The 71,422-nt window shown below is 46.5% G+C and overlaps 6 non-coding genes across 6 annotated transcripts; all 6 read left to right on the top strand.

The window, feature by feature from the left end:
* Positions 1 to 38,671: 38,671 nt before the first annotated feature.
* Positions 38,672 to 38,743, top strand: Trnai-aau (transfer RNA isoleucine (anticodon AAU)). The gene has a single exon. It is a non-coding gene; the product is annotated as a tRNA-Ile (tRNA).
* Positions 38,744 to 41,703: 2,960 nt separating this feature from the next.
* On the top strand, positions 41,704 to 41,775 carry Trnai-aau (transfer RNA isoleucine (anticodon AAU)). Its single transcript has one exon. It is a non-coding gene; the product is annotated as a tRNA-Ile (tRNA).
* A 12,083-nt stretch (positions 41,776 to 53,858) lies between these two features.
* Trnai-aau (transfer RNA isoleucine (anticodon AAU)) lies at positions 53,859 to 53,930 on the top strand. The gene has a single exon. It is a non-coding gene; the product is annotated as a tRNA-Ile (tRNA).
* Positions 53,931 to 55,386: 1,456 nt separating this feature from the next.
* Trnai-aau (transfer RNA isoleucine (anticodon AAU)) lies at positions 55,387 to 55,458 on the top strand. The gene has a single exon. It is a non-coding gene; the product is annotated as a tRNA-Ile (tRNA).
* A 4,494-nt stretch (positions 55,459 to 59,952) lies between these two features.
* Trnai-aau (transfer RNA isoleucine (anticodon AAU)) lies at positions 59,953 to 60,024 on the top strand. Its single transcript has one exon. It is a non-coding gene; the product is annotated as a tRNA-Ile (tRNA).
* Positions 60,025 to 61,474: 1,450 nt separating this feature from the next.
* Positions 61,475 to 61,546, top strand: Trnai-aau (transfer RNA isoleucine (anticodon AAU)). The gene has a single exon. It is a non-coding gene; the product is annotated as a tRNA-Ile (tRNA).
* The last annotated feature ends 9,876 nt before the right edge of the window (positions 61,547 to 71,422 follow it).

Below are 71,422 nucleotides of genomic sequence, written 5' to 3'. Positions count from 1 at the left end.
GTAGAGCTTCAGACTCTTAATCCCAGGGTCGTGGGTTCGAGCCAGACGCTGGGCGGAACGGAATTTTGTTCCGCTGCAGGTGTAAATTACCGTTTTTCTGATTAACGAGATTTAATGGAAATAGCAACTTTAAACTTTGCCTACGTCTCTGTCAGTCGCAAGGAAGCTGTATTTGAAGGTGAAGGTGATTTTGTAGACATGTGTGAAAGACATGTTCTGAAATGCAAGTGTTGTTATTTGGAGAGCACATCGGTTACGTGTCAGATGTGTAGCCAAGCAGTAATTTGTCGCCATAGCTGCAAATATTAGCCGGTAATATGAAGTGTTGTCAGCTAAAGTCTGATGATGCAGACGACCGTAAGGACGAAGTACCCAAGAGTACTGCTAGGCCGCGCCTCTTTAGCTCAGTGGTAGAGCACTGGTCTAATAAACCAGGGGTCGTAAGTTCCATCCTCACAGGAGAAAAATGAATTTTGGAAATCAGTTGCGCGTCGTGGCCGTATAGCAAACAGTACCTGTGATGACGAACAATTAGCGACAGGCGTTTTTTTAAGAATTACTCTCAGATGCGATTAAGGCAAATGGCGCAGATAAAGCATTTGCCAAAGCGGTACAGGATAAGGTGGGACGAGGCAGTCTGAATTACATTTTATAGATGTATTTCTCACATATCTCAGAGTCTCTCGCGATATTCGTCGTCGTCGTCGTCGTCGTCGTCGTCGCCGCCGCCGCCGCTTCTGCAGAAGTAGCAAATGGCAGTCGTAGCAAATGCGGCGAGGGACGCCCTGCCTTCGATTCCGAATGCACAAAGTGTGTGGTCTTGTTTCTCAGTCTATATTTGGTCGGTCACGTCAGAGGTTGAATGTAACGAAAGGGTGGGAAAGAGCAAGGGGCAGCGGCTGCAGAAGTAGCAAATGGCAATTGTAGCAAATGCGGCGAGGGACGCCCTGCCTTCGATTCCGAATGCACAAAGTGTGTGGTCTTGTTTCTCAGTCTATATTTGGTCGGTCACGTCAGAGGTTGAATGTAACGAATGGGTGGGAAAGAGCAAGGGGCAGCGGCTGTGTAGAACGAAAACGCAAATCCTCAGGGGTGTGAGCGTTTCGAGATGAGTCGTATACATGTAAATGTTGGTCGTCAGTGACCGTGTAGCCTAATGGATAAGGCGTCGGACTTCGGATCTGAAGATTACAGGTTCGAATGCTGTCACACTTGTGTTTTTCCAGTTCTGAAAAAGAAACATAACGTTTTAATGTAGCAATTGAGCAGTACGAAACCGTCTGAATGTTGCTGTTGTCCATTTTTTGCTTGGAGATGCTCTTGAGCTTGAAACACACACAACAAGACCGGTGTTAACTAGCGAAATGGTCGGCAGAGAGCCGACACAGCGAGTTTTGACTATCACTTGCACATCTAAAACAACGTCGGAAAGTAACTCGTTCGGCTTTTGAGTCACATAAAGTATGTGCGTTAATTTTGACGCCACTAGCTCTGCATGTTGTCATACAATTTCTTTACCTCTCAGAAATGATTATGACATAAAAGTGAAGTACGTGACGAGTGTGACGTTAGGAAAACATTAGGCATCATGGAGAGATTCTGTACGGGACCACCCAACCCAAACGAGTACTGTGTGACGTGCTACCCGGCAGGTATTCACCGAGGTAGCCGGCTAGCTCAATCGGTAGAGCGTCAGACTCTTAATCCCAGGGTCGTGCGTTCGAGCCAGACGCTGGGCGGAACGGAATTTTGTTCCGCTGCAAGTGTAAATTACCGTTTTTCTGATTAACGAGATTTAATGGAAATAGCAACTTTAAACTTTGCCTACATCTCTGTCAGTCGCAAGGAAGCTGTATTTGAAGGTGAAGGTGATTTTGTAGACATGTGTGAAAGACATGTTCTGAAATGCAAGTGTTGTTGTTTGGAGAGCACATTGGTTACGTGTCAGATGTGTAGCCAAGCAGTAATTTGTCGCCATAGCTGCAAATATTAGCCGGTAATATGAAGTGTTGTCAGCTAAAGTCTGATGATGCAGACGACCGTAAGGACGAAGTACCCAAGAGTACCGCTAGGCCGCGCCTCTTTAGCTCAGTGGTAGAGCACTGGTCTAATAAACCAGGGGTCGTAAGTTCCATCCTCACAGGAGAAAGATGAATTTTGGAAATCAGTTGCGCGTCGTGGCCGTATAGCAAACAGTACCTGTGACGACGAACAATTAGCGACAGGCGTTTTTTTAAGAATCACTCTCATATGCGATTAAGGCGAATGGCGCAGATAAAGCATTTGCCAAAGCGGTACAGCATAATGTGGGACGAGGCAGTCTGAATTACATTTTATAGATGTATTTCTCACATATCTCAGAGCCTCTCGCGATATTCGTCGTCGTCGTCGTCGTCGTCGTCGTCGCCGCCGCCGCTTCTGCAGAAGTAGCAAATGGCAATCGTAGCAAATGCGGCGAGGGTCGCCCTGCCTTCGATTCCGAATGCACAAAGTGTGTGGTCTTGTTTCTCAGTCTATATTTGGTCGGTCTCGTCAGAGGTTGAATGTAACGAATGGGTGGGAAAGAGCAAGGGGCAGCGGCTGTGTAGAACGAAAACACAAATCCTCAGGGGTGTGAGCGTTTCGAGTTGAGTCGTATACATGTAAATGTTGGTCGTCAGTGACCGTGTGGCCTAATGGATAAGGCGTCGGACTTCGGATCTGAAGATTACAGGTTCGAATGCTGTCACGCTTGTGTTTTTCCAGTTCTGAAAAAGAAACATAACGTTTTAATGTAGCAATTGAGCAGTACGAAACCGTCTGAATGTTGCTGTTGACCATTTTTTGCTTGGAGATGCTCTTGAGCTTGAAACACACACAACAAGACCGGTGTTAACTAGCGAAATGGTCGGCAGAGTGCCGACACAGCGAGTTTTGACTATCACTTGCACATCTAAAACAACGTCGGAAAGTAACTCGTTCGGCTTTTGAGTCACATAAAGTATGTGCGTTAATTTTGACGCCACTAGCTCTTCATGTTGTCATGCAATTTCTTTACCTCTCAGAAATGATTATGACATAAAAGTGAAGTACGTGACGAGTGTGACGTTAGGAAAACATTAGGCATCATGGAGAGATTCTGTATGGGACCACCCAACCCAAACGAGTACTGTGTGACGTGCTACCCGGCAGGTATTCACCGATGTAGCCGGCTAGCTCAGTCGGTAGAGCGTCAGACTCTTAATCCCAGGGTCGTGGGTTCGAGCCAGACGCTGGGCGGAACGGAATTTTGTTCCGCTGCAGGTGTAAATTACCGTTTTTCTGATTAACGAGATTTAATGGAAATAGCAACTTTAAACTTTGCCTACGTCTCTGTCAGTCGCAAGGAAGCTGTATTTGAAGGTGAAGGTGATTTTGTAGACATGTGTGAAAGACATGTTCTGAAATGCAAGTGTTGTTGTTTGGAGAGCACATCGGTTATGTGTCAGATGTGTAGCCAAGCAGTAATTTGTCGCCATAGCTGCAAATATTAGCCGGTAATATGAAGTGTTGTCAGCTAAAGTCTGATGATGCAGACGACCGTAAGGACGAAGTACCCAAGAGTACTGCTAGGCCGCGCCTCTTTAGCTCAGTGGTAGAGCACTGGTCTAATAAACCAGGGGTCGTAAGTTCCATTCTCACAGGAGAAAGATGAATTTTGGAAATCAGTTGCGCGTCGTGGCCGTATAGCAAACAGTACCTGTGATGACGAACAATTAGCGACAGGCGTTTTTTTAAGAATTACTCTCAGATGCGATTAAGGCAAATGGCGCAAATAAAGCATTTGCCAAAGCGGTACAGCATAAGGTGGGACGAGGCAGTCTGAATTACATTTTATAGATGTATTTCTCACATATCTCAGAGCCTCTCGCGATATTCGTCGTCGTCGTCGTCGTCGTCGCCGCCACCGCCGCTTCTGCAGAAGTAGCAAATGGCAATCGTAGCAAATGCGGCGAGGGTCGCCCTGCCTTCGATTCCGAATGCACAAAGTGTGTGGTCTTGTTTCTCAGTCTATATTTGGTCGGTCTCGTCAGAGGTTGAATGTAACGAATGGGTGGGAAAGAGCAAGGGGCAGCGGCTGTGTAGAACGAAAACACAAATCCTCAGGGGTGTGAGCGTTTCGAGATGAGTCGTATACATGTAAATGTTGGTCGTCAGTGACCGTGTGGCCTAATGGATAAGGCGTCGGACTTCGGATCTGAAGATTACTGGTTCGAATGCTGTCACGCTTGTGTTTTTCCAGTTCTGAAAAAGAAACATAACGTTTTAATGTAGCAATTGAGCAGTACGAAACCGTCTGAATGTTGCTGTTGACCATTTTTTGCTTGGAGATGCTCTTGAGCTTGAAACACACACAACAAGACCGGTGTTAACTAGCGAAATGGTCGGCAGAGTGCCGACACAGCGAGTTTTGACTATCACTTGCACATCTAAAACAACGTCGGAAAGTAACTCGTTCGGCTTTTGAGTCACATAAAGTATGTGCGTTAATTTTGACGCCACTAGCTGTGCATGTTGTCATGCAATTTCTTTACCTCTCAGAAATGATTATGACATAAAAGTGAAGTACGTGACGAGTGTGACGTTAGGAAAACATTAGGCATCATGGAGAGATTCTGTATGGGACCACCCAACCCAAACGAGTACTGTGTGACGTGCTACCCGGCAGGTATTCACCGAGGTAGCCGGCTAGCTCAGTCGGTAGAGCGTCAGACTCTTAATCCCAGGGTCGTGCGTTCGAGCCAGACGCTGGGCGGAACGGAATTTTGTTCCGCTGCAGGTGTAAATTACCGTTTTTCTGATTAACGAGATTTAATGGAAATAGCAACTTTAAACTTTGCCTACGTCTCTGTCAGTCGCAAGGAAGCTGTATTTGAAGGTGAAGGTGATTTTGTAGACATGTGTGAAAGACATGTTCTGAAATGCAAGTGTTGTTGTTTGGAGAGCACATCGGTTACGTGTCAGATGTGTAGCCAAGCAGTAATTTGTCGCCATAGCTGCAAATATTAGCCGGTAATATGAAGTGTTGTCAGCTAAAGTCTGATGATGCAGACGACCGTAAGGACGAAGTACCCAAGAGTACCGCTAGGCCGCGCCTCTTTAGCTCAGTGGTAGAGCACTGGTCTAATAAACCAGGGGTCGTAAGTTCCATCCTCACAGGAGAAAGATGAATTTTGGAAATCAGTTGCGCCTCGTGGCCGTATAGCAAACAGTACCTGTGATGACGAACAATTAGCGACAGGCGTTTTTTTAAGAATCACTCTCAGATGCGATTAAGGCGAATGGCGCAGATAAAGCATTTGCCAAAGCGGTACAGCATAAGGTGGGACGAGGCAGTCTGAATTACATTTTATAGATGTATTTCTCACATATCTCAGAGCCTCTCGCGATATTCGTCGTCGTCGTCGTCGCCGCCGGCGCCGCTTCTGCAGAAGTAGCAAATGGCAATCGTAGCAAATGCGGCGAGGGTCGCCCTGCCTTCGATTCCGAATGCACAAAGAGTGTGGTCTTGTTTCTCAGTCTATATTTGGTCGGTCTCGTCAGAGGTTGAATGTAACGAATGGGTGGGAAAGAGCAAGGGGCAGCGGCTGTGTAGAACGAAAACACAAATCCTCAGGGGTGTGAGCGTTTCTAGATGAGTCGTATACGTGTAAATGTTGGTCGTCAGTGACCGTGTGGCCTAATGGATAAGGCGTCGGACTTCGGATCTGAAGATTACAGGTTCGAATGCTGTCACGCTTGTGTTTTTCCAGTTCTGAAAAAGAAACATAACGTTTTAATGTAGCAATTGAGCAGTACGAAACCGTCTGAATGTTGCTGTTGACCATTTTTTGCTTGGAGATGCTCTTGAGCTTGAAACACACACAACAAGACCGGTGTTAACTAGCGAAATGGTCGGCAGAGTGCCGACACAGCGAGTTTTGACTATCACTTGCACATCTAAAACAACGTCGGAAAGTAACTCGTTCGGCTTTTGAGTCACATAAAGTATGTGCGTTAATATTGACGCCACTAGCTGTGCATGTTGTCATGCAATTTCTTTACCTCTCAGAAAGGATTATGACATAAAAGTGAAGTACGTGACGAGTGTGACGTTAGGAAAACATTAGGCATCATGGAGAGATTCTGTATGGGACCACCCAACCCAAACGAGTACTGTGTGATGTGCTACCCGGCAGGTATTCACCGAGGTAGCCGGCTAGCTCAGTCGGTAGAGCGTCAGACTCTTAATCCCAGGGTCGTGGGTTCGAGCCAGACGCTGGGCGGAACGGAATTTTGTTCCGCTGCAGGTGTAAATTACCGTTTTTCTGATTAACGAGATTTAATGGAAATAGCAACTTTAAACTTTGCCTACATCTCTGTCAGTCGCAAGGAAGCTGTATTTGAAGGTGAAGATGATTTTGTAGACATGTGTGAAAGACATGTTCTGAAATGCAAGTGTTGTTGTTTGGAGAGCACATCGGTTACGTGTCAGATGTGTAGCCAAGCAGTAATTTGTCGCCATAGCTGCAAGTATTAGCCGGTAATATGAAGTGTTGTCAGCTAAAGTCTGATGATGCAGACGACCTTAAGGACGAAGTACCCAAGAGTACTGCTAGGCCGCGCCTCTTTAGCTCAGTGGTAGAGCACTGGTCTAATAAACCAGGGGTCGTAAGTTCCATTCTCACAGGAGAAGGATTAATTTTGGAAATCAGTTGCGCGTCGTGGCCGTATAGCAAACAGTACCTGTGATGACGAACAATTAGCGACAGGCGTTTTTTTAAGAATTACTCTCAGATGCGATTAAGGCAAATGGCGCAAATAAAGCATTTGCCAAAGCGGTACAGCATAAGGTGGGAGGAGGCAGTCTGAATTACATTTTATAGATGTATTTCTCACATATCTCAGAGCCTCTCGCGATATTCGTCGTCGTCGTCGTCGTCGTCGTCGCCGCCGCCGCCGCCGCTTCTGCAGAAGTAGCAAATGGCAATCGTAGCAAATGCGGCGAGGGTCGCCCTGCCTTCGATTCCGAATGCACAAAGTGTGTGGTCTTGTTTCTCAGTCTATATTTGGTCGGTCTCGTCAGAGGTTGAATGTAACGAATGGGTGGGAAAGAGCAAGGGGCAGCGGCTGTGTAGAACGAAAACACAAATCCTCAGGGGTGTGAGCGTTTCGAGATGAGTCGTATACATGTAAATGTTGGTCGTCAGTGACCGTGTGGCCTAATGGATAAGGCGTCGGACTTCGGATCTGAAGATTACAGGTTCGAATGCTGTCACGCTTGTGTTTTTCCAGTTCTGAAAAAGAAACATAACGTTTTAATGTAGCAATTGAGCAGTACGAAACCGTCTGAATGTTGCTGTTGACCATTTTTTGCTTGGAGATGCTCTTGAGCTTGAAACACACACAACAAGACCGGTGTTAACTAGCGAAATGGTCGGCAGAGTGCCGACACAGCGAGTTTTGACTATCACTTGTACATCTAAAACAACGTCGGAAAGTAACTCGTTCGGCTTTTGAGTCACATAAAGTATGTGCGTTAATTTTGACGCCACTAGCTGTGCATGTTGTCATGCAATTTCTTTACCTCTCAGAAAGGATTATGACATAAAAGTGAAGTACGTGACGAGTGTGACGTTAGGAAAACATTAGGCATCATGGAGAGATTCTGTATGGGACCACCCAACCCAAACGAGTACTGTGTGACGTGCTACCCGGCAGGTATTCACCGAGGTAGCCGGCTAGCTCAGTCGGTAGAGCGTCAGACTCTTAATCCCAGGGTCGTGCGTTCGAGCCAGACGCTGGGCGGAACGGAATTTTGTTCCGCTGCAGGTGTAAATTACCGTTTTTCTGATTAACTAGATTTAATGGAAATAGCAACTTTAAACTTTGCCTACGTCTCTGTCAGTCGCAAGGAAGCTGTATTTGAAGGTGAAGGTGATTTTGTAGACATGTGTGAAAGACATGTTCTGAAATGCAAGTGTTGTTGTTTGGAGAGCACATCGGTTACGTGTCAGATGTGTAGCCAAGCAGTAATTTGTCGCCATAGCTGCAAATATTAGCCGGTAATATGAAGTGTTGTCAGCTAAAGTCTGATGATGCAGACGACCGTAAGGACGAAGTACCCAAGAGTACCGCTAGGCCGCGCCGCTTTAGCTCGGTGGTAGAGCACTGGTCTAATAAACCAGGGGTCGTAAGTTCCATCCTCACAGGAGAAAGATGAATTTTGGAAATCAGTTGCGCGTCGTGGCCGTATAGCAAACAGTACCTGTGATGACGAACAATTAGCGACAGGCGTTTTTTTAAGAATCACTCTCAGATGCGATTAAGGCGAATGGCGCAGATAAAGCATTTGCCAAAGCGGTACAGCATAAGGTGGGACGAGGCAGTCTGAATTACATTTTATAGATGTATTTCTCACATATCTCAGAGCATCTCGCGATATTCGTCGTCGTCGTCGTCGTCGTCGTCGTCGTCGTCGTCGTCGCCGCCGCCGCTTCTGCAGAAGTAGCAAATGGCAATCGTAGCAAATGCGGCGAGGGTCGCCCGGCCTTCGATTCCGAATGCACAAAGTGTGTGGTCTTGTTTCTCAGTCTATATTTGGTCGGTCTCGTCAGAGGTTGAATGTAACGAATGGGTGGGAAAGAGCAAGGGGCAGCGGCTGTGTAGAACGAAAACACAAATCCTCAGGGGTGTGAGCGTTTCGAGATGAGTCGTATACATTTAAATGTTGGTCGTCAGTGACTGTGTGGCCCAATGGATAAGGCGTCGGACTTCGGATCTGAAGATTACAGGTTCGAATGCTGTCACGCTTGTGTTTTTCCAGTTCTGAAAAAGAAACATAACGTTTTAATGTAGCAATTGAGCAGTAAGAAACCGTCTGAATGTTGCTGTTGACCATTTTTTGCTTGGAGATGCTCTTGAGCTTGAAACACACACAACAAGACCGGTGTTAACTAGCGAAATGGTCGGCAGAGTGCCGACACAGCGAGTTTTGACTATCACTTGCACATCTAAAACAACGTCGGAAAGTAACTCGTTCGGCTTTTGAGTCACATAAAGTATGTGCGTTAATTTTGACGCCACTAGCTCTTCATGTTGTCATGCAATTTCTTTACCTCTCAGAAATGATTATGACATAAAAGTGAAGTACGTGACGAGTGTGACGTTAGGAAAACATTAGGCATCATGGAGAGATTCTGTATGGGACCACCCAACCCAAACGAGTACTGTGTGACGTGCTACCCGGCAGGTACTCACCGAGGTAGCCGGCTAGCTCAGTCGGTAGAGCGTTAGACTCTTAATCCCAGGGTCGTGGGTTCGAGCCAGACGCTGGGCGGAACGGATTTTTGTTCCGCTGCAGGTGTAAATTACCGTTTTTCTGATTAACGAGATTTAATGGAAATAGCAACTTTAAACTTTGCCTACGTCTCTGTCAGTCGCAAGGAAGCTGTATTTGAAGGTGAAGGTGATTTTGTAGACATGTGTGAAAGACATGTTCTGAAATGCAAGTGTTGTTGTTTGGAGAGCACATCGGTTACGTGTCAGATGTGTAGCCAAGCAGTAATTTGTCGCCATAGCTGCAAATATTAGCCGGTAATATGAAGTGTTGTCAGCTAAAGTCTGATGATGCAGACGACCGTAAGGACGAAGTACCCAAGAGTACTGCTAGGCCGCGCCTCTTTAGCTCAGTGGTAGAGCACTGGTCTAATAAACCGGGGGTCGTAAGTTCCATTCTCACAGGAGAAAGATTAATTTTGGGAATCAGTTGCGCGTCGTGGCCGTATAGCAAACAGTACCTGTGATGACGAACAATTAGCGACAGGCGTTTTTTTAAGAATTACTCTCAGATGCGATTAAGGCAAATGGCGCAAATAAAGCATTTGCCAAAGCGGTACAGCATAAGGTGGGACGAGGCAGTCTGAATTACATTTTATAGATGTATTTCTCACATATCTCAGAGCCTCTCGCGATATTCGTCGTCGTCGTCGTCGTCGTCGCCGCCGCCCCCGCTTCTGCAGAAGTAGCAAATGGCAATCGTAGCAAATGCGGCGAGGGTCGCCCTGCCTTCGATTCCGAATGCACAAAGTGTGTGGTCTTGTTTCTCAGTCTATATTTGGTCGGTCTCGTCAGAGGTTGAATGTAACGAATGGGTGGGAAAGAGCAAGGGGCAGCGGCTGTGTAGAACGAAAACACAAATCCTCAGGGGTGTGAGCGTTTCGAGATGAGTCGTATACATGTGAATGTTGGTCGTCAGTGACCGTGTGGCCTAATGGATAAGGCGTCGGACTTCGGATCTGAAGATTACAGGTTCGAATGCTGTCACGCTTGTGTTTTTCCAGTTCTGAAAAAGAAACATAACGTTTTAATGTAGCAATTGAGCAGTACGAAACCGTCTGAATGTTGCTGTTGACCATTTTTTGCTTGGAGATGCTCTTGAGCTTGAAACACACACAACAAGACCGGTGTTAACTAGCGAAAAAGTCGGCAGAGTGCCGACACAGCGAGTTTTGACTATCACTTGCACATCTAAAACAACGTCGGAAAGTAACTCGTTCGGCTTTTGAGTCACATAAAGTATGTGCGTTAGTTTTGACGCCACTAGCTCTGCATGTTGTCATGCAATTTCTTTACCTCTCAGAAATGATTATGACATAAAAGTGAAGTACGTGACGAGTGTGACGTTAGGAAAACATTAGGCATCATGGAGAGATTCTGTATGGGACCACCCAACCCAAACGAGTACTGTGTGACGTGCTACCCGGCAGGTATTCACCGAGGTAGCCGGCTAGCTCAGTCGGTAGAGCGTCAGACTCTTAATCCCAGGGTCGTGGGTTCGAGCCAGACGCTGGGCGGAACGGAATTTTGTTCCGCTGCAGGTGTAAATTACCGTTTTTCTGATTAACGAGATTTAATGGAAATAGCAACTTTAAACTTTGCCTACGTCTCTGTCAGTCGCAAGGAAGCTGTATTTGAAGGTGAAGGTGATTTTGTAGACATGTGTGAAAGACATGTTCTGAAATGCAAGTGTTGTTGTTTGGAGAGCACATCGGTTACGTGTCAGATGTGTAGCCAAGCAGTAATTTGTCGCCATAGCTGCAAATATTAGCCGGTAATATGAAGTGTTGTCAGCTAAAGTCTGATGATGCAGACGACCGTAAGGACGAAGTACCCAAGAGTACCGCTAGGCCGCGCCACTTTAGCTCAGTGGTAGAGCACTGGTCTAATAAACCAGGGGTCGTAAGTTCCATACTCACAGGAGAAAGATGAATTTTGGAAATCAGTTGCGCGTCGTGGCCGTATAGCAAACAGTACCTGTGATGACGAACAATTAGCGACAGGCGTTTTTTTTAAGAATCACTCTCAGATGCGATTAAGGCGAATGGCGCAGATAAAGCATTTGCCAAAGCGGTACAGCATAAGGTGGGACGAGGCAGTCTGAATTACATTTTATAGATGTATTTCTCACATATCTCAGAGCCTCTCGCGACATTCGTCGTCGTCGTCGTCGTCGTCGTCGTCGCCGCCGCCGCCGCCGCTTCTGCAGAAGTAGCAAATAGCAATCGTAGCAAATGCGGCGAGGGTCGCCCTGCCTTCGATTCCGAATGCACAAAGTGTGTGGTCTTGTTTCTCAGTCTATATTTGGTCGGTCTCGTCAGAGGTTGAATGTAACGAATGGGTGGGAAAGAGCAAGGGGCAGCGGCTGTGTAGAACGAAAACACAAATCCTCAGGGGTGTGAGCGTTTCGAGATGAGTCGTATACATGTAAATGTTGGTCGTCAGTGACCGTGTGGCCTAATGGATAAGGCGTCGGACTTCGGATCTGAAGATTACAGGTTCGAATGCTGTCACACTTGTGTTTTTCCAGTTCTGAAAAAGAAACATAACGTTTTAATGTAGCAATTGAGCAGTACGAAACCGTCTGAATGTTGCTGTTGACCATTTTTTGCTTGGAGATGCTCTTGAGCTTGAAACACACACAACAAGACCGGTGTTAACTAGCGAAAAAGTCGGCAGAGTGCCGACACAGCGAGTTTTGACTATCACTTGCACATCTAAAACAACGTCGGAAAGTAACTCGTTCGGCTTTTGAGTCACATAAAGTATGTGCGTTAGTTTTGACGCCACTAGCTCTGCATGTTGTCATGCAATTTCTTTACCTCTCAGAAATGATTATGACATAAAAGTGAAGTACGTGACGAGTGTGACGTTAGGAAAACATTAGGCATCATGGAGAGATTCTGTATGGGACCACCCAACCCAAACGAGTACTGTGTGACGTGCTACCCGGCAGGTATTCACCGAGGTAGCCGGCTAGCTCAGTCGGTAGAGCGTCAGACTCTTAATCCCAGGGTCGTGGGTTCGAGCCAGACGCTGGGCGGAACGGAATTTTGTTCCGCTGCAGGTGTAAATTACCGTTTTTCTGATTAACGAGATTTAATGGAAATAGCAACTTTAAACTTTGCCTACGTCTCTGTCAGTCGCAAGGAAGCTGTATTTGAAGGTGAAGGTGATTTTGTAGACATGTGTGAAAGACATGTTCTGAAATGCAAGTGTTGTTGTTTGGAGAGCACATCGGTTACGTGTCAGATGTGTAGCCAAGCAGTAATTTGTCGCCATAGCTGCAAATATTAGCCGGTAATATGAAGTGTTGTCAGCTAAAGTCTGATGATGCAGACGACCGTAAGGACGAAGTACCCTAGAGTATCGCTAGGCCGCGCCACTTTAGCTCAGTGGTAGAGCACTGGTCTAATAAACCAGGGGTCGTAAGTTCCATCCTCACAGGAGAAAGATGAATTTTGGAAATCAGTTGCGCGTCGTGGCCGTATAGCAAACAGTACCTGTGATGACGAACAATTAGCGACAGGCGTTTTTTTTAAGAATCACTCTCAGATGCGATTAAGGCGAATGGCGCAGATAAAGCATTTGCCAAAGCGGTACAGCATAAGGTGGGACGAGGCAGTCTGAATTACATTTTATAGATTATTTCTCACATATCTCAGAGCCTCTCGCGACATTCGTCGTCGTCGTCGTCGTCGTCGTCGTCGTCGTCGCCGCCGCCGCCGCCGCTTCTGCAGAAGTAGCAAATGGTAATCGTAGCAAATGCGGCGAGGGTCGCCCTGCCTTCGATTCCGAATGCACAAAGTGTGTGGTCTTGTTTCTCAGTCTATATTTGGTCGGTCTCGTCAGAGGTTGAATGTAACGAATGGGTGGGAAAGAGCAAGGGGCAGCGGCTGTGTAGAACGAAAACACAAATCCTCAGGGGTGTGAGCGTTTCGAGATGAGTCGTATACATGTAAATGTTGGTCGTCAGTGACCGTGTGGCCTAATGGATAAGGCGTCGGACTTCGGATCTGAAGATTACAGGTTCGAATGCTGTCACGCTTGTGTTTTTCCAGTTCTGAAAAAGAAACATAAGGTTTTAATGTAGCAATTGAGCAGTACGAAACCGTCTGAATGTTGCTGTTGACCATTTTTTGCTTGGAGATGCTCTTGAGCTTGAAACACACACAACAAGACCGGTGTTAACTAGCGAAAAAGTCGGCAGAGTGCCGACACAGCGAGTTTTGACTATCACTTGCACATCTAAAACAACGTCGGAAAGTAACTCGTTCGGCTTTTGAGTCACATAAAGTATGTGCGTTAGTTTTGACGCCACTAGCTCTGCATGTTGTCATGCAATTTCTTTACCTCTCAGAAATGATTATGACATAAAAGTGAAGTACGTGACGAGTGTGACGTTAGGAAAACATTAGGCATCATGGAGAGATTCTGTATGGGACCACCCAACCCAAACGAGTACTGTGTGACGTGCTACCCGGCAGGTATTCACCGAGGTAGCCGGCTAGCTCAGTCGGTAGAGCGTCAGACTCTTAATCCCAGGGTTGTGGGTTCGAGCCAGACGCTGGGCGGAGCGGAATTTTGTTCCGCTGCAGGTGTAAATTACCGTTTTTCTGATTAACGAGATTTAATGGAAATAGCAACTTTAAACTTTGCCTACGTCTCTGTCAGTCGCAAGGAAGCTGTATTTGAAGGTGAAGGTGATTTTGTAGACATGTGTGAAAGACATGTTCTGAAATGCAAGTGTTGTTGTTTGGAGAGCACATCGGTTACGTGTCAGATGTGTAGCCAAGCAGTAATTTGTCGCCATAGCTGCAAATATTAGCCGGTAATATGAAGTGTTGTCAGCTAAAGTCTGATGATGCAGACGACCGTAAGGACGAAGTACCCTAGAGTATCGCTAGGCCGCGCCACTTTAGCTCAGTGGTAGAGCACTGGTCTAATAAACCAGGGGTCGTAAGTTCCATCCTCACAGGAGAAAGATGAATTTTGGAAATCAGTTGCGCGTCGTGGCCGTATAGCAAACAGTACCTGTGATGACGAACAATTAGCGACAGGCGTTTTTTTTAAGAATCACTCTCAGATGCGATTAAGGCGAATGGCGCAGATAAAGCATTTGCCAAAGCGGTACAGCATAAGGTGGGACGAGGCAGTCTGAATTACATTTTATAGATTATTTCTCACATATCTCAGAGCCTCTCGCGACATTCGTCGTCGTCGTCGTCGTCGTCGTCGTCGTCGTCGCCGCCGCCGCCGCCGCTTCTGCAGAAGTAGCAAATGGTAATCGTAGCAAATGCGGCGAGGGTCGCCCTGCCTTCGATTCCGAATGCACAAAGTGTGTGGTCTTGTTTCTCAGTCTATATTTGGTCGGTCTCGTCAGAGGTTGAATGTAACGAATGGGTGGGAAAGAGCAAGGGGCAGCGGCTGTGTAGAACGAAAACACAAATCCTCAGGGGTGTGAGCGTTTCGAGATGAGTCGTATACATGTAAATGTTGGTCGTCAGTGACCGTGTGGCCTAATGGATAAGGCGTCGGACTTCGGATCTGAAGATTACAGGTTCGAATGCTGTCACGCTTGTGTTTTTCCAGTTCTGAAAAAGAAACATAAGGTTTTAATGTAGCAATTGAGCAGTACGAAACCGTCTGAATGTTGCTGTTGACCATTTTTTGCTTGGAGATGCTCTTGAGCTTGAAACACACACAACAAGACCGGTGTTAACTAGCGAAAAAGTCGGCAGAGTGCCGACACAGCGAGTTTTGACTATCACTTGCACATCTAAAACAACGTCGGAAAGTAACTCGTTCGGCTTTTGAGTCACATAAAGTATGTGCGTTAGTTTTGACGCCACTAGCTCTGCATGTTGTCATGCAATTTCTTTACCTCTCAGAAATGATTATGACATAAAAGTGAAGTACGTGACGAGTGTGACGTTAGGAAAACATTAGGCATCATGGAGAGATTCTGTATGGGACCACCCAACCCAAACGAGTACTGTGTGACGTGCTACCCGGCAGGTATTCACCGAGGTAGCCGGCTAGCTCAGTCGGTAGAGCGTCAGACTCTTAATCCCAGGGTTGTGGGTTCGAGCCAGACGCTGGGCGGAGCGGAATTTTGTTCCGCTGCAGGTGTAAATTACCGTTTTTCTGATTAACGAGATTTAATGGAAATAGCAACTTTAAACTTTGCCTACGTCTCTGTCAGTCGCAAGGAAGCTGTATTTGAAGGTGAAGGTGATTTTGTAGACATGTGTGAAAGACATGTTCTGAAATGCAAGTGTTGTTGTTTGGAGAGCACATCGGTTACGTGTCAGATGTGTAGCCAAGCAGTAATTTGTCGCCATAGCTGCAAATATTAGCCGGTAATATGAAGTGTTGTCAGCTAAAGTCTGATGATGCAGACGACCGTAAGGACGAAGTACCCAAGAGTACCGCTAGGCCGCGCCACTTTAGCTCAGTGGTAGAGCACTGGTCTAATAAATCAGGGGTCGTAAGTTCCATCCTCACAGGAGAAAGATGAATTTTGGAAATCAGTTGCGCGTCGTGGCCGTATAGCAAACAGTACCTGTGATGACGAACAATTAGCGACAGGCGTTTTTTTTAAGAATCACTCTCAGATGCGATTAAGGCGAATGGCGCAGATAAAGCATTTGCCAAAGCGGTACAGCATAAGGTGGGACGAGGCAGTCTGAATTACATTTTATAGATGTATTTCTCACATATCTCAGAGCCTCTCGCGACATTCGTCGTCGTCGTCGTCGTCGTCGTCGTCGTCGCTTCTGCAGAAGTAGCAAATGGCAATCGTAGCAAATGCGGCGAGGGTCGCCCTGCCTTCGATTCCGAATGCACAAAGTGTGTGGTCTTGTTTCTCAGTCTATATTTGGTCGGTCTCGTCAGAGGTTGAATGTAACGAATGGGTGGGAAAGAGCAAGGGGCAGCGGCTGTGTAGAACGAAAACACAAATCCTCAGGGGTGTGAGCGTTTCGAGATGAGTCGTATACATGTAAATGTTGGTCGTCAGTGACCGTGTGGCCTAATGGATAAGGCGTCGGACTTCGGATCTGAAGATTACAGGTTCGAATGCTGTCACGCTTGTGTTTTTCCAGTTCTGAAAAAGAAACATAACGTTTTAATGTAGCAATTGAGCAGTACGAAACCGTCTGAATGTTGCTGTTGACCATTTTTTGCTTGGAGATGCTCTTGAGCTTGAAACACACACAACAAGACCGGTGTTAACTAGCGAAAAAGTCGGCAGAGTGCCGACACAGCGAGTTTTGACTATCACTTGCACATCTAAAACAACGTCAGAAAGTAACTCGTTCGGCTTTTGAGTCACATAAAGTATGTGCGTTAGTTTTGACGCCACTAGCTCTGCATGTTGTCATGCAATTTCTTTACCTCTCAGAAATGATTATGACATAAAAGTGAAGTACGTGACGAGTGTGACGTTAGGAAAACATTAGGCATCATGGAGAGATTCTGTATGGGACCACCCAACCCAAACGAGTACTGTGTGACGTGCTACCCGGCAGGTATTCACCGAGGTAGCCGGCTAGCTCAGTCAGTAGAGCGTCAGACTCTTAATCCCAGGGTTGTGGGTTCGAGCCAGACGCTGGGCGGAACGGAATTTTGTTCCGCTGCAGGTGTAAATTACCGTTTTTCTGATTAACGAGATTTAATGGAAATAGCAACTTTAAACTTTGCCTACGTCTCTGTCAGTCGCAAGGAAGCTGTATTTGAAGGTGAAGGTGATTTGTAGACATGTGTGAAAGACATGTTCTGAAATGCAAGTGTTGTTGTTTGGAGAGCACATCGGTTACGTGTCAGATGTGTAGCCAAGCAGTAATTTGTCGCCATAGCTGCAAATATTAGCCGGTAATATGAAGTGTTGTCAGCTAAAGTCTGATGATGCAGACGACCGTAAGGACGAAGTACCCAAGAGTACCGCTAGGCCGCGCCACTTTAGCTCAGTGGTAGAGCACTGGTCTAATAAACCAGGGGTCGTAAGTTCCATCCTCACAGGAGAAAGATGAATTTTGGAAATCAGTTGCGCGTCGTGGCCGTATAGCAAACAGTACCTGTGATGACGAACAATTAGCGACAGGCGTTTTTTTTAAGAATCACTCTCAGATGCGATTAAGGCGAATGGCGCAGATAAAGCATTTGCCAAAGCGGTACAGCATAAGGTGGGACGAGGCAGTCTGAATTACATTTTATAGATGTATTTCTCACATATCTCAGAGCCTCTCGCGACATTCGTCGTCGTCGTCGTCGTCGTCGTCGTCGTCGTCGTCGCCGCCGCCGCCGCCGCTTCTGCAGAAGTAGCAAATGGCAATCGTAGCAAATGCGGCGAGGGTCGCCCTGCCTTCGATTCCGAATGCACAAAGTGTGTGGTCTTGTTTCTCAGTCTATATTTGGTCGGTCTCGTCAGAGGTTGAATGTAACGAATGGGTGGGAAAGAGCAAGGGGCAGCGGCTGTGTAGAACGAAAACACAAATCCTCAGGGGTGTGAGCGTTTCGAGATGAGTCGTATACATGTAAATGTTGGTCGTCAGTGACCGTGTGGCCTAATGGATAAGGCGTCGGACTTCGGATCTGAAGATTACAGGTTCGAATGCTGTCACGCTTGTGTTTTTCCAGTTCTGAAAAAGAAACATGACGTTTTAATGTAGCAATTGAGCAGTACGAAACCGTCTGAATGTTGCTGTTGACCATTTTTTGCTTGGAGATGCTCTTGAGCTTGAAACACACACAACAAGACCGGTGTTAACTAGCGAAAAAGTCGGCAGAGTGCCGACACAGCGAGTTTTGACTATCACTTGCACATCTAAAACAACGTCGGAAAGTAACTCGTTCGGCTTTTGAGTCACATAAAGTATGTGCGTTAGTTTTGACGCCACTAGCTCTGCATGTTGTCATGCAATTTCTTTACCTCTCAGAAATGATTATGACATAAAAGTGAAGTACGTGACGAGTGTGACGTTAGGAAAACATTAGGCATCATGGAGAGATTCTGTATGGGACCACCCAACCCAAACGAGTACTGTGTGACGTGCTACCCGGCAGGTATTCACCGAGGTAGCCGGCTAGCTCAGTCGGTAGAGCGTCAGACTCTTAATCCCAGGGTCGTGGGTTCGAGCCAGACGCTGGGCGGAACGGAATTTTGTTCCGCTGCAGGTGTAAATTACCGTTTTTCTGATTAACGAGATTTAATGGAAATAGCAACTTTAAACTTTGCCTACGTCTCTGTCAGTCGCAAGGAAGCTGTATTTGAAGGTGAAGGTGATTTTGTAGACATGTGTGAAAGACATGTTCTGAAATGCAAGTGTTGTTGTTTGGAGAGCACATCGGTTACGTGTCAGATGTGTAGCCAAGCAGTAATTTGTCGCCATAGCTGCAAATATTAGCCGGTAATATGAAGTGTTGTCAGCTAAAGTCTGATGATGCAGACGACCGTAAGGACGAAGTACCCAAGAGTACCGCTAGGCCGCGCCACTTTAGCTCAGTGGTAGAGCACTGGTCTAATAAACCAGGGGTCGTAAGTTCCATCCTCACAGGAGAAAGATGAATTTTGGAAATCAGTTGCGCGTCGTGGCCGTATAGCAAACAGTACCTGTGATGACGAACAATTAGCGACAGGCGTTTTTTTTAAGAATCACTCTCAGATGCGATTAAGGCGAATGGCGCAGATAAAGCATTTGCCAAAGCGGTACAGCATAAGGTGGGACGAGGCAGTCTGAATTACATTTTATAGATGTATTTCTCACATATCTCAGAGCCTCTCGCGATATTCGTCGTCGTCGTCGTCGTCGTCGTCGCCGCCGCCGCCGCCGCTTCTGCAGAAGTAGCAAATGGCAATCGTAGCAAATGCGGCGAGGGTCGCCCTGCCTTCGATTCCGAATGCACAAAGTGTGTGGTCTTGTTTCTCAGTCTATATTTGTCGGTCTCGTCAGAGGTTGAATGTAACGAATGGGTGGGAAAGAGCAAGGGGCAGCGGCTGTGTAGAACGAAAACACAAATCCTCAGGGGTGTGAGCGTTTCGAGATGAGTCGTATACATGTAAATCTTGGTCGTCAGTGACCGTGTGGCCTAATGGATAAGGCGTCGGACTTCGGATCTGAAGATTACAGGTTCGAATGCTGTCACGCTTGTGTTTTTCCAGTTCTGAAAAAGAAACATAACGTTTTAATGTAGCAATTGAGCAGTACGAAACCGTCTGAATGTTGCTGTTGACCATTTTTTGCTTGGAGATGCTCTTGAGCTTGAAACACACACAACAAGACCGGTGTTAACTAGCGAAAAAGTCGGCAGAGTGCCGACACAGCGAGTTTTGACTATCACTTGCACATCTAAAACAACGTCGGAAAGTAACTCGTTCGGCTTTTGAGTCACATAAAGTATGTGCGTTAGTTTTGCCGCCACTAGCTCTGCATGTTGTCATGCAATTTCTTTACCTCTCAGAAATGATTATGACATAAAAGTGAAGTACGTGACGAGTGTGACGTTAGGAAAACATTAGGCATCATGGAGAGATTCTGTATGGGACCACCCAACCCAAACGAGTACTGTGTGACGTGCTACCCGGCAGGTATTCACCGAGGTAGCCGGCTAGCTCAGTCGGTAGAGCGTCAGACTCTTAATCCCAGGGTCGTGGGTTCGAGCCAGACGCTGGGCGGAACGGAATTTTGTTCCGCTGCAGGTGTAAATTACCGTTTTTCTGATTAACGAGATTTAATGGAAATAGCAACTTTAAACTTTGCCTACGTCTCTGTCAGTCGCAAGGAAGCTGTATTTGAAGGTGAAGGTGATTTTGTAGACATGTGTGAAAGACATGTTCTGAAATGCAAGTGTTGTTGTTTGGAGAGCACATCGGTTACGTGTCAGATGTGTAGCCAAGCAGTAATTTGTCGCCATAGCTGCAAATATTAGCCGGTAATATGAAGTGTTGTCAGCTAAAGTCTGATGATGCAGACGACCGTAAGGACGAAGTACCCAAGAGTACCGCTAGGCCGCGCCACTTTAGCTCAGTGGTAGAGCACTGGTCTAATAAACCAGGGGTCGTAAGTTCCATCCTCACAGGAGAAAGATGAATTTTGGAAATCAGTTGCGCGTCGTGGCCGTATAGCAAACAGTACCTGTGATGACGAACAATTAGCGACAGGCGTTTTTTTTAAGAATCACTCTCAGATGCGATTAAGGCGAATGGCGCAGATAAAGCATTTGCCAAAGCGGTACAGCATAAGGTGGGACGAGGCAGTCTGAATTACATTTTATAGATGTATTTCTCACATATCTCAGAGCCTCTCGCGATATTCGTCGTCGTCGTCGTCGTCGTCGTCGTCGCCGCCGCCGCCGCCGCTTCTGCAGAAGTAGCAAATGGCAGTCGTAGCAAATGCGGCGAGGGACGCCCTGCCTTCGATTCCGAATGCACAAAGTGTGTGGTCTTGTTTCACAGTCTATATTTGGTCGGTCTCGTCAGAGGTTGAATGTAACGAATGGGTGGGAAAGAGCAAGGGGCAGCGGCTGTGTAGAACGAAAACAAAAATCCTCAGGGGTGTGAGCGTTTCGAGATGAGTCGTATACATGTAAATGTTGGTCGTCAGTGACCGTGTGGCCTAATGGATAAGGCGTCGGACTTCGGATCTGAAGATTACAGGTTCGAATGCTGTCACGCTTGTGTTTTTCCAGTTCTGAAAAAGAAACATAACGTTTTAATGTAGCAATTGAGCAGTACGAAACCGTCTGAATGTTGCTGTTGACCATTTTTTGCTTGGAGATGCTCTTGAGCTTGAAACACACACAACAAGACCGGTGTTAACTAGCGAAAAAGTCGGCAGAGTGCCGACACAGCGAGTTTTGACTATCACTTGCACATCTAAAACAACGTCGGAAAGTAACTCGTTCGGCTTTTGAGTCACATAAAGTATGTGCGTTAGTTTTGACGCCACTAGCTCTGCATGTTGTCATGCAATTTCTTTACCTCTCAGAAATGATTATGACATAAAAGTGAAGTACGTGACGAGTGTGACGTTAGGAAAACATTAGGCATCATGGAGAGATTCTGTATGGGACCACCCAACCCAAACGAGTACTGTGTGACGTGCTACCCGGCAGGTATTCACCGAGGTAGCCGGCTAGCTCAGTCGGTAGAGCGTCAGACTCTTAATCCCAGGGTCGTGGGTTCGAGCCAGACGCTGGGCGGAACGGAATTTTGTTCCGCTGCAGGTGTAAATTACCGTTTTTCTGATTAACGAGATTTAATGGAAATAGCAACTTTAAACTTTGCCTACGTCTCTGTCAGTCGCAAGGAAGCTGTATTTGAAGGTGAAGGTGATTTTGTAGACATGTGTGAAAGACATGTTCTGAAATGCAAGTGTTGTTGTTTGGAGAGCACATCGGTTACGTGTCAGATGTGTAGCCAAGCAGTAATTTGTCGCCATAGCTGCAAATATTAGCCGGTAATATGAAGTGTTGTCAGCTAAAGTCTGATGATGCAGACGACCGTAAGGACGAAGTACCCAAGAGTACCGCTAGGCCGCGCCACTTTAGCTCAGTGGTAGAGCACTGGTCTAATAAACCAGGGGTCGTAAGTTCCATCCTCACAGGAGAAAGATGAATTTTGGAAATCAGTTGCGCGTCGTGGCCGTATAGCAAACAGTACCTGTGATGACGAACAATTAGCGACAGGCGTTTTTTTTAAGAATCACTCTCAGATGCGATTAAGGCGAATGGCGCAGATAAAGCTTTTGCCAAAGCGGTACAGCATAAGGTGGGACGAGGCAGTCTGAATTACATTTTATAGATGTATTTCTCACATATCTCAGAGCCTCTCGCGATATTCGTCGTCGTCGTCGTCGTCGTCGTCGTCGTCGTCGCCGCCACCGCCGCCGCTTCTGCAGAAGTAGCAAATGGCAGTCGTAGCAAATGCGGCGAGGGACGCCCTGCCTTCGATTCCGAATGCACAAAGTGTGTGGTCTTGTTTCACAGTCTATATTTGGTCGGTCTCGTCAGAGGTTGAATGTAACGAATGGGTGGGAAAGAGCAAGGGGCAGCGGCTGTGTAGAACGAAAACAAAAATCCTCAGGGGTGTGAGCGTTTCGAGATGAGTCGTATACATGTAAATGTTGGTCGTCAGTGACCGTGTGGCCTAATGGATAAGGCGTCGGACTTCGGATCTGAAGATTACAGGTTCGAATGCTGTCACGCTTGTGTTTTTCCAGTTCTGAAAAAGAAACATAACGTTTTAATGTAGCAATTGAGCAGTACGAAACCGTCTGAATGTTGCTGTTGACCATTTTTTGCTTGGAGATGCTCTTGAGCTTGAAACACACACAACAAGACCGGTGTTAACTAGCGAAAAAGTCGGCAGAGTGCCGACACAGCGAGTTTTGACTATCACTTGCACATCTAAAACAACGTCGGAAAGTAACTCGTTCGGCTTTTGAGTCACATAAAGTATGTGCGTTAGTTTTGCCGCCACTAGCTCTGCATGTTGTCATGCAATTTCTTTACCTCTCAGAAATGATTATGACATAAAAGTGAAGTACGTGACGAGTGTGACGTTAGGAAAACATTAGGCATCATGGAGAGATTCTGTATGGGACCACCCAACCCAAACGAGTACTGTGTGACGTGCTACCCGGCAGGTATTCACTGAGGTAGCCGGCTAGCTCAGTCGGTAGAGCGTCAGACTCTTAATCCCAGGGTCGTGGGTTCGAGCCAGACGCTGGGCGGAACGGAATTTTGTTCCGCTGCAGGTGTAAATTACCGTTTTTCTGATTAACGAGATTTAATGGAAATAGCAACTTTAAACTTTGCCTACGTCTCTGTCAGTCGCAAGGAAGCTGTATTTGAAGGTGAAGGTGATTTTGTAGACATGTGTGAAAGACATGTTCTGAAATGCAAGTGTTGTTGTTTGGAGAGCACATCGGTTACGTGTCAGATGTGTAGCCAAGCAGTAATTTGTCGCCATAGCTGCAAATATTAGCCGGTAATATGAAGTGTTGTCAGCTAAAGTCTGATGATGCAGACGACCGTAAGGACGAAGTACCCAAGAGTACCGCTAGGCCGCGCCACTTTAGCTCAGTGGTAGAGCACTGGTCTAATAAACCAGGGGTCGTAAGTTCCATCCTCACAGGAGAAAGATGAATTTTGGAAATCAGTTGCGCGTCGTGGCCGTATAGCAAACAGTACCTGTGATGACGAACAATTAGCGACAGGCGTTTTTTTAAGAATCACTCTCAGATGCGATTAAGGCGAATGGCGCAGATAAAGCATTTGCCAAAGCGGTACAGCATAAAGTGGGACGAGGCAGTCTGAATTACATTTTATAGATGTATTTCTCACATATCTCAGAGCCTCTCGCGATATTCGTCGTCGTCGTCGTCGTCGTCGTCGTCGTCGCCGCCGCCGCTTCTGCAGAAGTAGCAAATGGCAGTCGTAGCAAATGCGGCGAGGGACGCCCTGCCTTCGATTCCGAATGCACAAAGTGTGTGGTCTTGTTTCACAGTCTATATTTGGTCGGTCTCGTCAGAGGTTGAATGTAACGAATGGGTGGGAAAGAGCAAGGGGCAGCGGCTGTGTAGAACGAAAACACAAATCCTCAGGGGTGTGAGCGTTTCGAGATGAGTCGTATACATGTAAATGTTGGTCGTCAGTGACCGTGTGGCCTAATGGATAAGGCGTCGGACTTCGGATCTGAAGATTACAGGTTCGAATGCTGTCACGCTTGTGTTTTTCCAGTTCTGAAAAAGAAACATAACGTTTTAATGTAGCAATTGAGCAGTACGAAACCGTCTGAATGTTGCTGTTGACCATTTTTTGCTTGGAGATGCTCTTGAGCTTGAAACACACACAACAAGACCGGTGTTAACTAGCGAAAAAGTCGGCAGAGTGCCGACACAGCGAGTTTTGACTATCACTTGCACATCTAAAACAACGTCGGAAAGTAACTCGTTCGGCTTTTGAGTCACATAAAGTATGTGCGTTAGTTTTGACGCCACTAGCTCTGCATGTTGTCATGCAATTTCTTTACCTCTCAGAAATGATTATGACATAAAAGTGAAGTACGTGACGAGTGTGACGTTAGGAAAACATTAGGCATCATGGAGAGATTCTGTATGGGACCACCCAACCCAAACGAGTACTGTGTGACGTGCTACCCGGCAGGTATTCACCGAGGTAGCCGGCTAGCTCAGTCGTTAGAGCGTCAGACTCTTAATCCCAGGGTCGTGGGTTCGAGCCAGACGCTGGGCGGAACGGAATTTTGTTCCGCTGCAGGTGTAAATTACCGTTTTTCTGATTAACGAGATTTAATGGAAATAGCAACTTTAAACTTTGCCTACGTCTCTGTCAGTCGCAAGGAAGCTGTATTTGAAGGTGAAGGTGATTTTGTAGACATGTGTGAAAGACATGTTCTGAAATGCAAGTGTTGTTGTTTGGAGAGCACATCGGTTACGTGTCAGATGTGTAGCCAAGCAGTAATTTGTCGCCATAGCTGCAAATATTAGCCGGTAATATGAAGTGTTGTCAGCTAAAGTCTGATGATGCAGACGACCGTAAGGACGAAGTACCCAAGAGTACCGCTAGGCTGCGCCACTTTAGCTCTGTGGTAGAGCACTGGTCTAATAAACCAGGGGTCGTAAGTTCCATCCTCACAGGAGAAAGATGAATTTTGGAAATCAGTTGCGCGTCGTGGCCGTATAGCAAACAGTACCTGTGATGACGAACAATTAGCGACAGGCGTTTTTTTAAGAATCACTCTCAGATGCGATTAAGGCGAATGGCGCAGATAAAGCATTTGCCAAAGCGGTACAGCATAAAGTGGGACGAGGCAGTCTGAATTACATTTTATAGATGTATTTCTCACATATCTCAGAGCCTCTCGCGATATTCGTCGTCGTCGTCGCCGCCGCCGCTTCTGCAGAAGTAGCAAATGGCAGTCGTAGCAAATGCGGCGAGGGACGCCCTGCCTTCGATTCCGAATGCACAAAGTGTGTGGTCTTGTTTCACAGTCTATATTTGGTCGGTCTCGTCAGAGGTTGAATGTAACGAATGGGTGGGAAAGAGCAAGGGGCAGCGGCTGTGTAGAACGAAAACACAAATCCTCAGGGGTGTGAGCGTTTCGAGATGAGTCGTATACATGTAAATGTTGGTCGTCAGTGACCGTGTGGCCTAATGGATAAGGCGTCGGACTTCGGATCTGAAGATTACAGGTTCGAATGCTGTCACGCTTGTGTTTTTCCAGTTCTGAAAAAGAAACATAACGTTTTAATGTAGCAATTGAGCAGTACGAAACCGTCTGAATGTTGCTGTTGACCATTTTTTGCTTGGAGATGCTCTTGAGCTTGAAACACACACAACAAGACCGGTGTTAACTAGCGAAAAAGTCGGCAGAGTGCCGACACAGCGAGTTTTGACTATCACTTGCACATCTAAAACAACGTCGGAAAGTAACTCGTTCGGCTTTTGAGTCACATAAAGTATGTGCGTTAGTTTTGCCGCCACTAGCTCTGCATGTTGTCATGCAATTTCTTTACCTCTCAGAAATGATTATGACATAAAAGTGAAGTACGTGACGAGTGTGACGTTAGGAAAACATTAGGCATCATGGAGAGATTCTGTATGGGACCACCCAACCCAAACGAGTACTGTGTGACGTGCTACCCGGCAGGTATTCACCGAGGTAGCCGGCTAGCTCAGTCGGTAGAGCGTCAGACTCTTAATCCCAGGGTCGTGGGTTCGAGCCAGACGCTGGGCGGAACGGAATTTTGTTCCGCTGCAGGTGTAAATTACCGTTTTTCTGATTAACGAGATTTAATGGAAATAGCAACTTTAAACTTTGCCTACGTCTCTGTCAGTCGCAAGGAAGCTGTATTTGAAGGTGAAGGTGATTTTGTAGACAGCGATCTAGTGTATGTTCTGAAATGCAAGTGTTGTTGTTTGGAGAGCACATCGGTTACGTGTCAGATGTGTAGCCAAGCAGTAATTTGTCGCCATAGCTGCAAATATTAGCCGGTAATATGAAGTGTTGTCAGCTAAAGTCTGATGATGCAGACGACCGTAAGGACGAAGTACCCAAGAGTACCGCTAGGCCGCGCCACTTTAGCTCAGTGGTAGAGCACTGGTCTAATAAACCAGGGGTCGTAAGTTCCATCCTCACAGGAGAAAGATGAATTTTGGAAATCAGTTGCGCGTCGTGGCCGTATAGCAAACAGTACCTGTGATGACGAACAATTAGCGACAGGCGTTTTTTTAAGAATCACTCTCAGATGCGATTAAGGCGAATGGCGCAGATAAAGCATTTGCCAAAGCGGTACAGCATAAAGTGGGACGAGGCAGTCTGAATTACATTTTATAGATGTATTTCTCACATATCTCAGAGCCTCTCGCGATATTCGTCGTCGTCGTCGTCGTCGTCGCCGCCGCCGCTTCTGCAGAAGTAGCAAATGGCAGTCGTAGCAAATGCGGCGAGGGACGCCCTGCCTTCGATTCCGAATGCACAAAGTGTGTGGTCTTGTTTCACAGTCTATATTTGGTCGGTCTCGTCAGAGGTTGAATGTAACGAATGGGTGGGAAAGAGCAAGGGGCAGCGGCTGTGTAGAACGAAAACACAAATCCTCAGGGGTGTGAGCGTTTCGAGATGAGTCGTATACATGTAAATGTTGGTCGTCAGTGACCGTGTGGCCTAATGGATAAGGCGTCGGACTTCGGATCTGAAGATTACAGGTTCGAATGCTGTCACGCTTGTGTTTTTCCAGTTCTGAAAAAGAAACATAACGTTTTAATGTAGCAATTGAGCAGTACGAAACCGTCTGAATGTTGCTGTTGACCATTTTTTGCTTGGAGATGCTCTTGAGCTTGAAACACACACAACAAGACCGGTGTTAACTAGCGAAAAAGTCGGCAGAGTGCCGACACAGCGAGTTTTGACTATCACTTGCACATCTAAAACAACGTCGGAAAGTAACTCGTTCGGCTTTTGAGTCACATAAAGTATGTGCGTTAGTTTTGACGCCACTAGCTCTGCATGTTGTCATGCAATTTCTTTACCTCTCAGAAATGATTATGACATAAAAGTGAAGTACGTGACGAGTGTGACGTTAGGAAAACATTAGGCATCATGGAGAGATTCTGTATGGGACCACCCAACCCAAACGAGTACTGTGTGACGTGCTACCCGGCAGGTATTCACCGAGGTAGCCGGCTAGCTCAGTCGGTAGAGCGTCAGACTCTTAATCCCAGGGTCGTGGGTTCGAGCCAGACGCTGGGCGGAACGGAATTTTGTTCCGCTGCAGGTGTAAATTACCGTTTTTCTGATTAACGAGATTTAATGGAAATAGCAACTTTAAACTTTGCCTACGTCTCTGTCAGTCGCAAGGAAGCTGTATTTGAAGGTGAAGGTGATTTTGTAGACATGTGTGAAAGACATGTTCTGAAATGCAAGTGTTGTTGTTTGGAGAGCACATCGGTTACGTGTCAGATGTGTAGCCAAGCAGTAATTTGTCGCCATAGCTGCAAATATTAGCCGGTAATATGAAGTGTTGTCAGCTAAAGTCTGATGATGCAGACGACCGTAAGGACGAAGTACCCAAGAGTACCGCTAGGCCGCGCCACTTTACCTCAGTGGTAGAGCACTGGTCTAATAAACCAGGGGTCGTAAGTTCCATCCTCACAGGAGAAAGATGAATTTTGGAAATCAGTTGCGCGTCGTGGCCGTATAGCAAACAGTACCTGTGATGACGAACAATTAGCGACAGGCGTTTTTTTAAGAATCACTCTCAGATGCGATTAAGGCGAATGGCGCAGATAAAGCATTTGCCAAAGCGGTACAGCATAAAGTGGGACGAGGCAGTCTGAATTACATTTTATAGATGTATTTCTCACATATCTCAGAGCCTCTCGCGATATTCGTCGTCGTCGTCGTCGTCGTCGTCGTCGTCGCCGCCGCCGCCGCCGCTTCTGCAGAAGTAGCAAATGGCAGTCGTAGCAAATGCGGCGAGGGACGCCCTGCCTTCGATTCCGAATGCACAAAGTGTGTGGTCTTGTTTCACAGTCTATATTTGGTCGGTCTCGTCAGAGGTTGAATGTAACGAATGGGTGGGAAAGAGCAAGGGGCAGCGGCTGTGTAGAACGAAAACACAAATCCTCAGGGGTGTGAGCGTTTCGAGATGAGTCGTATACATGTAAATGTTGGTCGTCAGTGACCGTGTGGCCTAATGGATAAGGCGTCGGACTTCGTATCTGAAGATTACAGGTTCGAATGCTGTCACGCTTGTGTTTTTCCAGTTCTGAAAAAGAAACATAACGTTTTAATGTAGCAATTGAGCAGTACGAAACCGTCTGAATGTTGCTGTTGACCATTTTTTGCTTGGAGATGCTCTTGAGCTTGAAACACACACAACAAGACCGGTGTTAACTAGCGAAAAAGTCGGCATAGTGCCGACACAGCGAGTTTTGACTATCACTTGCACATCTAAAACAACGTCGGAAAGTAACTCGTTCGGCTTTTGAGTCACATAAAGTATGTGCGTTAGTTTTGACGCCACTAGCTCTGCATGTTGTCATGCAATTTCTTTACCTCTCAGAAATGATTATGACATAAAAGTGAAGTACGTGACGAGTGTGACGTTAGGAAAACATTAGGCATCATGGAGAGATTCTGTATGGGACCACCCAACCCAAACGAGTACTGTGTGACGTGCTACCCGGCAGGTATTCACCGAGGTAGCCGGCTAGCTCAGTCGGTAGAGCGTCAGACTCTTAATCCCAGGGTCGTGGGTTCGAGCCAGACGCTGGGCGGAACGGAATTTTGTTCCGCTGCAGGTGTAAATTACCGTTTTTCTGATTAACGAGATTTAATGGAAATAGCAACTTTAAACTTTGCCTACGTCTCTGTCAGTCGCAAGGAAGCTGTATTTGAAGGTGAAGGTGATTTTGTAGACATGTGTGAAAGACATGTTCTGAAATGCAAGTGTTGTTGTTTGGAGAGCACATCGGTTACGTGTCAGATGTGTAGCCAAGCAGTAATTTGTCGCCATAGCTGCAAATATTAGCCGGTAATATGAAGTGTTGTCAGCTAAAGTCTGATGATGCAGACGACCGTAAGGACGAAGTACCCAAGAGTACCGCTAGGCCGCGCCACTTTAGCTCAGTGGTAGAGCACTGGTCTAATAAACCAGGGGTCGTAAGTTCCATCCTCACAGGAGAAAGATGAATTTTGGAAATCAGTTGCGCGTCGTGGCCGTATAGCAAACAGTACCTGTGATGACGAACAATTAGCGACAGGCGTTTTTTTAAGAATCACTCTCAGATGCGATTAAGGCGAATGGCGCAGATAAAGCATTTGCCAAAGCGGTACAGCATAAAGTGGGACGAGGCAGTCTGAATTACATTTTATAGATGTATTTCTCACATATCTCAGAGCCTCTCGCGATATTCGTCGTCGTCGTCGTCGTCGTCGTCGTCGTCGTCGTCGTCGCCGCCGCCGCCGCCGCTTCTGCAGAAGTAGCAAATGGCAGTCGTAGCAAATGCGGCGAGGGACGCCCTGCCTTCGATTCCGAATGCACAAAGTGTGTGGTCTTGTTTCACAGTCTATATTTGGTCGGTCTCGTCAGAGGTTGAATGTAACGAATGGGTGGGAAAGAGCAAGGGGCAGCGGCTGTGTAGAACGAAAACACAAATCCTCAGGGGTGTGAGCGTTTCGAGATGAGTCGTATACATGTAAATGTTGGTCGTCAGTGACCGTGTGGCCTAATGGATAAGGCGTCGGACTTCGGATCTGAAGATTACAGGTTCGAATGCTGTCACGCTTGTGTTTTTCCAGTTCTGAAAAAGAAACATAACGTTTTAATGTAGCAATTGAGCAGTACGAAACCGTCTGAATGTTGCTGTTGACCATTTTTTGCTTGGAGATGCTCTTGAGCTTGAAACACACACAACAAGACCGGTGTTAACTAGCGAAATGGTCGGCAGAGTGCCGACACAGCGAGTTTTGACTGTCACTTGCACATCTAAAACAACGTCGGAAAGTAACTCGTTCGGCTTTTGAGTCACATAAAGTATGTGCGTTAATTTTGACGCCACTAGCTCTGCATGTTGTCATGCAATTTCTTTACCTCTCAGAAATGATTATGACATAAAAGTGAAGTACGTGACGAGTGTGACGTTAGGAAAACATTAGGCATCATGGAGAGATTCTGTATGGGACCACCCAACCCAAACGAGTACTGTGTGACGTTCCCCTGCAGGTATTCACCGAGGTAGCCGGCTAGCTCAGTCGGTAGAGCGTCAGACTCTTAATCCCAGGGTCGTGGGTTCGAGCCAGACGCTGGGCGGAACGGAATTTTGTTCCGCTGCAGGTGTAAATTACCGTTTTTCTGATTAACGAGATTTAATGGAAATAGCAACTTTAAACTTTGCCTACGTCTCTGTCAGTCGCAAGGAAGCTGTATTTGAAGGTGAAGGTGATTTTGTAGACATGTGTGAAAGACATGTTCTGAAATGCAAGTGTTGTTGTTTGGAGAGCACATCGGTTACGTGTCAGATGTGTAGCCAAGCAGTAATTTGTCGCCATAGCTGCAAATATTAGCCGGTAATATGAAGTGTTGTCAGCTAAAGTCTGATGATGCAGACGACCGTAAGGACGAAGTACCCAAGAGTACCGCTAGGCCGCGCCTCTTTAGCTCAGTGGTAGAGCACTGGTCTAATAAACCAGGGGTCGTAAGTTCCATCCTCACAGGAGAAAGATGAATTTTGGAAATCAGTTGCGCGTCGTGGCCGTATAGCAAACAGTACCTGTGATGACGAACAATTAGCGACAGGCGTTTTTTTTAAGAATCACTCTCAGATGCGATTAAGGCGAATGGCGCAGATAAAGCATTTGCCAAAGCGGTACAGCATAAGGTGGGACGAGGCAGTCTGAATTACATTTTATAGATGTATTTCTCACATATCTCAGAGCCTCTCGCGATATTCGTCGTCGTCGTCGTCGTCGTCGTCGTCGTCGTCGTCGTCGCCGCCGCCGCCGCCGCTTCTGCAGAAGTAGCAAATGGCAATCGTAGCAAATGCGGCGAGGGTCGCCCTGCCTTCGATTCCGAATGCACAAAGTGTGTGGTCTTGTTTCTCAGTCTATATTTGGTCGGTCTCGTCAGAGGTTGAATGTAACGAATGGGTGGGAAAGAGCAAGGGGCAGCGGCTGTGTAGAACGAAAACACAAATCCTCAGGGGTGTGAGCGTTTCGAGATGAGTCGTATACATGTAAATGTTGGTCGTCAGTGACCGTGTGGCCTAATGGATAAGGCGTCGGACTTCGGATCTGAAGATTACAGGTTCGAATGCTGTCACGCTTGTGTTTTTCCAGTTCTGAAAAAGAAACATAACGTTTTAATGTAGCAATTGAGCAGTACGAAACCGTCTGAATGTTGCTGTTGACCATTTTTTGCTTGGAGATGCTCTTGAGCTTGAAACACACAAAACAAGACCGGTGTTAACTAGCGAAAAAGTCGGCAGAGTGCCGACACAGCGAGTTTTGACTATCACTTGCACATCTAAAACAACGTCGGAAAGTAACTCGTTCGGCTTTTGAGTCACATAAAGTATGTGCGTTAGTTTTGACGCCACTAGCTCTGCATGTTGTCATGCAATTTCTTTACCTCTCAGAAATGATTATGACATAAAAGTGAAGTACGTGACGAGTGTGACGTTAGGAAAACATTAGGCATCATGGAGAGATTCTGTATGGGACCACCCAACCCAAACGAGTACTGTGTGACGTGCTACCCGGCAGGTATTCACCGAGGTAGCCGGCTAGCTCAGTCGGTAGAGCGTCAGACTCTTAATCCCAGGGTCGCGGGTTCGAGCCAGACGCTGGGCGGAACGGAATTTTGTTCCGCTGCAGGTGTAAATTACCGTTTTTCTGATTAACGAGATTTAATGGAAATAGCAACTTTAAACTTTGCCTACGTCTCTGTCAGTCGCAAGGAAGCTGTATTTGAAGGTGAAGGTGATTTTGTAGACATGTGTGAAAGACATGTTCTGAAATGCAAGTGTTGTTGTTTGGAGAGCACATCGGTTACGTGTCAGATGTGTAGCCAAGCAGTAATTTGTCGCCATAGCTGCAAATATTAGCCGGTAATATGAAGTGTTGTCAGCTAAAGTCTGATGATGCAGACGACCGTAAGGACGAAGTACCCAAGAGTACCGCTAGGCCGCGCCACTTTAGCTCATTGGTAGAGCACTGGTCTAATAAACCAGGGGTCGTAAGTTCCATCCTCACAGGAGAAAGATGAATTTTGGAAATCAGTTGCGCGTCGTGGCCGTATAGCAAACAGTACCTGTGATGACGAACAATTAGCGACAGGCGTTTTTTTAAGAATCACTCTCAGATGCGATTAAGGCGAATGGCGCAGATAAAGCATTTGCCAAAGCGGTACAGCATAAAGTGGGACGAGGCAGTCTGAATTACATTTTATAGATGTATTTCTCACATATCTCAGAGCCTCTCGCGATATTCGTCGTCGTCGTCGTCGTCGTCGTCGTCGTCGTCGTCGTCGTCGCCGCCGCCGCCGCTTCTGCAGAAGTAGCAAATGGCAGTCGTAGCAAATGCGGCGAGGGACGCCCTGCCTTCGATTCCGAATGCACAAAGTGTGTGGTCTTGTTTCACAGTCTATATTTGGTCGGTCTCGTCAGAGGTTGAATGTAACGAATGGGTGGGAAAGAGCAAGGGGCAGCGGCTGTGTAGAACGAAAACACAAATCCTCAGGGGTGTGAGCGTTTCGAGATGAGTCGTATACATGTAAATGTTGGTCGTCAGTGACCGTGTGGCCTAATGGATAAGGCGTCGGACTTCGGATCTGAAGATTACAGGTTCGAATGCTGTCACGCTTGTGTTTTTCCAGTTCTGAAAAAGAAACATAACGTTTTAATGTAGCAATTGAGCAGTACGAAACCGTCTGAATGTTGCTGTTGACCATTTTTTGCTTGGAGATGCTCTTGAGCTTGAAACACACACAACAAGACCGGTGTTAACTAGCGAAATGGTCGGCAGATTGCCGACACAGCGAGTTTTGACTATCACTTGCACATCTAAAACAACGTCGGAAAGTAACTCGTTCGGCTTTTGAGTCACATAAAGTATGTGCGTTAATTTTGACGCCACTAGCTCTGCATGTTGTCATGCAATTTCTTTACCTCTCAGAAATGATTATGACATAAAAGTGAAGTACGTGACGAGTGTGACGTTAGGAAAACATTAGGCATCATGGAGAGATTCTGTATGGGACCACCCAACCCAAACGAGTACTGTGTGACGTGCTACCCGGCAGGTATTCACCGAGGTAGCCGGCTAGCTCAGTCGGTAGAGCGTCAGATTCTTAATCCCAGGGTCGTGGGTTCGAGCCAGACGCTGGGCGGAACGGAATTTTGTTCCGCTGCAAGTGTAAATTACCGTTTTTCTGATTAACGATATTTAATGGAAATAGCAACTTTAAACTTTGCCTACGTCTCTGTCAGTCGCAAGGAAGCTGTATTTGAAGGTGAAGGTGATTTTGTAGACATGTTTGAAAGACATGTTCTGAAATGCAAGTGTTGTTGTTTGGAGAGCACATCGGTTACGTGTCAGATGTGTAGTCAAGCAGTAATTTGTCGCCATAGCTGCAAATATTAGCCGGTAATATGAAGTGTTGTCAGCTAAAGTCTGATGATGCAGACGACCGTAAGGACGAAGTACCCAAGAGTACCGCTAGGCCGCGCCTCTTTAGCTCAGTGGTAGAGCACTGGTCTAATAAACCAGGGGTCGTAAGTTCCATCCTCACAGGAGAGAGATGAATTTTGGAAATCAGTTGCGCGTCGTGGCCGTATAGCAAACAGTACCTGTGATGACGAACAATTAGCGACAGGCGTTTTTTTAAGAATCACTCTCAGATGCGATTAAGGCGAATGGCGCAGATAAAGCATTTGCCAAAGCGGTACAGCATAAGGTGGGACGAGGCAGTCTGAATTACATTTTATAGATGTATTTCTCACATATCTCAGAGCCTCTCGCGATATTCGTCGTCGTCGTCGTCGTCGTCGTCGTCGTCGTCGCCGGCGCCGCCGCTTCTGCAGAAGTTGCAAATGGCAATCGTAGCAAATGCGGCGAGGGACGCCCTGCCTTCGATTCCGAATGCACAAAGTGTGTGGTCTTGTTTCACAGTCTATATTTGGTCGGTCTCGTCAGAGGTTGAATGTAACGAATGGGTGGGAAAGAGCAAGGGGCAGCGGCTGTGTAGAACGAAAACACAAATCCTCAGGGGTGTGAGCGTTTCGAGATGAGTCGTATACATGTAAATGTTGGTCGTCAGTGACCGTGTGGCCTAATGGATAAGGCGTCGGACTTCGGATCTGAAGATTACAGGTTCGAATGCTGTCACGCTTGTGTTTTTCCAGTTCTGAAAAAGAAACATAACGTTTTAATGTAGCAATTGAGCAGTACGAAACCGTCTGAATGTTGCTGTTGACCATTTTTTGCTTGGAGATGCTCTTGAGCTTGAAACACACACAACAAGACCGGTGTTAACTAGCGAAATGGTCGGCAGAGTGCCGACACAGCGAGTTTTGACTATCACTTGCACATCTAAAACAACGTCGGAAAGTAACTCGTTCGGCTTTTGAGTCACATAAAGTATGTGCTTTAATTTTGACGCCACTAGCTCTGCATGTTGTCATGCAATTTCTTTACCTCTCAGAAATGATTATGACATAAAAGTGAAGTACGTGACGAGTGTGACGTTAGGAAAACATTAGGCATCATGGAGAGATTCTGTATGGGACCACTCAACCCAAACGAGTACTGTGTGACGTGCTACCCGGCAGGTATTCACCGAGGTAGCCGGCTAGCTCAGTCGGTAGAGCGTCAGATTCTTAATCCCAGGGTCGTGGGTTCGAGCCAGACGCTGGGCGGAACGGAATTTTGTTCCGCTGCAAGTGTAAATTACCGTTTTTCTGATTAACGATATTTAATGGAAATAGCAACTATAAACTTTGCCTACGTCTCTGTCAGTCGCAAGGAAGCTGTATTTGAAGGTGAAGGTGATTTTGTAGACATGTGTGAAAGACATGTTCTGAAATGCAAGTGTTGTTGTTTGGAGAGCACATCGGTTACGTGTCAGATGTGTAGTCAAGCAGTAATTTGTCGCCATAGCTGCAAATATTAGCCGGTAATATGAAGTGTTGTCAGCTAAAGTCTGATGATGCAGACGACCGTAAGGACGAAGTACCCAAGAGTACCGCTAGGCCGCGCCTCTTTAGCTCAGTGGTAGAGCACTGGTCTAATAAACCAGGGGTCGTAAGTTCCATCCTCACAGGAGAAAGATGAATTTTGGAAATCAGTTGCGCGTCGTGGCCGTATAGCAAACAGTACCTGTGATGACGAACAATTAGCGACAGGTGTTTTTTTAAGAATCACTCTCAGATGCGATTAAGGCGAATGGCGCAGATAAAGCATTTGCCAAAGCGGTACAGCATAAGGTGGGACGAGGCAGTCTGAATTACATTTTATAGATGTATTTCTCACATATCTCAGAGCCTCTCGCGATATTCGTCGTCGTCGTCGTCGTCGTCGTCGTCGTCGTCGCCGGCGCCGCCGCTTCTGCAGAAGTAGCAAATGGCAATCGTAGCAAATGCGGCGAGGGACGCCCTGCCTTCGATTCCGAATGCACAAAGTGTGTGGTCTTGTTTCACAGTCTATATTTGGTCGGTCTCGTCAGAGGTTGAATGTAACGAATGGGTGGGAAAGAGCAAGGGGCAGCGGCTGTGTAGAACGAAAACACAAATCCTCAGGGGTGTGAGCGTTTCGAGATGAGTCGTATACATGTAAATGTTGGTCGTCAGTGACCGTGTGGCCTAATGGATAAGGCGTCGGACTTCGGATCTGAAGATTACAGGTTCGAATGCTGTCACGCTTGTGTTTTTCCAGTTCTGAAAAAGAAACATAACGTTTTAATGTAGCAATTGAGCAGTACGAAACCGTCTGAATGTTGCTGTTGACCATTTTTTGCTTGGAGATGCTCTTGAGCTTGAAACACACACAACAAGACCGGTGTTAACTAGCGAAATGGTCGGCAGAGTGCCGACACAGCGAGTTTTGACTATCACTTGCACATCTAAAACAACGTCGGAAAGTAACTCGTTCGGCTTTTGAGTCACATAAAGTATGTGCTTTAATTTTGACGCCACTAGCTCTGCATGTTGTCATGCAATTTCTTTACCTCTCAGAAATGATTATGACATAAAAGTGAAGTACGTGACGAGTGTGACGTTAGGAAAACATTAGGCATCATGGAGAGATTCTGTATGGGACCACCCAACCCAAACGAGTACTGTGTGACGTGCTACCCGGCAGGTAGTCACCGAGGTAGCCGGCTAGCTCAGTCGGTAGAGCGTCAGATTCTTAATCCCAGGGTCGTGGGTTCGAGCCAGACGCTGGGCGGAACGGAATTTTGTTCCGCTGCAAGTGTAAATTACCGTTTTTCTGATTAACGATATTTAATGGAAATAGCAACTATAAACTTTGCCTACGTCTCTGTCAGTCGCAAGGAAGCTGTATTTGAAGGTGAAGGTGATTTTGTAGACATGTGTGAAAGACATGTTCTGAAATGCAAGTGTTGTTGTTTGGAGAGCACATCGGTTACGTGTCAGATGTGTAGTCAAGCAGTAATTTGTCGCCATAGCTGCAAATATTAGCCGGTAATATGAAGTGTTGTCAGCTAAAGTCTGATGATGCAGACGACCGTAAGGACGAAGTACCCAAGAGTACCGCTAGGCCGCGCCTCTTTAGCTCAGTGGTAGAGCACTGGTCTAATAAACCAGGGGTCGTAAGTTCCATCCTCACAGGAAAAAGATGAATTTTGGAAATCAGTTGCGCGTCGTGGCCGTATAGCAAACAGTACCTGTGATGACGAACAATTAGCGACAGGCGTTTTTTTAAGAATCACTCTCAGATGCGATTAAGGCGAATGGCGCAGATAAAGCATTTGCCAAAGCGGTACAGCATAAGGTGGGACGAGGCAGTCTGAATTACATTTTATAGATGTATTTCTCACATATCTCAGAGCCTCTCGCGATATTCGTCGTCGTCGTCGTCGTCGTCGTCGTCGTCGTCGTCGCCGCCGCCGCCGCTTCTGCAGAAGTAGCAAATGGCAATCGTAGCAAATGCGGCGAGGGACGCCCTGCCTTCGATTCCGAATGCACAAAGTGTGTGGTCTTGTTTCACAGTCTATATTTGGTCGGTCTCGTCAGAGGTTGAATGTAACGAATGGGTGGGAAAGAGCAAGGGGCAGCGGCTGTGTAGAACGAAAACACAAATCCTCAGGGGTGTGAGCGTTTCGAGATGAGTCGTATACATGTAAATGTTGGTCGTCAGTGACCGTGTGGCCTAATGGATAAGGCGTCGGACTTCGGATCTGAAGATTACAGGTTCGAATGCTGTCACGCTTGTGTTTTTCCAGTTCTGAAAAAGAAACATAACGTTTTAATGTAGCAATTGAGCAGTACGAAACCGTCTGAATGTTGCTGTTGACCATTTTTTGCTTGGAGATGCTCTTGAGCTTGAAACACACACAACAAGACCGGTGTTAACTAGCGAAATGGTCGGCAGAGTGCCGACACAGCGAGTTTTGACTATCACTTGCACATCTAAAACAACGTCGGAAAGTAACTCGTTCGGCTTTTGAGTCACATAAAGTATGTGCGTTAATTTTGACGCCACTAGCTCTGCATGTTGTCATGCAATTTCTTTACCTCTCAGAAATGATTATGACATAAAAGTGAAGTACGTGACGAGTGTGACGTTAGGAAAACATTAGGCATCATGGAGAGATTCTGTATGGGACCACCCAACACAAACGAGTACTGTGTGACGTGCTACCCGGCAGGTATTCACCGAGGTAGCCGGCTAGCTCAGTCGGTAGAGCGTCAGACTCTTAATCCCAGGGTCGTGGGTTCGAGCCAGACGCTGGGCGGAACGGAATTTTGTTCCGCTGCAAGTGTAAATTACCGTTTTTCTGATTAACGAGATTTAATGGAAATAGCAACTTTAAACTTTGCCTACGTCTCTGTCAGTCGCAAGGAAGCTGTATTTGAAGGTGAAGGTGATTTTGTAGACATGTGTGAAAGACATGTTCTGAAATGCAAGTGTTGTTGTTTGGAGAGCACATCGGTTACGTGTCAGATGTGTAGTCAAGCAGTAATTTGTCGCCATAGCTGCAAATATTAGCCGGTAATATGAAGTGTTGTCAGCTAAAGTCTGATGATGCAGACGACCGTAAGGACGAAGTACCCAAGAGTACCGCTAGGCCGCGCCTCTTTAGCTCAGTGGTAGAGCACTGGTCTAATAAACCAGCGGTCGTAAGTTCAATCCTCACAGGAGAAAGATGAATTTTGGAAATCAGTTGCGCGTCGTGGCCGTATAGCAAACAGTACCTGTGATGACGAACAATTAGCGACAGGCGTTTTTTTAAGAATCACTCTCAGATGCGATTAAGGCGAATGGCGCAGATAAAGCATTTGCCAAAGCGGTACAGCATAAGGTGGGACGAGGCAGTCTGAATTACATTTTATAGATGTATTTCTCACATATCTCAGAGCCTCTCGCGATATTCGTCGTCGTCGTCGTCGTCGTCGCCGCCGCCGCCGCTTCTGCAGAAGTAGCAAATGGCAATCGTAGCAAATGCGGCGAGGGACGCCCTGCCTTCGATTCCGAATGCACAAAGTGTGTGGTCTTGTTTCACAGTCTATATTTGGTCGGTCTCGTCAGAGGTTGAATGTAACGAATGGGTGGGAAAGAGCAAGGGGCAGCGGCTGTGTAGAACGAAAACACAAATCCTCAGGGGTGTGAGCGTTTCGAGATGAGTCGTATACATGTAAATGTTGGTCGTCAGTGACCGTGTGGCCTAATGGATAAGGCGTCGGACTTCGGATCTGAAGATTACAGGTTCGAATGCTGTCACGCTTGTGTTTTTCCAGTTCTGAAAAAGAAACATAACGTTTTAATGTAGCAATTGAGCAGTACGAAACCGTCTGAATGTTGCTGTTGACCATTTTTTGCTTGGAGATGCTCTTGAGCTTGAAACACACACAACAAGACCGGTGTTAACTAGCGAAATGGTCGGCAGAGTGCCGACACAGCGAGTTTTGACTATCACTTGCACATCTAAAACAACGTCGGAAAGTAACTCGTTCGGCTTTTGAGTCACATAAAGTATGTGCGTTAATTTTGACGCCACTAGCTCTGCATGTTGTCATGCAATTTCTTTACCTCTCAGAAATGATTATGACATAAAAGTGAAGTACGTGACGAGTGTGACGTTAGGAAAACATTAGGCATCATGGAGAGATTCTGTATGGGACCACCCAACACAAACGAGTACTGTGTGACGTGCTACCCGGCAGGTATTCACCGAGGTAGCCGGCTAGCTCAGTCGGTAGAGCGTCAGACTCTTAATCCCAGGGTCGTGGGTTCGAGCCAGACGCTGGGCGGAACGGAATTTTGTTCCGCTGCAAGTGTAAATTACCGTTTTTCTGATTAACGAGATTTAATGGAAATAGCAACTTTAAACTTTGCCTACGTCTCTGTCAGTCGCAAGGAAGCTGTATTTGAAGGTGAAGGTGATTTTGTAGACATGTGTGAAAGACATGTTCTGAAATGCAAGTGTTGTTGTTTGGAAAGCACATCGGTTACGTGTCAGATGTGTAGTCAAGCAGTAATTTGTCGCCATAGCTGCAAATATTAGCCGGTAATATGAAGTGTTGTCAGCTAAAGTCTGATGATGCAGACGACCGTAAGGACGAAGTACCCAAGAGTACCGCTAGGCCGCGCCTCTTTAGCTCAGTGGTAGAGCACTGGTCTAATAAACCAGCGGTCGTAAGTTCCATCCTCACAGGAGAAAGATGAATTTTGGAAATCAGTTGCGCGTCGTGGCCGTATAGCAAACAGTACCTGTGATGACGAACAATTAGCGACAGGCGTTTTTTTAAGAATCACTCTCAGATGCGATTAAGGCGAATGGCGCAGATAAAGCATTTGCCAAAGCGGTACAGCATAAGGTGGGACGAGGCAGTCTGAATTACATTTTATAGATGTATTTCTCACATATCTCAGAGCCTCTCGCGATATTCGTCGTCGTCGTCGTCGTCGTCGCCGCCGCCGCCGCTTCTGCAGAAGTAGCAAATGGCAATCGTAGCAAATGCGGCGAGGGACGCCCTGCCTTCGATTCCGAATGCACAAAGTGTGTGGTCTTGTTTCACAGTCTATATTTGGTCGGTCTCGTCAGAGGTTGAATGTAACGAATGGGTGGGAAAGAGCAAGGGGCAGCGGCTGTGTAGAACGAAAACACAAATCCTCAGGGGTGTGAGCGTTTCGAGATGAGTCGTATACATGTAAATGTTGGTCGTCAGTGACCGTGTGGCCTAATGGATAAGGCGTCGGACTTCGGATCTGAAGATTACAGGTTCGAATGCTGTCACGCTTGTGTTTTTCCAGTTCTGAAAAAGAAACATAACGTTTTAATGTAGCAATTGAGCAGTACGAAACCGTCTGAATGTTGCTGTTGACCATTTTTTGCTTGGAGATGCTCTTGAGCTTGAAACACACACAACAAGACCGGTGTTAACTAGCGAAATGGTCGGCAGAGTGCCGACACAGCGAGTTTTGACTATCACTTGCACATCTAAAACAACGTCGGAAAGTAACTCGTTCGGCTTTTGAGTCACATAAAGTATGTGCGTTAATTTTGACGCCACTAGCTCTGCATGTTGTCATGCAATTTCTTTACCTCTCAGAAATGATTATGACATAAAAGTGAAGTACGTGACGAGTGTGACGTTAGGAAAACATTAGGCATCATGGAGAGATTCTGTATGGGACCACCCAACACAAACGAGTACTGTGTGACGTGCTACCCGGCAGGTATTCACCGAGGTAGCCGGCTAGCTCAGTCGGTAGAGCGTCAGACTCTTAATCCCAGGGTCGTGGGTTCGAGCCAGACGCTGGGCGGAACGGAATTTTGTTCCGCTGCAAGTGTAAATTACCGTTTTTCTGATTAACGAGATTTAATGGAAATAGCAACTTTAAACTTTGCCTACGTCTCTGTCAGTCGCAAGGAAGCTGTATTTGAAGGTGAAGGTGATTTTGTAGACATGTGTGAAAGACATGTTCTGAAATGCAAGTGTTGTTGTTTGGAGAGCACATCGGTTACGTGTCAGATGTGTAGTCAAGCAGTAATTTGTCGCCATAGCTGCAAATATTAGCCGGTAATATGAAGTGTTGTCAGCTAAAGTCTGATGATGCAGACGACCGTAAGGACGAAGTACCCAAGAGTACCGCTAGGCCGCGCCTCTTTAGCTCAGTGGTAGAGCACTGGTCTAATAAACCAGCGGTCGTAAGTTCAATCCTCACAGGAGAAAGATGAATTTTGGAAATCAGTTGCGCGTCGTGGCCGTATAGCAAACAGTACCTGTGATGACGAACAATTAGCGACAGGCGTTTTTTTAAGAATCACTCTCAGATGCGATTAAGGCGAATGGCGCAGATAAAGCATTTGCCAAAGCGGTACAGCATAAGGTGGGACGAGGCAGTCTGAATTACATTTTATAGATGTATTTCTCACATATCTCAGAGCCTCTCGCGATATTCGTCGTCGTCGTCGTCGTCGTCGCCGCCGCCGCCGCTTCTGCAGAAGTAGCAAATGGCAATCGTAGCAAATGCGGCGAGGGACGCCCTGCCTTCGATTCCGAATGCACAAAGTGTGTGGTCTTGTTTCACAGTCTATATTTGGTCGGTCTCGTCAGAGGTTGAATGTAACGAATGGGTGGGAAAGAGCAAGGGGCAGCGGCTGTGTAGAACGAAAACACAAATCCTCAGGGGTGTGAGCGTTTCGAGATGAGTCGTATACATGTAAATGTTGGTCGTCAGTGACCGTGTGGCCTAATGGATAAGGCGTCGGACTTCGGATCTGAAGATTACAGGTTCGAATGCTGTCACGCTTGTGTTTTTCCAGTTCTGAAAAAGAAACATAACGTTTTAATGTAGCAATTGAGCAGTACGAAACCGTCTGAATGTTGCTGTTGACCATTTTTTGCTTGGAGATGCTCTTGAGCTTGAAACACACACAACAAGACCGGTGTTAACTAGCGAAATGGTCGGCAGAGTGCCGACACAGCGAGTTTTGACTATCACTTGCACATCTAAAACAACGTCGGAAAGTAACTCGTTCGGCTTTTGAGTCACATAAAGTATGTGCGTTAATTTTGACGCCACTAGCTCTGCATGTTGTCATGCAATTTCTTTACCTCTCAGAAATGATTATGACATAAAAGTGAAGTACGTGACGAGTGTGACGTTAGGAAAACATTAGGCATCATGGAGAGATTCTGTATGGGACCACCCAACACAAACGAGTACTGTGTGACGTGCTACCCGGCAGGTATTCACCGAGGTAGCCGGCTAGCTCAGTCGGTAGAGCGTCAGACTCTTAATCCCAGGGTCGTGGGTTCGAGCCAGACGCTGGGCGGAACGGAATTTTGTTCCGCTGCAAGTGTAAATTACCGTTTTTCTGATTAACGAGATTTAATGGAAATAGCAACTTTAAACTTTGCCTACGTCTCTGTCAGTCGCAAGGAAGCTGTATTTGAAGGTGAAGGTGATTTTGTAGACATGTGTGAAAGACATGTTCTGAAATGCAAGTGTTGTTGTTTGGAAAGCACATCGGTTACGTGTCAGATGTGTAGTCAAGCAGTAATTTGTCGCCATAGCTGCAAATATTAGCCGGTAATATGAAGTGTTGTCAGCTAAAGTCTGATGATGCAGACGACCGTAAGGACGAAGTACCCAAGAGTACCGCTAGGCCGCGCCTCTTTAGCTCAGTGGTAGAGCACTGGTCTAATAAACCAGCGGTCGTAAGTTCCATCCTCACAGGAGAAAGATGAATTTTGGAAATCAGTTGCGCGTCGTGGCCGTATAGCAAACAGTACCTGTGATGACGAACAATTAGCGACAGGCGTTTTTTTAAGAATCACTCTCAGATGCGATTAAGGCGAATGGCGCAGATAAAGCATTTGCCAAAGCGGTACAGCATAAGGTGGGACGAGGCAGTCTGAATTACATTTTATAGATGTATTTCTCACATATCTCAGAGCCTCTCGCGATATTCGTCGTCGTCGTCGTCGTCGTCGTCGCCGCCGCCGCCGCTTCTGCAGAAGTAGCAAATGGCAATCGTAGCAAATGCGGCGAGGGACGCCCTGCCTTCGATTCCGAATGCACAAAGTGTGTGGTCTTGTTTCACAGTCTATATTTGGTCGGTCTCGTCAGAGGTTGAATGTAACGAATGGGTGGGAAAGAGCAAGGGGCAGCGGCTGTGTAGAACGAAAACACAAATCCTCAGGGGTGTGAGCGTTTCGAGATGAGTCGTATACATGTAAATGTTGGTCGTCAGTGACCGTGTGGCCTAATGGATAAGGCGTCGGACTTCGGATCTGAAGATTACAGGTTCGAATGCTGTCACGCTTGTGTTTTTCCAGTTCTGAAAAAGAAACATAACGTTTTAATGTAGCAATTGAGCAGTACGAAACCGTCTGAATGTTGCTGTTGACCATTTTTTGCTTGGAGATGCTCTTGAGCTTGAAACACACACAACAAGACCGGTGTTAACTAGCGAAATGGTCGGCAGAGTGCCGACACAGCGAGTTTTGACTATCACTTGCACATCTAAAACAACGTCGGAAAGTAACTCGTTCGGCTTTTGAGTCACATAAAGTATGTGCGTTAATTTTGACGCCACTAGCTCTGCATGTTGTCATGCAATTTCTTTACCTCTCAGAAATGATTATGACATAAAAGTGAAGTACGTGACGAGTGTGACGTTAGGAAAACATTAGGCATCATGGAGAGATTCTGTATGGGACCACCCAACACAAACGAGTACTGTGTGACGTGCTACCCGGCAGGTATTCACCGAGGTAGCCGGCTAGCTCAGTCGGTAGAGCGTCAGACTCTTAATCCCAGGGTCGTGGGTTCGAGCCAGACGCTGGGCGGAACGGAATTTTGTTCCGCTGCAAGTGTAAATTACCGTTTTTCTGATTAACGAGATTTAATGGAAATAGCAACTTTAAACTTTGCCTACGTCTCTGTCAGTCGCAAGGAAGCTGTATTTGAAGGTGAAGGTGATTTTGTAGACATGTGTGAAAGACATGTTCTGAAATGCAAGTGTTGTTGTTTGGAAAGCACATCGGTTACGTGTCAGATGTGTAGTCAAGCAGTAATTTGTCGCCATAGCTGCAAATATTAGCCGGTAATATGAAGTGTTGTCAGCTAAAGTCTGATGATGCAGACGACCGTAAGGACGAAGTACCCAAGAGTACCGCTAGGCCGCGCCTCTTTAGCTCAGTGGTAGAGCACTGGTCTAATAAACCAGCGGTCGTAAGTTCCATCCTCACAGGAGAAAGATGAATTTTGGAAATCAGTTGCGCGTCGTGGCCGTATAGCAAACAGTACCTGTGATGACGAACAATTAGCGACAGGCGTTTTTTTAAGAATCACTCTCAGATGCGATTAAGGCGAATGGCGCAGATAAAGCATTTGCCAAAGCGGTACAGCATAAGGTGGGACGAGGCAGTCTGAATTACATTTTATAGATGTATTTCTCACATATCTCAGAGCCTCTCGCGATATTCGTCGTCGTCGTCGTCGTCGTCGCCGCCGCCGCCGCTTCTGCAGAAGTAGCAAATGGCAATCGTAGCAAATGCGGCGAGGGACGCCCTGCCTTCGATTCCGAATGCACAAAGTGTGTGGTCTTGTTTCACAGTCTATATTTGGTCGGTCTCGTCAGAGGTTGAATGTAACGAATGGGTGGGAAAGAGCAAGGGGCAGCGGCTGTGTAGAACGAAAACACAAATCCTCAGGGGTGTGAGCGTTTCGAGATGAGTCGTATACATGTAAGTGTTGGTCGTCAGTGACCGTGTGGCCTAATGGATAAGGCGTCGGACTTCGGATCTGAAGATTACAGGTTCGAATGCTGTCACGCTTGTGTTTTTCCAGTTCTGAAAAAGAAACATAACGTTTTAATGTAGCAATTGAGCAGTACGAAACCGTCTGAATGTTGCTGTTGACCATTTTTTGCTTGGAGATGCTCTTGAGCTTGAAACACACACAACAAGACCGGTGTTAACTAGCGAAATGGTCGGCAGAGTGCCGACACAGCGAGTTTTGACTATCACTTGCACATCTAAAACAACGTCGGAAAGTAACTCGTTCGGCTTTTGAGTCACATAAAGTATGTGCGTTAATTTTGACGCCACTAGCTCTGCATGTTGTCATGCAATTTCTTTACCTCTCAGAAATGATTATGACATAAAAGTGAAGTACGTGACGAGTGTGACGTTAGGAAAACATTAGGCATCATGGAGAGATTCTGTATGGGACCACCCAACCCAAACGAGTACTGTGTGACGTGCTACCCGGCAGGTATTCACCGAGGTAGCCGGCTAGCTCAGTCGGTAGAGCGTCAGACTCTTAATCCCAGGGTCGTGGGTTCGAGCCAGACGCTGGGCGGAACGGAATTTTGTTCCGCTGCAAGTGTAAATTACCGTTTTTCTGATTAACGAGATTTAATGGAAATAGCAACTTTAAACTTTGCCTACGTCTCTGTCAGTCGCAAGGAAGCTGTATTTGAAGGTGAAGGTGATTTTGTAGACATGTGTGAAAGACATGTTCTGAAATGCAAGTGTTGTTGTTTGGAGAGCACATCGGTTACGTGTCAGATGTGTAGTCAAGCAGTAATTTGTCGCCATAGCTGCAAATATTAGCCGGTAATATGAAGTGTTGTCAGCTAAAGTCTGATGATGCAGACGACCGTAAGGACGAAGTACCCAAGAGTACCGCTAGGCCGCGCCTCTTTAGCTCAGTGGTAGAGCACTGGTCTAATAAACCAGGGGTCGTAAGTTCCATCCTCACAGGAGAAAGATGAATTTTGGAAATCAGTTGCGCGTCGTGGCCGTATAGCAAACAGTACCTGTGATGACGAACAATTAGCGACAGGCGTTTTTTTAAGAATCACTCTCAGATGCGATTAAGGCGAATGGCGCAGATAAAGCATTTGCCAAAGCGGTACAGCATAAGGTGGGACGAGGCAGTCTGAATTACATTTTATAGATGTATTTCTCACATATCTCAGAGCCTCTCGCGATATTCGTCGTCGTCGTCGTCGTCGTCGCCGCCGCCGCCGCTTCTGCAGAAGTAGCAAATGGCAATCGTAGCAAATGCGGCGAGGGACGCCCTGCCTTCGATTCCGAATGCACAAAGTGTGTGGTCTTGTTTCACAGTCTATATTTGGTCGGTCTCGTCAGAGGTTGAATGTAACGAATGGGTGGGAAAGAGCAAGGGGCAGCGGCTGTGTAGAACGAAAACACAAATCCTCAGGGGTGTGAGCGTTTCGAGATGAGTCGTATACATGTAAATGTTGGTCGTCAGTGACCGTGTGGCCTAATGGATAAGGCGTCGGACTTCGGATCTGAAGATTACAGGTTCGAATGCTGTCACGCTTGTGTTTTTCCAGTTCTGAAAAAGAAACATAACGTTTTAATGTAGCAATTGAGCAGTACGAAACCGTCTGAATGTTGCTGTTGACCATTTTTTGCTTGGAGATGCTCTTGAGCTTGAAACACACACAACAAGACCGGTGTTAACTAGCGAAATGGTCGGCAGAGTGCCGACACAGCGAGTTTTGACTATCACTTGCACATCTAAAACAACGTCGGAAAGTAACTCGTTCGGCTTTTGAGTCACATAAAGTATGTGCGTTAATTTTGACGCCACTAGCTCTGCATGTTGTCATGCAATTTCTTTACCTCTCAGAAATGATTATGACATAAAAGTGAAGTACGTGACGAGTGTGACGTTAGGAAAACATTAGGCATCATGGAGAGATTCTGTATGGGACCACCCAACCCAAACGAGTACTGTGTGACGTGCTACCCGGCAGGTATTCACCGAGGTAGCCGGCTAGCTCAGTCGGTAGAGCGTCAGACTCTTAATCCCAGGGTCGTGGGTTCGAGCCAAACGCTGGGCAGAACGGAATTTTGTTCCGCTGCAGGTGTAAATTACCGTTTTTCTGATTAACGAGATTTAATGGAAATAGCAACTTTAAACTTTGCCTACGTCTCTGTCAGTCGCAAGGAAGCTGTATTTGAAGGTGAGGGTGATTTTGTAGACATGTGTGAAAGACATGTTCTGAAATGCAAGTGTTGTTGTTTGGAGAGCACATCGGTTACGTGTCAGATGTGTAGTCAAGCAGTAATTTGTCGCCATAGCTGCAAATATTAGCCGGTAATATGAAGTGTTGTCAGCTAAAGTCTGATGATGCAGACGACCGTAAGGACGAAGTACCCAAGAGTTCCGCTAGGCCGCGCCTCTTTAGCTCAGTGGTAGAGCACTGGTCTAATAAACCAGGGGTCGTAAGTTTCATCCTCACAGGAGAAAGATGAATTTTGGAAATCAGTTGCGCGTCGTGGCCGTATAGCAAACAGTACCTGTGATGACGAACAATTAGCGACAGGCGTTTTTTTAAGAATCACTCTCAGATGCGATTAAGGCGAATGGCGCAGATAAAGCATTTGCCAAAGCGGTACAGCATAAGGTGGGACGAGGCAGTCTGAATTACATTTTATAGATGTATTTCTCACATATCTCAGAGCCTCTCGCGATATTCGTCGTCGTCGTCGTCGTCGTCGTCGTCGTCGCCGCCGCCGCCGCTTCTGCAGAAGTAGCAAATGGCAATCGTAGCAAATGCGGCGAGGGACGCCCTGCCTTCGATTCCGAATGCACAAAGTGTGTGGTCTTGTTTCACAGTCTATATTTGGTCGGTCTCGTCAGAGGTTGAATGTAACGAATGGGTGGGAAAGAGCAAGGGGCAGCGGCTGTGTAGAACGAAAACACAAATCCTCAGGGGTGTGAGCGTTTCGAGATGAGTCGTATACATGTAAATGTTGGTCGTCAGTGACCGTGTGGCCTAATGGATAAGGCGTCGGACTTCGGATCTGAAGATTACAGGTTCGAATGCTGTCACGCTTGTGTTTTTCCAGTTCTGAAAAAGAAACATAACGTTTTAATGTAGCAATTGAGCAGTACGAAACCGTCTGAATGTTGCTGTTGACCATTTTTTGCTTGGAGATGCTCTTGAGCTTGAAACACACACAACAAGACCGGTGTTAACTAGCGAAATGGTCGGCAGAGTGCCGACACAGCGAGTTTTGACTATCACTTGCACATCTAAAACAACGTCGGAAAGTAACTCGTTCGGCTTTTGAGTCACATAAAGTATGTGCGTTAATTTTGACGCCACTAGCTCTGCATGTTGTCATGCAATTTCTTTACCTCTCAGAAATGATTATGACATAAAAGTGAAGTACGTGACGAGTGTGACGTTAGGAAAACATTAGGCATCATGGAGAGATTCTGTATGGGACCACCCAACCCAAACGAGTACTGTGTGACGTGCTACCCGGCAGGTATTCACCGAGGTAGCCGGCTAGCTCAGTCGGTAGAGCGTCAGACTCTTAATCCCAGGGTCGTGGGTTCGAGCCAGACGCTGGGCGGAACGGAATTTTGTTCCGCTGCAAGTGTAAATTACCGTTTTTCTGATTAACGAGATTTAATGGAAATAGCAACTTTAAACTTTGCCTACGTCTCTGTCAGTCGCAAGGAAGCTGTATTTGAAGGTGAAGGTGATTTTGTAGACATGTGTGAAAGACATGTTCTGAAATGCAAGTGTTGTTGTTTGGAGAGCACATCGGTTACGTGTCAGATGTGTAGTCAAGCAGTAATTTGTCGCCATAGCTGCAAATATTAGCCGGTAATATGAAGTGTTGTCAGCTAAAGTCTGATGATGCAGACGACCGTAAGGACGAAGTACCCAAGAGTACCGCTAGGCCGCGCCTCTTTAGCTCAGTGGTAGAGCACTGGTCTAATAAACCAGGGGTCGTAAGTTCCATCCTCACAGGAGAAAGATGAATTTTGGAAATCAGTTGCGCGTCGTGGCCGTATAGCAAACAGTACCTGTGATGACGAACAATTAGCGACAGGCGTTTTTTTAAGAATCACTCTCAGATGCGATTAAGGCGAATGGCGCAGATAAAGCATTTGCCAAAGCGGTACAGCATAAGGTGGGACGAGGCAGTCTGAATTACATTTTATAGATGTATTTCTCACATATCTCAGAGCCTCTCGCGATATTCGTCGTCGTCGTCGTCGTCGTCGCCGCCGCCGCCGCTTCTGCAGAAGTAGCAAATGGCAATCGTAGCAAATGCGGCGAGGGACGCCCTGCCTTCGATTCCGAATGCACAAAGTGTGTGGTCTTGTTTCACAGTCTATATTTGGTCGGTCTCGTCAGAGGTTGAATGTAACGAATGGGTGGGAAAGAGCAAGGGGCAGCGGCTGTGTAGAACGAAAACACAAATCCTCAGGGGTGTGAGCGTTTCGAGATGAGTCGTATACATGTAAATGTTGGTCGTCAGTGACCGTGTGGCCTAATGGATAAGGCGTCGGACTTCGGATCTGAAGATTACAGGTTCGAATGCTGTCACGCTTGTGTTTTTCCAGTTCTGAAAAAGAAACATAACGTTTTAATGTAGCAATTGAGCAGTACGAAACCGTCTGAATGTTGCTGTTGACCATTTTTTGCTTGGAGATGCTCTTGAGCTTGAAACACACACAACAAGACCGGTGTTAACTAGCGAAATGGTCGGCAGAGTGCCGACACAGCGAGTTTTGACTATCACTTGCACATCTAAAACAACGTCGGAAAGTAACTCGTTCGGCTTTTGAGTCACATAAAGTATGTGCGTTAATTTTGACGCCACTAGCTCTGCATGTTGTCATGCAATTTCTTTACCTCTCAGAAATGATTATGACATAAAAGTGAAGTACGTGACGAGTGTGACGTTAGGAAAACATTAGGCATCATGGAGAGATTCTGTATGGGACCACCCAACCCAAACGAGTACTGTGTGACGTGCTACCCGGCAGGTATTCACCGAGGTAGCCGGCTATCTCAGTCGGTAGAGCGTCAGACTCTTAATCCCAGGGTCGTGGGTTCGAGCCAAACGCTGGGCAGAACGGAATTTTGTTCCGCTGCAGGTGTAAATTACCGTTTTTCTGATTAACGAGATTTAATGGAAATAGCAACTTTAAACTTTGCCTACGTCTCTGTCAGTCGCAAGGAAGCTGTATTTGAAGGTGAGGGTGATTTTGTAGACATGTGTGAAAGACATGTTCTGAAATGCAAGTGTTGTTGTTTGGAGAGCACATCGGTTACGTGTCAGATGTGTAGTCAAGCAGTAATTTGTCGCCATAGCTGCAAATATTAGCCGGTAATATGAAGTGTTGTCAGCTAAAGTCTGATGATGCAGACGACCGTAAGGACGAAGTACCCAAGAGTTCCGCTAGGCCGCGCCTCTTTAGCTCAGTGGTAGAGCACTGGTCTAATAAACCAGCGGTCGTAAGTTCCATCCTCACAGGAGAAAGATGAATTTTGGAAATCAGTTGCGCGTCGTGGCCGTATAGCAAACAGTACCTGTGATGACGAACAATTAGCGACAGGCGTTTTTTTAAGAATCACTCTCAGATGCGATTATGGCGAATGGCGCAGATAAAGCATTTGCCAAAGCGGTACAGCATAAGGTGGGACGAGGCAGTCTGAATTACATTTTATAGATGTATTTCTCACATATCTCAGAGCCTCTCGCGATATTCGTCGTCGTCGTCGTCGTCGTCGTCGCCGCCGCCGCCGCTTCTGCAGAAGTAGCAAATGGCAATCGTAGCAAATGCGGCGAGGGACGCCCTGCCTTCGATTCCGAATGCACAAAGTGTGTGGTCTTGTTTCACAGTCTATATTTGGTCGGTCTCGTCAGAGGTTGAATGTAACGAATGGGTGGGAAAGAGCAAGGGGCAGCGGCTGTGTAGAACGAAAACACAAATCCTCAGGGGTGTGAGCGTTTCGAGATGAGTCGTATACATGTAAATGTTGGTCGTCAGTGACCGTGTGGCCTAATGGATAAGGCGTCGGACTTCGGATCTGAAGATTACAGGTTCGAATGCTGTCACGCTTGTGTTTTTCCAGTTCTGAAAAAGAAACATAACGTTTTAATGTAGCAATTGAGCAGTACGAAACCCTCTGAATGTTGCTGTTGACCATTTTTTGCTTGGAGATGCTCTTGAGCTTGGAACACACACAACAAGACCGGTGTTAACTAGCGAAATGGTCGGCAGAGTGCCGACACAGCGAGTTTTGACCATCACTTGCACATCTAAAACAACGTCGGAAAGTAACTCGTTCGGCTTTTGAGTCACATAAAGTATGTGCGTTAATTTTATCGCCACTAGCTCTGCATGTTGTCATGCAATTTCTTTACCTCTCAGAAATGATTATGACATAAAAGTGAAGTACGTGACGAGTGTGACGTTAGGAAAACATTAGGCATCATGGAGAGATTCTGTATGGGACCACCCAACCCAAACGAGTACTGTGTGACGTGCTACCCGGCAGGTATTCACCGAGGTAGCCGGCTAGCTCAGTCGGTAGAGCGTCAGACTCTTAATCCCAGGGTCGTGGGTTCGAGCCAGACGCTGGGCGGAACGGAATTTTGTTCCGCTGCAAGTGTAAATTACCGTTTTTCTGATTAACGAGATTTAATGGAAATAGCAACTTTAAACTTTGCCTACGTCTCTGTCAGTCGCAAGGAAGCTGTATTTGAAGGTGAAGGTGATTTTGTAGACATGTGTGAAAGACATGTTCTGAAATGCAAGTGTTGTTGTTTGGAGAGCACATCGGTTACGTGTCAGATGTGTAGTCAAGCAGTAATTTGTCGCCATAGCTGCAAATATTAGCCGGTAATATGAAGTGTTGTCAGCTAAAGTCTGATGATGCAGACGACTGTAAGGACGAAGTACCCAAGAGTACCGCTAGGCCGCGCCTCTTTAGCTCAGTGGTAGAGCACTGGTCTAATAAACCAGGGGTCGTAAGTTTCATCCTCACAGGAGAAAGATGAATTTTGGAAATCAGTTGCGCGTCGTGGCCGTATAGCAAACAGTACCTGTGATGACGAACAATTAGCGACAGGCGTTTTTTTAAGAATCACTCTCAGATGCGATTAAGGCGAATGGCGCAGATAAAGCATTTGCCAAAGCGGTACAGCATAAGGTGGGACGAGGCAGTCTGAATTACATTTTATAGATGTATTTCTCACATATCTCAGAGCCTCTCGCGATATTCGTCGTCGTCGTCGTCGTCGTCGTCGTCGTCGTCGTCGTCGTCGTCGCTTCTGCAGAAGTAGCAAATGGCAATCGTAGCAAATGCGGCGAGGGACGCCCTGCCTTCGATTCCGAATGCACAAAGTGTGTGGTCTTGTTTCACAGTCTATATTTGGTCGGTCTCGTCAGAGGTTGAATGTAACGAATGGGTGGGAAAGAGCAAGGGGCAGCGGCTGTGTAGAACGAAAACACAAATCCTCAGGGGTGTGAGCGTTTCGAGATGAGTCGTATACATGTAAATGTTGGTCGTCAGTGACCGTGTGGCCTAATGGATAAGGCGTCGGACTTCGGATCTGAAGATTACAGGTTCGAATGCTGTCACGCTTGTGTTTTTCCAGTTCTGAAAAAGAAACATAACGTTTTAATGTAGCAATTGAGCAGTACGAAACCGTCTGAATGTTGCTGTTGACCATTTTTTGCTTGGAGATGCTCTTGAGCTTGAAACACACACAACAAGACCGGTGTTAACTAGCGAAATGGTCGGCAGAGTGCCGACACAGCGAGTTTTGACTATCACTTGCACATCTAAAACAACGTCGGAAAGTAACTCGTTCGGCTTTTGAGTCACATAAAGTATGTGCGTTAATTTTGACGCCACTAGCTCTGCATGTTGTCATGCAATTTCTTTACCTCTCAGAAATGATTATGACATAAAAGTGAAGTACGTGACGAGTGTGACGTTAGGAAAACATTAGGCATCATGGAGAGATTCTGTATGGGACCACCCAACCCAAACGAGTACTGTGTGACGTGCTACCCGGCAGGTATTCACCGAGGTAGCCGGCTAGCTCAGTCGGTAGAGCGTCAGACTCTTAATCCCAGGGTCGTGGGTTCGAGCCAGACGCTGGGCGGAACGGAATTTTGTTCCGCTGCAGGTGTAGATTACCGTTTTTCTGATTAACGAGATTTAATGGAAATAGCAACTTTAAACTTTGCCTACGTCTCTGTCAGTCGCAAGGAAGCTGTATTTGAAGGTGAAGGTGATTTTGTAGACATGTGTGAAAGACATGTTCTGAAATGCAAGTGTTGTTGTTTGGAGACCACATCGGTTACGTGTCAGATGTGTAGTCAAGCAGTAATTTGTCGCCATAGCTGCAAATATTAGCCGGTAATATGAAGTGTTGTCAGCTAAAGTCTGATGATGCAGACGACCGTAAGGACGAAGTACCCAAGAGTACCGCTAGGCCGCGCCTCTTTAGCTCAGTGGTAGAGCACTGGTCTAATAAACCAGCGGTCGTAAGTTCAATCCTCACAGGAGAAAGATGAATTTTGGAAATCAGTTGCGCGTCGTGGCCGTATAGCAAACAGTACCTGTGATGACGAACAATTAGCGACAGGCGTTTTTTTAAGAATCACTCTCAGATGCGATAAAGGCGAATGGCGCAGATAAAGCATTTGCCAAAGCGGTACAGCATAAGGTGGGACGAGGCAGTCTGAATTACATTTTATAGATGTATTTCTCACATATCTCAGAGCCTCTCGCGATATTCGTCGTCGTCGTCGTCGTCGTCGTCGTCGTCGTCGCCGCCGCCGCCGCTTCTGCAGAAGTAGCAAATGGCAATCGTAGCAAATGCGGCGAGGGACGCCCTGCCTTCGATTCCGAATGCACAAAGTGTGTGGTCTTGTTTCACAGTCTATATTTGGTCGGTCTCGTCAGAGGTTGAATGTAACGAATGGGTGGGAAAGAGCAAGGGGCAGCGGCTGTGTAGAACGAAAACACAAATCCTCAGGGGTGTGAGCGTTTCGAGATGAGTCGTATACATGTAAATGTTGGTCGTCAGTGACCGTGTGGCCTAATGGATAAGGCGTCGGACTTCGGATCTGAAGATTACAGGTTCGAATGCTGTCACGCTTGTGTTTTTCCAGTTCTGAAAAAGAAACATAACGTTTTAATGTAGCAATTGAGCAGTACGAAACCGTCTGAATGTTGCTGTTGACCATTTTTTGCTTGGAGATGCTCTTGAGCTTGAAACACACACAACAAGACCGGTGTTAACTAGCGAAATGGTCGGCAGAGTGCCGACACAGCGAGTTTTGACTATCACTTGCACATCTAAAACAACGTCGGAAAGTAACTCGTTCGGCTTTTGAGTCACATAAAGTATGTGCGTTAATTTTGACGCCACTAGCTCTGCATGTTGTCATGCAATTTCTTTACCTCTCAGAAATGATTATGACATAAAAGTGAAGTACGTGACGAGTGTGACGTTAGGAAAACATTAGGCATCATGGAGAGATTCTGTATGGGACCACCCAACCCAAACGAGTACTGTGTGACGTGCTACCCGGCAGGTATTCACCGAGGTAGCCGGCTAGCTCAGTCGGTAGAGCGTCAGACTCTTAATCCCAGGGTCGTGGGTTCGAGCCAAACGCTGGGCAGAACGGAATTTTGTTCCGCTGCAGGTGTAAATTACCGTTTTTCTGATTAACGAGATTTAATGGAAATAGCAACTTTAAACTTTGCCTACGTCTCTGTCAGTCGCAAGGAAGCTGTATTTGAAGGTGAGGGTGATTTTGTAGACATGTGTGAAAGACATGTTCTGAAATGCAAGTGTTGTTGTTTGGAGAGCACATCGGTTAAGTGTCAGATGTGTAGTCAAGCAGTAATTTGTCGCCATAGCTGCAAATATTAGCCGGTAATATGAAGTGTTGTCAGCTAAAGTCTGATGATGCAGACGACCGTAAGGACGAAGTACCCAAGAGTTCCGCTAGGCCGCGCCTCTTTAGCTCAGTGGTAGAGCACTGGTCTAATAAACCAGCGGTCGTAAGTTCCATCCTTACAGGAGAAAGATGAATTTTGGAAATCAGTTGCGCGTCGTGGCCGTATAGCAAACAGTACCTGTGATGACGAACAATTAGCGACAGGCGTTTTTTTAAGAATCACTCTCAGATGCGATTAAGGCGAATGGCGCAGATAAAGCATTTGCCAAAGCGGTACAGCATAAGGTGGGACGAGGCAGTCTGAATTACATTTTATAGATGTATTTCTCACATATCTCAGAGCCTCTCGCGATATTCGTCGTCGTCGTCGTCGTCGTCGTCGTCGTCGTCGCCGCCGCTTCTGCAGAAGTAGCAAATGGCAATCGTAGCAAATGCGGCGAGGGACGCCCTGCCTTCGATTCCGAATGCACAAAGTGTGTGGTCTTGTTTCACAGTCTATATTTGGTCGGTCTCGTCAGAGGTTGAATGTAACGAATGGGTGGGAAAGAGCAAGGGGCAGCGGCTGTGTAGAACGAAAACACAAATCCTCAGGGGTGTGAGCGTTTCGAGATGAGTCGTATACATGTAAATGTTGGTCGTCAGTGACCGTGTGGCCTAATGGATAAGGCGTCGGACTTCGGATCTGAAGATTACAGGTTCGAATGCTGTCACGCTTGTGTTTTTCCAGTTCTGAAAAAGAAACATAACGTTTTAATGTAGCAATTGAGCAGTACGAAACCGTCTGAATGTTGCTGTTGACCATTTTTTGCTTGGAGATGCTCTTGAGCTTGAAACACACACAACAAGACCGGTGTTAACTAGCGAAATGGTCGGCAGAGTGCCGACACAGCGAGTTTTGACTATCACTTGCACATCTAAAACAACGTCGGAAAGTAACTCGTTCGGCTTTTGAGTCACATAAAGTATGTGCGTTAATTTTGACGCCACTAGCTCTGCATGTTGTCATGCAATTTCTTTACCTCTCAGAAATGATTATGACATAAAAGTGAAGTACGTGACGAGTGTGACGTTAGGAAAACATTAGGCATCATGGAGAGATTCTGTATGGGACCACCCAACCCAAACGAGTACTGTGTGACGTGCTACCCGGCAGGTATTCACCGAGGTAGCCGGCTAGCTCAGTCGGTAGAGCGTCAGACTCTTAATCCCAGGGTCGTGGGTTCGAGCCAGACGCTGGGCGGAACGGAATTTTGTTCCGCTGCAGGTGTAAATTACCGTTTTTCTGATTAACGAGATTTAATGGAAATAGCAACTTTAAACTTTGCCTACGTCTCTGTCAGTCGCAAGGAAGCTGTATTTGAAGGTGAGGGTGATTTTGTAGACATGTGTGAAAGACATGTTCTGAAATGCAAGTGTTGTTGTTTGGAGAGCACATCGGTTACGTGTCAGATGTGTAGTCAAGCAGTAATTTGTCGCCATAGCTGCAAATATTAGCCGGTAATATGAAGTGTTGTCAGCTAAAGTCTGATGATGCAGACGACCGTAAGGACGAAGTACCCAAGAGTACCGCTAGGCCGCGCCTCTTTAGCTCAGTGGTAGAGCACTGGTCTAATAAACCAGCGGTCGTAAGTTCCATCCTCACAGGAGAAAGATGAATTTTGGAAATCAGTTGCGCGTCGTGGCCGTATAGCAAACAGTACCTGTGATGACGAACAATTAGCGACAGGCGTTTTTTTAAGAATCACTCTCAGATGCGATTATGGCGAATGGCGCAGATAAAGCATTTGCCAAAGCGGTACAGCATAAGGTGGGACGAGGCAGTCTGAATTACATTTTATAGATGTATTTCTCATATATCTCAGAGCCTCTCGCGATATTCGTCGTCGTCGTCGTCGTCGTCGTCGCCGCCGCCGCCGCTTCTGCAGAAGTAGCAAATGGCAATCGTAGCAAATGCGGCGAGGGACGCCCTGCCTTCGATTCCGAATGCACAAAGTGTGTGGTCTTGTTTCACAGTCTATATTTGGTCGGTCTCGTCAGAGGTTGAATGTAACGAATGGGTGGGAAAGAGCAAGGGGCAGCGGCTGTGTAGAACGAAAACACAAATCCTCAGGGGTGTGAGCGTTTCGAGATGAGTCGTATACATGTAAATGTTGGTCGTCAGTGACCGTGTGGCCTAATGGATAAGGCGTCGGACTTCGGATCTGAAGATTACAGGTTCGAATGCTGTCACGCTTGTGTTTTTCCAGTTCTGAAAAAGAAACATAACGTTTTAATGTAGCAATTGAGCAGTACGAAACCCTCTGAATGTTGCTGTTGACCATTTTTTGCTTGGAGATGCTCTTGAGCTTGGAACACACACAACAAGACCGGTGTTAACTAGCGAAATGGTCGGCAGAGTGCCGACACAGCGAGTTTTGACCATCACTTGCACATCTAAAACAACGTCGGAAAGTAACTCGTTCGGCTTTTGAGTCACATAAAGTATGTGCGTTAATTTTATCGCCACTAGCTCTGCATGTTGTCATGCAATTTCTTTACCTCTCAGAAATGATTATGACATAAAAGTGAAGTACGTGACGAGTGTGACGTTAGGAAAACATTAGGCATCATGGAGAGATTCTGTATGGGACCACCCAACCCAAACGAGTACTGTGTGACGTGCTACCCGGCAGGTATTCACCGAGGTAGCCGGCTAGCTCAGTCGGTAGAGCGTCAGACTCTTAATCCCAGGGTCGTGGGTTCGAGCCAGACGCTGGGCGGAACGGAATTTTGTTCCGCTGCAAGTGTAAATTACCGTTTTTCTGATTAACGAGATTTAATGGAAATAGCAACTTTAAACTTTGCCTACGTCTCTGTCAGTCGCAAGGAAGCTGTATTTGAAGGTGAAGGTGATTTTGTAGACATGTGTGAAAGACATGTTCTGAAATGCAAGTGTTGTTGTTTGGAGAGCACATCGGTTACGTGTCAGATGTGTAGTCAAGCAGTAATTTGTCGCCATAGCTGCAAATATTAGCCGGTAATATGAAGTGTTGTCAGCTAAAGTCTGATGATGCAGACGACTGTAAGGACGAAGTACCCAAGAGTACCGCTAGGCCGCGCCTCTTTAGCTCAGTGGTAGAGCACTGGTCTAATAAACCAGGGGTCGTAAGTTTCATCCTCACAGGAGAAAGATGAATTTTGGAAATCAGTTGCGCGTCGTGGCCGTATAGCAAACAGTACCTGTGATGACGAACAATTAGCGACAGGCGTTTTTTTAAGAATCACTCTCAGATGCGATTAAGGCGAATGGCGCAGATAAAGCATTTGCCAAAGCGGTACAGCATAAGGTGGGACGAGGCAGTCTGAATTACATTTTATAGATGTATTTCTCACATATCTCAGAGCCTCTCGCGATATTCGTCGTCGTCGTCGTCGTCGTCGTCGTCGTCGTCGTCGTCGTCGCTTCTGCAGAAGTAGCAAATGGCAATCGTAGCAAATGCGGCGAGGGACGCCCTGCCTTCGATTCCGAATGCACAAAGTGTGTGGTCTTGTTTCACAGTCTATATTTGGTCGGTCTCGTCAGAGGTTGAATGTAACGAATGGGTGGGAAAGAGCAAGGGGCAGCGGCTGTGTAGAACGAAAACACAAATCCTCAGGGGTGTGAGCGTTTCGAGATGAGTCGTATACATGTAAATGTTGGTCGTCAGTGACCGTGTGGCCTAATGGATAAGGCGTCGGACTTCGGATCTGAAGATTACAGGTTCGAATGCTGTCACGCTTGTGTTTTTCCAGTTCTGAAAAAGAAACATAACGTTTTAATGTAGCAATTGAGCAGTACGAAACCGTCTGAATGTTGCTGTTGACCATTTTTTGCTTGGAGATGCTCTTGAGCTTGAAACACACACAACAAGACCGGTGTTAACTAGCGAAATGGTCGGCAGAGTGCCGACACAGCGAGTTTTGACTATCACTTGCACATCTAAAACAACGTCGGAAAGTAACTCGTTCGGCTTTTGAGTCACATAAAGTATGTGCGTTAATTTTGACGCCACTAGCTCTGCATGTTGTCATGCAATTTCTTTACCTCTCAGAAATGATTATGACATAAAAGTGAAGTACGTGACGAGTGTGACGTTAGGAAAACATTAGGCATCATGGAGAGATTCTGTATGGGACCACCCAACCCAAACGAGTACTGTGTGACGTGCTACCCGGCAGGTATTCACCGAGGTAGCCGGCTAGCTCAGTCGGTAGAGCGTCAGACTCTTAATCCCAGGGTCGTGGGTTCGAGCCAGACGCTGGGCGGAACGGAATTTTGTTCCGCTGCAGGTGTAGATTACCGTTTTTCTGATTAACGAGATTTAATGGAAATAGCAACTTTAAACTTTGCCTACGTCTCTGTCAGTCGCAAGGAAGCTGTATTTGAAGGTGAAGGTGATTTTGTAGACATGTGTGAAAGACATGTTCTGAAATGCAAGTGTTGTTGTTTGGAGACCACATCGGTTACGTGTCAGATGTGTAGTCAAGCAGTAATTTGTCGCCATAGCTGCAAATATTAGCCGGTAATATGAAGTGTTGTCAGCTAAAGTCTGATGATGCAGACGACCGTAAGGACGAAGTACCCAAGAGTACCGCTAGGCCGCGCCTCTTTAGCTCAGTGGTAGAGCACTGGTCTAATAAACCAGCGGTCGTAAGTTCAATCCTCACAGGAGAAAGATGAATTTTGGAAATCAGTTGCGCGTCGTGGCCGTATAGCAAACAGTACCTGTGATGACGAACAATTAGCGACAGGCGTTTTTTTAAGAATCACTCTCAGATGCGATTAAGGCGAATGGCGCAGATAAAGCATTTGCCAAAGCGGTACAGCATAAGGTGGGACGAGGCAGTCTGAATTACATTTTATAGATGTATTTCTCACATATCTCAGAGCCTCTCGCGATATTCGTCGTCGTCGTCGTCGTCGTCGTCGTCGCCGCCGCTGCCGCTTCTGCAGAAGTAGCAAATGGCAATCGTAGCAAATGCGGCGTGGGACGCCCTGCCTTCGATTCCGAATGCACAAAGTGTGTGGTCTTGTTTCACAGTCTATATTTGGTCGGTCTCGTCAGAGGTTGAATGTAACGAATGGGTGGGAAAGAGCAAGGGGCAGCGGCTGTGTAGAACGAAAACACAAATCCTCAGGGGTGTGAGCGTTTCGAGATGAGTCGTATACATGTAAATGTTGGTCGTCAGTGACCGTGTGGCCTAATGGATAAGGCGTCGGACTTCGGATCTGAAGATTACAGGTTCGAATGCTGTCACGCTTGTGTTTTTCCAGTTCTGAAAAAGAAACATAACGTTTTAATGTAGCAATTGAGCAGTACGAAACCGTCTGAATGTTGCTGTTGACCATTTTTTGCTTGGAGATGCTCTTGAGCTTGAAACACACACAACAAGACCGGTGTTAACTAGCGAAATGGTCGGCAGAGTGCCGACACAGCGAGTTTTGACTATCACTTGCACATCTAAAACAACGTCGGAAAGTAACTCGTTCGGCTTTTGAGTCACATAAAGTATGTGCGTTAATTTTGACGCCACTAGCTCTGCATGTTGTCATGCAATTTCTTTACCTCTCAGAAATGATTATGACATAAAAGTGAAGTACGTGACGAGTGTGACGTTAGGAAAACATTAGGCATCATGGAGAGATTCTGTATGGGACCACCCAACACAAACGAGTACTGTGTGACGTGCTACCCGGCAGGTATTCACCGAGGTAGCCGGCTAGCTCAGTCGGTAGAGCGTCAGACTCTTAATCCCAGGGTCGTGGGTTCGAGCCAGACGCTGGGCGGAACTGAATTTTGTTCCGCTGCAGGTGTAAATTACCGTTTTTCTGATTAACGAGATTTAATGGAAATAGCAACTTTAAACTTTGCCTACGTCTCTGTCAGTCGCAAGGAAGCTGTATTTGAAGGTGAAGGTGATTTTGTAGACATGTGTGAAAGACATGTTCTGAAATGCAAGTGTTGTTGTTTGGAGAGCACATCGGTTACGTGTCAGATGTGTAGTCAAGCAGTAATTTGTCGCCATAGCTGCAAATATTAGCCGGTAATATGAAGTGTTGTCAGCTAAAGTCTGATGATGCAGACGACCGTAAGGACGAAGGACCCAAGAGTACCGCTAGGCCGCGCCTCTTTAGCTCAGTGGTAGAGCACTGGTCTAATAAACCAGCGGTCGTAAGTTCAATCCTCACAGGAGAAAGATGAATTTTGGAAATCAGTTGCGCGTCGTGGCCGTATAGCAAACAGTACCTGTGATGACGAACAATTAGCGACAGGCGTTTTTTTAAGAATCACTCTCAGATGCGATTAAGGCGAATGGCGCAGATAAAGCATTTGCCAAAGCGGTACAGCATAAGGTGGGACGAGGCAGTCTGAATTACATTTTATAGATGTATTTCTCACATATCTCAGAGCCTCTCGCGATATTCGTCGTCGTCGTCGTCGTCGTCGCCGCCGCCGCCGCTTCTGCAGAAGTAGCAAATGGCAATCGTAGCAAATGCGGCGAGGGACGCCCTGCCTTCGATTCCGAATGCACAAAGAGTGTGGTCTTGTTTCTCAGTCTATATTTGGTCGGTCTCGTCAGAGGTTGAATGTAACGAATGGGTGGGAAAGAGCAAGGGGCAGCGGCTGTGTAGAACGAAAACACAAATCCTCAGGGGTGTGAGCGTTTCGAGATGAGTCGTATACATGTAAATGTTGGTCGTCAGTGACCGTGTGGCCTAATGGATAAGGCGTCGGACTTCGGATCTGAGGATTACAGGTTCGAATGCTGTCACGCTTGTGTTTTTCCAGTTCTGAAAAAGAAACATAACGTTTTAATGTAGCAATTGAGCAGTACGAAACCGTCTGAATGTTGCTGTTGACCATTTTTTGCTTGGAGATGCTCTTGAGCTTGAAACACACACAACAAGACCGGTGTTAACTAGCGAAATGGTCGGCAGAGTGCCGACACAGCGAGTTTTGACCATCACTTGCACATCTAAAACAACGTCGGAAAGTAACTCGTTCGGCTTTTGAGTCACATAAAGTATGTGCGTTAATTTTGACGCCACTAGCTCTGCATGTTGTCATGCAATTTCTTTACCTCTCAGAAATGATTATGACATAAAAGTGAAGTACGTGACGAGTGTGACGTTAGGAAAACATTAGGCATCATGGAGAGATTCTGTATGGGACCACCCAACCCAAACGAGTACTGTGTGACGTGCTACCCGGCAGGTATTCACCGAGGTAGCCGGCTAGCTCAGTCGGTAGAGCGTCAGACTCTTAATCCCAGGGTCGTGGGTTCGAGCCAGACGCTGGGCGGAACGGAATTTTGTTCCGCTGCAAGTGTAAATTACCGTTTTTCTGATTAACGAGATTTAATGGAAATAGCAACTTTAAACTTTGCCTACGTCTCTGTCAGTCGCAAGGAAGCTGTATTTGAAGGTGAAGGTGATTTTGTAGACATGTGTGAAAGACATGTTCTGAAATGCAAGTGTTGTTGTTTGGAGAGCACATCGGTTACGTGTCAGATGTGTAGTCAAGCAGTAATTTGTCGCCATAGCTGCAAATATTAGCCGGTAATATGAAGTGTTGTCAGCTAAAGTCTGATGATGCAGACGACTGTAAGGACGAAGTACCCAAGAGTACCGCTAGGCCGCGCCTCTTTAGCTCAGTGGTAGAGCACTGGTCTAATAAACCAGGGGTCGTAAGTTTCATCCTCACAGAAGAAAGATGAATTTTGGAAATCAGTTGCGCGTCGTGGCCGTATAGCAAACAGTACCTGTGATGACGAACAATTAGCGACAGGCGTTTTTTTAAGAATCACTCTCAGATGCGATTAAGGCGAATGGCGCAGATAAAGCATTTGCCAAAGCGGTACAGCATAAGGTGGGACGAGGCAGTCTGAATTACATTTTATAGATGTATTTCTCACATATCTCAGAGCCTCTCGCGATATTCGTCGTCGTCGTCGTCGTCGTCGTCGTCGTCGTCGCCGCCGCCGCCGCTTCTGCAGAAGTAGCAAATGGCAATCGTAGCAAATGCGGCGAGGGACGCCCTGCCTTCGATTCCGAATGCACAAAGTGTGTGGTCTTGTTTCACAGTCTATATTTGGTCGGTCTCGTCAGAGGTTGAATGTAACGAATGGGTGGGAAAGAGCAAGGGGCAGCGGCTGTGTAGAACGAAAACACAAATCCTCAGGGGTGTGAGCGTTTCGAGATGAGTCGTATACATGTAAACGTTGGTCGTCAGTGACCGTGTGGCCTAATGGATAAGGCGTCGGACTTCGGATCTGAAGATTACAGGTTCGAATGCTGTCACGCTTGTGTTTTTCCAGTTCTGAAAAAGAAACATAACGTTTTAATGTAGCAATTGAGCAGTACGAAACCGTCTGAATGTTGCTGTTGACCATTTTTTGCTTGGAGATGCTCTTGAGCTTGAAACACACACAACAAGACCGGTGTTAACTAGCGAAATGGTCGGCAGAGTGCCGACACAGCGAGTTTTGACTATCACTTGCACATCTAAAACAACGTCGGAAAGTAACTCGTTCGGCTTTTGAGTCACATAAAGTATGTGCGTTAATTTTGACGCCACTAGCTCTGCATGTTGTCATGCAATTTCTTTACCTCTCAGAAAGGATTATGACATAAAAGTGAAGTACGTGACGAGTGTGACGTTAGGAAAACATTAGGCATCATGGAGAGATTCTGTATGGGACCACCCAACACAAACGAGTACTGTGTGACGTGCTACCCGGCAGGTATTCACCGAGGTAGCCGGCTAGCTCAGTCGGTAGAGCGTCAGACTCTTAATCCCAGGGTCGTGGGTTCGAGCCAGACGCTGGGCGGAACTGAATTTTGTTCCGCTGCAGGTGTAAATTACCGTTTTTCTGATTAACGAGATTTAATGGAAATAGCAACTTTAAACTTTGCCTACGTCTCTGTCAGTCGCAAGGAAGCTGTATTTGAAGGTGAAGGTGATTTTGTAGACATGTGTGAAAGACATGTTCTGAAATGCAAGTGTTGTTGTTTGGAGAGCACATCGGTTACGTGTCAGATGTGTAGTCAAGCAGTAATTTGTCGCCATAGCTGCAAATATTAGCCGGTAATATGAAGTGTTGTCAGCTAAAGTCTGATGATGCAGACGACCGTAAGGACGAAATACCCAAGAGTACCGCTAGGCCGCGCCTCTTTAGCTCAGTGGTAGAGCACTGGTCTAATAAACCAGCGGTCGTAAGTTCCATCCTCACAGGAGAAAGATGAATTTTGGAAATCAGTTGCGCGTCGTGGCCGTATAGCAAACAGTACCTGTGATGACGAACAATTAGCGACAGGCGTTTTTTTAAGAATCACTCTCAGATGCGATTAAGGCGAATGGCGCAGATAAAGCATTTGCCAAAGCGGTACAGCATAAGGTGGGACGAGGCAGTCTGAATTACATTTTATAGATGTATTTCTCACATATCTCAGAGCCTCTCGCGATATTCGTCGTCGTCGTCGTCGTCGTCGCCGCCGCCGCCGCTTCTGCAGAAGTAGCAAATGGCAATCGTAGCAAATGCGGCGAGGGACGCCCTGCCTTCGATTCCGAATGCACAAAGTGTGTGGTCTTGTTTCACAGTCTATATTTGGTCGGTCTCGTCAGAGGTTGAATGTAACGAATGGGTGGGAAAGAGCAAGGGGCAGCGGCTGTGTAGAACGAAAACACAAATCCTCAGGGGTGTGAGCGTTTCGAGATGAGTCGTATACATGTAAATGTTGGTCGTCAGTGACCGTGTGGCCTAATGGATAAGGCGTCGGACTTCGGATCTGAAGATTACAGGTTCGAATGCTGTCACGCTTGTGTTTTTCCAGTTCTGAAAAAGAAACATAACGTTTTAATGTAGCAATTGAGCAGTACGTAACCGTCTGAATGTTGCTGTTGACCATTTTTTGCTTGGAGATGCTCTTGAGCTTGAAACACACACAACAAGACCGGTGTTAACTAGCGAAATGGTCGGCAGAGTGCCGACACAGCGAGTTTTGACTATCACTTGCACATCTAAAACAACGTCGGAAAGTAACTCGTTCGGCTTTTGAGTCACATAAAGTATGTGCGTTAATTTTGACGCCACTAGCTCTGCATGTTGTCATGCAATTTCTTTACCTCTCAGAAATGATTATGACATAAAAGTGAAGTACGTGACGAGTGTGACGTTAGGAAAACATTAGGCATCATGGAGAGATTCTGTATGGGACCACCCAACCCAAACGAGTACTGTGTGACGTGCTACCCGGCAAGTATTCACCGAGGTAGCCGGCTAGCTCAGTCGGTAGAGCGTCAGACTCTTAATCCCAGGGTCGTGGGTTCGAGCCAGACGCTGGGCGGAACGGAATTTTGTTCCGCTGCAAGTGTAAATTACCGTTTTTCTGATTAACGAGATTTAATGGAAATAGCAACTTTAAACTTTGCCTACGTCTCTGTCAGTCGCAAGGAAGCTGTATTTGAAGGTGAAGGTGATTTTGTAGACATGTGTGAAAGACATGTTCTGAAATGCAAGTGTTGTTGTTTGGAGAGCACATCGGTTACGTGTCAGATGTGTAGTCAAGCAGTAATTTGTCGCCATAGCTGCAAATATTAGCCGGTAATATGAAGTGTTGTCAGCTAAAGTCTGATGATGCAGACGACCGTAAGGACGAAGTACCCAAGAGTACCGCTAGGCCGCGCCTCTTTAGCTCAGTGGTAGAGCACTGGTCTAATAAACCAGGGGTCGTAAGTTCCATCCTCACAGGAGAAAGATGAATTTTGGAAATCAGTTGCGCGTCGTGGCCGTATAGCAAACAGTACCTGTGATGACGAACAATTAGCGACAGGCGTTTTTTTAAGAATCACTCTCAGATGCGATTAAGGCGAATGGCGCAGATAAAGCATTTGCCACAGCGGTACAGCATAAGGTGGGACGAGGCAGTCTGAATTACATTTTATAGATGTATTTCTCACATATCTCAGAGCCTCTCGCGATATTCGTCGTCGTCGTCGTCGTCGTCGTCGTCGTCGTCGCCGCCGCCGCCGCCGCTTCTGCAGAAGTAGCAAATGGCAATCGTAGCAAATGCGGCGAGGGACGCCCTGCCTTCGATTCCGAATGCACAAAGTGTGTGGTCTTGTTTCACAGTCTATATTTGGTCGGTCTCGTCAGAGGTTGAATGTAACGAATGGGTGGGAAAGAGCAAGGGGCAGCGGCTGTGTAGAACGAAAACACAAATCCTCAGGGGTGTGAGCGTTTCGAGATGAGTCGTATACATGTAAACGTTGGTCGTCAGTGACCGTGTGGCCTAATGGATAAGGCGTCGGACTTCGGATCTGAAGATTACAGGTTCGAATGCTGTAACGCTTGTGTTTTTCCAGTTCTGAAAAAGAAACATAACGTTTTAATGTAGCAATTGAGCAGTACGAAACCGTCTGAATGTTGCTGTTGACCATTTTTTGCTTGGAGATGCTCTTGAGCTTGAAACACACACAACAAGACCGGTGTTAACTAGCGAAATGGTCGGCAGAGTGCCGACACAGCGAGTTTTGACTATCACTTGCACATCTAAAACAACGTCGGAAAGTAACTCGTTCGGCTTTTGAGTCACATAAAGTATGTGCGTTAATTTTGACGCCACTAGCTCTGCATGTTGTCATGCAATTTCTTTACCTCTCAGAAAGGATTATGACATAAAAGTGAAGTACGTGACGAGTGTGACGTTAGGAAAACATTAGGCATCATGGAGAGATTCTGTATGGGACCACCCAACACAAACGAGTACTGTGTGACGTGCTACCCGGCAGGTATTCACCGAGGTAGCCGGCTAGCTCAGTCGGTAGAGCGTCAGACTCTTAATCCCAGGGTCGTGGGTTCGAGCCAGACGCTGGGCGGAACGGAATTTTGTTCCGCTGCAGGTGTAAATTACCGTTTTTCTGATTAACGAGATTTAATGGAAATAGCAACTTTAAACTTTGCCTACGTCTCTGTCAGTCGCAAGGAAGCTGTATTTGAAGGTGAAGGTGATTTTGTAGACATGTGTGAAAGACATGTTCTGAAATGCAAGTGTTGTTGTTTGGAGAGCACATCGGTTACGTGTCAGATGTGTAGTCAAGCAGTAATTTGTCGCCATAGCTGCAAATATTAGCCGGTAATATGAAGTGTTGTCAGCTAAAGTCTGATGATGCAGACGACCGTAAGGACGAAATACCCAAGAGTACCGCTAGGCCGCGCCTCTTTAGCTCAGTGGTAGAGCACTGGTCTAATAAACCAGCGGTCGTAAGTTCCATCCTCACAGGAGAAAGATGAATTTTGGAAATCAGTTGCGCGTCGTGGCCGTATAGCAAACAGTACCTGTGATGACGAACAATTAGCGACAGGCGTTTTTTTAAGAATCACTCTCAGATGCGATTAAGGCGAATGGCGCAGATAAAGCATTTGCCAAAGCGGTACAGCATAAGGTGGGACGAGGCAGTCTGAATTACATTTTATAGATGTATTTCTCACATATCTCAGAGCCTCTCGCGATATTCGTCGTCGTCGTCGTCGTCGTCGCCGCCGCCGCCGCTTCTGCAGAAGTAGCAAATGGCAATCGTAGCAAATGCGGCGAGGGACGCCCTGCCTTCGATTCCGAATGCACAAAGTGTGTGGTCTTGTTTCACAGTCTATATTTGGTCGGTCTCGTCAGAGGTTGAATGTAACGAATGGGTGGGAAAGAGCAAGGGGCAGCGGCTGTGTAGAACGAAAACACAAATCCTCAGGGGTGTGAGCGTTTCGAGATGAGTCGTATACATGTAAATGTTGGTCGTCAGTGACCGTGTGGCCTAATGGATAAGGCGTCGGACTTCGGATCTGAAGATTACAGGTTCGAATGCTGTCACGCTTGTGTTTTTCCAGTTCTGAAAAAGAAACATAACGTTTTAATGTAGCAATTGAGCAGTACGTAACCGTCTGAATGTTGCTGTTGACCATTTTTTGCTTGGAGATGCTCTTGAGCTTGAAACACACACAACAAGACCGGTGTTAACTAGCGAAATGGTCGGCAGAGTGCCGACACAGCGAGTTTTGACTATCACTTGCACATCTAAAACAACGTCGGAAAGTAACTCGTTCGGCTTTTGAGTCACATAAAGTATGTGCGTTAATTTTGACGCCACTAGCTCTGCATGTTGTCATGCAATTTCTTTACCTCTCAGAAATGATTATGACATAAAAGTGAAGTACGTGACGAGTGTGACGTTAGGAAAACATTAGGCATCATGGAGAGATTCTGTATGGGACCACCCAACCCAAACGAGTACTGTGTGACGTGCTACCCGGCAGGTATTCACCGAGGTAGCCGGCTAGCTCAGTCGGTAGAGCGTCAGACTCTTAATCCCAGGGTCGTGGGTTCGAGCCAGACGCTGGGCGGAACGGAATTTTGTTCCGCTGCAAGTGTAAATTACCGTTTTTCTGATTAACGAGATTTAATGGAAATAGCAACTTTAAACTTTGCCTACGTCTCTGTCAGTCGCAAGGAAGCTGTATTTGAAGGTGAAGGTGATTTTGTAGACATGTGTGAAAGACATGTTCTGAAATGCAAGTGTTGTTGTTTGGAGAGCACATCGGTTACGTGTCAGATGTGTAGTCAAGCAGTAATTTGTCGCCATAGCTGCAAATATTAGCCGGTAATATGAAGTGTTGTCAGCTAAAGTCTGATGATGCAGACGACCGTAAGGACGAAGTACCCAAGAGTACCGCTAGGCCGCGCCTCTTTAGCTCAGTGGTAGAGCACTGGTCTAATAAACCAGGGGTCGTAAGTTCCATCCTCACAGGAGAAAGATGAATTTTGGAAATCAGTTGCGCGTCGTGGCCGTATAGCAAACAGTACCTGTGATGACGAACAATTAGCGACAGGCGTTTTTTTAAGAATCACTCTCAGATGCGATTAAGGCGAATGGCGCAGATAAAGCATTTGCCAAAGCGGTACAGCATAAGGTGGGACGAGGCAGTCTGAATTACATTTTATAGATGTATTTCTCACATATCTCAGAGCCTCTCGCGATATTCGTCGTCGTCGTCGTCGTCGTCGTCGTCGTCGCCGCCGCCGCCGCTTCTGCAGAAGTAGCAAATGGCAATCGTAGCAAATGCGGCGAGGGACGCCCTGCCTTCGATTCCGAATGCACAAAGTGTGTGGTCTTGTTTCACAGTCTATATTTGGTCGGTCTCGTCAGAGGTTGAATGTAACGAATGGGTGGGAAAGAGCAAGGGGCAGCGGCTGTGTAGAACGAAAACACAAATCCTCAGGGGTGTGAGCGTTTCGAGATGAGTCGTATACATGTAAATGTTGGTCGTCAGTGACCGTGTGGCCTAATGGATAAGGCGTCGGACTTCGGATCTGAAGATTACAGGTTCGAATGCTGTCACGCTTGTGTTTTTCCAGTTCTGAAAAAGAAACATAACGTTTTAATGTAGCAATTGAGCAGTACGAAACCGTCTGAATGTTGCTGTTGACCATTTTTTGCTTGGAGATGCTCTTGAGCTTGAAACACACACAACAAGACCGGTGTTAACTAGCGAAATGGTCGGCAGAGTGCCGACACAGCGAGTTTTGACTATCACTTGCACATCTAAAACAACGTCGGAAAGTAACTCGTTCGGCTTTTGAGTCACATAAAGTATGTGCGTTAATTTTGACGCCACTAGCTCTGCATGTTGTCATGCAATTTCTTTACCTCTCAGAAATGATTATGACATAAAAGTGAAGTACGTGACGAGTGTGACGTTAGGAAAACATTAGGCATCATGGAGAGATTCTGTATGGGACCACCCAACCCAAACGAGTACTGTGTGACGTGCTACCCGGCAGGTATTCACCGAGGTAGCCGGCTAGCTCAGTCGGTAGAGCGTCAGACTCTTAATCCCAGGGTCGTGGGTTCGAGCCAGACGCTGGGCGGAACGGAATTTTGTTCCGCTGCAAGTGTAAATTACCGTTTTTCTGATTAACGAGATTTAATGGAAATAGCAACTTTAAACTTTGCCTACGTCTCTGTCAGTCGCAAGGAAGCTGTATTTGAAGGTGAAGGTGATTTTGTAGACATGTGTGAAAGACATGTTCTGAAATGCAAGTGTTGTTGTTTGGAGAGCACATCGGTTACGTGTCAGATGTGTAGTCAAGCAGTAATTTGTCGCCATAGCTGCAAATATTAGCCGGTAATATGAAGTGTTGTCAGCTAAAGTCTGATGATGCAGACGACCGTAAGGACGAAGTACCCAAGAGTACCGCTAGGCCGCGCCTCTTTAGCTCAGTGGTAGAGCACTGGTCTAATAAACCAGGGGTCGTAAGTTCCATCTTCACAGGAGAAAGATGAATTTTGGAAATCAGTTGCGCGTCGTGGCCGTATAGCAAACAGTACCTGTGATGACGAACAATTAGCGACAGGCGTTTTTTTAAGAATCACTCTCAGATGCGATTAAGGCGAATGGCGCAGATAAAGCATTTGCCAAAGCGGTACAGCATAAGGTGGGACGAGGCAGTCTGAATTACATTTTATAGATGTATTTCTCACATATCTCAGAGCCTCTCGTGATATTCGTCGTCGTCGTCGTCGTCGTCGTCGTCGCTTCTGCAGAAGTAGCAAATGGCAATCGTAGCAAATGCGGCGAGGGACGCCCTGCCTTCGATTCCGAATGCACAAAGTGTGTGGTCTTGTTTCACAGTCTATATTTGGTCGGTCTCGTCAGAGGTTGAATGTAACGAATGGGTGGGAAAGAGCAAGGGGCAGCGGCTGTGTAGAACGAAAACACAAATCCTCAGGGGTGTGAGCGTTTCGAGATGAGTCGTATACATGTAAATGTTGGTCGTCAGTGACCGTGTGGCCTAATGGATAAGGCGTCGGACTTCGGATCTGAAGATTACAGGTTCGAATGCTGTCACGCTTGTGTTTTTCCAGTTCTGAAAAAGAAACATAACGTTTTAATGTAGCAATTGAGCAGTACGAAACCGTCTGAATGTTGCTGTTGACCATTTTTTGCTTGGAGATGCTCTTGAGCTTGAAACACACACAACAAGACCGGTGTTAACAAGCGAAATGGTCGGCAGAGTGCCGA

This window comes from Schistocerca gregaria, unplaced genomic scaffold, assembly GCF_023897955.1.
Source record: "Schistocerca gregaria isolate iqSchGreg1 unplaced genomic scaffold, iqSchGreg1.2 ptg000470l, whole genome shotgun sequence".
NCBI classification, from domain to species: Eukaryota; Metazoa; Arthropoda; class Insecta; order Orthoptera; family Acrididae; genus Schistocerca; species Schistocerca gregaria.
This window is presented reverse-complemented; position numbering and strand designations above follow the sequence as displayed.